Genomic DNA, 72,089 nt, shown 5'->3' with positions numbered 1-72,089 from the left:
TTTTGCCTAGCTCTCCTTGAAGACATGAACAACAGCCAATTCACTAGATGCAGTCATCCTTTCCTCTCCACCACCTCCCTCCACGTCTGCATGAATCTGAAAGGATACATGCAAAGCTATTAATTTTTTAGCAAATCCATCCGACCCCCTTCTCTGCCTAATTCAGACGATGAGAATTAGGCACTGGCTGTCATTCTACTAGTGTAATACTATTATTTTTTTAAAAAACAAAGAAAGCAGAAAGAAAGAAAGAAAAAAGCATGAAAGAAAAAGCAAGAAGAGCATTACACACGGAATGGACAAAACAACTCACTTGTAAAAGCACTTAGCACCATATAAAGTACGATCACTGTACCTAGGGGTCCTCAAGTTAGGCGTGCCCAATGGCTTCGGTCGGCTAGCTCCGCTCCTAACCCCCTAGCCCTTTTTCCTCCCCCACTTCACGCTTAGGGCCCATCAAGGACAGGACATACCTAGGGAGGTAATGCTCGCCTATGATTAGACATGTCACCCTAAGCTACTTGCACTGCACCTCCCTTTGCACGAATGGGGTCCTCAAGTGTGGGACATCACCAGGCTAGCCTGTGATTAGACCCAACTCCCCATTCCACCAGCACAAGCACAATGCACTACACAATAAGGTAGACACCCCCCTTAGGTAGAGCACCGCACCTTTTCCTTTCAGGCACAAAGGCGACAAACCACCAACTTCGGAGGCCCCCGTCATCCACTTGCTATCCATTTGGCTTCTCCAACAAACATCATTACCAAGCTTCCACAAGCACCCGAGTTTATATGTGGCCCTACCCTCACACAACTACTTTACCAACTGCCTATTAAACCCCAACAGCAGCCAAAAGTGCCATGGGACTGGCACCCATCTCGAACGGGGGTAATGTTAACCCCAAGTCAAGAAGGTGGAAAAATGAATGAAAAAATGGAAAAATGATGGAAAAAGAGCAAAGACACGTAGGCAGTCTCTAAAGCTAAGCTGGAGCCAAAACCGTAATTTTAAATGAAATACGCCTCAAAAAACTCCAAAAACTCGTGTAAAAGAGTGTCAAGCTCCCTCCTGTGCCAAGTGTAAAATATTAGACGGGTGTAGACTAGAGGCATAAGGCTAAAAGAGGAAATAGAGAAATGACCTTATCACAACGGTCGGTCATGTAAAAAAGGGATGGGTGCCCATGGGATTTTAGGGCTTGTATATAAAGTTCAAAAAGTGAATGGAAGCTCATTCTTTGGTGCGTGGCTAACAAGAGTTCTCTTCTTCTTCAGGGATCAAGAGGGTGAAGCTCTTCACCATCTCCTCTTCTCTTATTCTCTTCTCTTCTCTTCTCTTTTCTCACGCGCGTGGCTATGGTGGATGGAGCTTGGAGATGGAGGAGGCTAGAGGATGCTTGAGCTAGCATCTAGAATAGTGGAGCTACCGGTGTGTGCGAGAGAGGAGGAAACTCATATCGGCATCAAGGTAAGCTCATTACACTCGTAGGATCGACAGCACGTCGGCTAGGTGAGAGATAGCCATTAGAGCTCGCTTGAAACGCTTGAAACAATAAGCAGTCCGTGGGTCTTGGCGGTTGAGCGTGAGCTCCCTCTATAGTGGCATACCCAAAGCATGGAGAAATCCATTACCAAGCAAGAAAGATTTTCTTTATTAGTAAGAAGATGGTAGTATGCTAATAAAGTATGCAACAAATTGAATAATTATAAAAGAAGATCTGAACCGGTATCAATACAAGCATTTCTATCAGTATGATGAGAGTGTGAATAATGCATGTGATTCTAATCACATTACTTTGTAGAGAAACTCAATCAAGCAACCTTCTCTTTTTACAATTATTTGTTTCCTCATCTCTCTCTCTCTCTCTCTCTCTCTCTCTCTCTCTCTCTCTCTCTCTCTCTCTCTCTCTCTCTCTCTCTCTCTCTCTCTCTCTCTCTCTCTCTACCCCTCTTCTATCAAGATAGCGTTTTCTTTGCTATACATAAGATATCTTTGTCTTTTATAACCTTGCAATGTAGATTTTTCAAAGGATTAACACCTAAGGCATGAGCATTATAGCACAACAAATATCCACTTTTTGAGCCTTTGAAGCTTAAATGATAGCCAACAATCCTAATCCTAATATAGTTTTTAATAATTATAACCTTGTTTTTATTTGAGGGTACATGAAAAAGTCCAAAATTTAAGATAAAGTTCTTAATATAGATGGGCTCACTTAAGTCTAACTTGTCATCTCACATCTTCAAAATTTATATTAATCCATGGCAAGTAATGGAAAATTGCGAAATCCATGCCCAAAAGAATTGGTTAATTTAAGCAATGCTAGTGAATTACTTTCCAACTATAGAAATGAGAGATTAGTTTCTTGAGTGAGTGACCTATTAGCCTTTGGGATGTCTTTATTGTCCCCTTCTTCCATTATATTTTCCTCTTTAATATTTTTGGCGGGTTTCCTTAACAAAACCTTTTCCTTCTCAATAACTCCTCAATATCCATATCTGCCTATTTATCATATTCAATGCTCTTGTGGTAGCTAGCTTCCAATATGTGAAGTTTTGTGGGTTGGTTGGCTCTTCTTGGTAGACGAAGAAGCACACAAACCCAAAATAGAATTCATACAAGTTGACATTCTATGTGGTGAATGGTGGTTTGAAGATTTTCCTAACATTATTAAAGCATCAAGTTTGTCCAACTTTGTAAAGGAAAAAAAAGAACTCAATAAGGGATTTTTCTTCACAAATTCTTCTCCAACATGAATGACTTACTATAATCTTCTCTAATGTTAATATTTTCGAGGGGCCCTATATGATGAAGCGATGTGGTTACTATCTTCTTCTCTAGGAACAAAAATCATCCATGAATAAAGTATATTAGCAAAATTTGGACTTGAAACTCTTTCGAATCCTACAGTGCATAGGGAGACGATATAATCTTATAAGATTGCCTCTCTATACATTGTAGGGTTTGGATGGAAAACCACATAAAGATATATTTAATGTTACATAACCAAACTCATATTTTTAAAGACAAATATAAGATTTTTAAAACTAAGAATTCACAAAAAAATAAATGAGCAAATGAATAAATTTTAAAGAATTACAAAGTTTGTATTGATCTTTATTGGATACAAAAGGGTGTGTATACATACAATAATCTTTTTTATATATTTTCTACTAGGATAAAAGCTAATGGGCTAATAGTCAAGTAGGTATCCCTTGTATACATTCACATTGTACAATCATATATAAGTGAAGATAACAAACAATAATGGTACTATTTATTTTATATCCATGAACTCCCTCGTATTCTTCACTGTCTCAACTCTCTTGCACTCCATAGTTTCTAAGTTGTATTTTACTATTGCTTTTCTTTTAATTGGCATTAGAGCAGTGTTCGGTGTTTGTGGAAGCTTGTACTTGGAGCAATGAGTGCAGTAAGTGAAACTTTGTTGCGAAGATTGAACATTCAAGTTTTTTTCTTGACATTGATGCTTAGTCCGTGCACATTGATAGAGGTAATATTTTCATTGTCTAAGCCATTAAGGCTTGATTTGGAGTAGTAATAGCCCATTTTGGCATTGATTTAGGCAGCTACTAATGGTTAGAATTAAAGCAAAATGACATGGCTTTGGATGCTTGAAAAAAGATATTGGTACACACATTTGATGTATACAAGCACGTCTTATTTTTTTCTTGGAAGTCGAAGGTTTGCTTTTGGCAAGCATAGGGCTTAAGGTGGGGCTTAAAGTGGAGACTTTGCTTGTATCTGTAATAGAGAAAAGGAAAGTAAGAGACTTAATACTTCGTGGAGATCGTGATGTTTATGGAGAGATACTAATATGAACACATGAATAGTCTTTATGCTAAAAATGACTTGTACTGATGTATTTTACTTAGTTGTGTTAGTCATATTTTCTTTTCACATATTTAAATGTTTTGGAAGCTATAGGGTATTTATTTTATCACAAAAATCTTTCTGTAAGGTTCAAATATTAATCAACATTGATTAATTCACAATCGAAGACTCTTGTATTACTCTACTTTTAAATTACAAACATATATTGATGGACTGTTATCTTTAAGGATTTATCATACTGATTTATACTCAGTTTACAGAGATTGTGGGTTTAAATTAATATATGAAGGCAATTTGTGTGTAGTTGGTCTCTAATGGCTATTCTATGCTCAAAAGATAGTAGAAATACTTAGGACATCTTGCAAAAAATTCATACACTTTTCTACCCAAAAAAATTATTTCCATTCTTTATTTAAAAGATTAATCCAAAAGCATAAGTTAAAATGAACTATGATAAACTAGCTCTCCTTGACATTCTTTCAGTCTTCACGTAAAACTTTGAATATCTTTAATCACCTTTAACTTAAAGTCGTGGATGGGTCCATCATGAGAATAATCTCAATTTGTTAGTCCATTGAGATCAAGTGAAGAAAGCTCTTCCAACCTTCCAAATACACGTGTTTGTTGGAACAACATAAATTGCAAAGGTTTTAAAAAAAGTTTTCAATAAAGTAAGACTACATATGAACATGGTAAATAAGTTTACTGAATTCAATATGTGTGACACTAAATATACTTATGATTAACTCCAATGGTTGCCATTTCACACATATTGATAAAAATATATCTATATAAGGTACCTAAAGTTAATCTACAAGTTTACCGTAACAATAAAACCTAAAACAGAAAGATGCAGTAAATATTCATCTTCCTTGAGGGAAGTGTTGTTGCATACAAGACATGAAGTGAATATCCTTTGTAGTATACATGTGTTGAATATTTGCATACCATTTTTTATTATAACTTAAACCCAAGAATTCATCCCTTCCAATGAAAGCTCACATTTTCTCATTTTGTTTATTGAACTTGTTAACGTATTTACAAGAGGAAAACATTATTATCAAATCATGGAGCTTGTAGTTTATCCAATACCACATATCATCCTCTCTTGTATTACAACATGTACATACTTGTATATAGTTGGATGGCAGAGGCAATTCAGCTTACATATATTTTTTAATACCTAGAAGAGTGCATAATAACATATATTTAGCTTATACAAGTGTTATTTGCATTCTATCCTTTTGAAGCTAGCCTTTTTAAAATATAGCAATACCAATCATCCTCTAAAACCTCTAATACAAGTCAATGACAATCACTTGCTCTTTTCTACTTCTCTTATTATTTCTAAAATGCTTGTTTGACCTTCTGATAAGTAGCATATATGCTTTCGATATACCTATCAACCTTATAAATATTATCATTTGCATACAAGATCGAGGAAACTTTCTTTCCATCCTCGACAACTTCAAAAGGAGACTTGCCAGTGGAACTATACACTATGCTATTGTATGTACACTCAACCAAGGGAAAAAATTATTCCCATTCTGTCTTATGATCCAAAACATAGCACCTCAAAGAATCCAAAACTTTAGAATTTGCCTCTTCAAAATGACCATCTATCCTTTGGATAAAAAGAGAGAAATTTTTATTGTGGTTTCCATATTCTCAAACAACCCCTTCCAAAACAAATAGGCCATCAGTGGATCTTGATTACTCATAATTGATTCATGCATACCATGGTACTTAAAGACGTGGCATAACTCAAGTCAAATACTTAAGAGTAACACCCGTCTACTAGGTGACTCAAAGTAAGCATAGTGCCTAGGCATGGTTGAGATGCTTGGAGAGACACTACTCATGCATTTGAATATATTATTACTATCCTTACATTATTACATTTTTAATTTTTTATACACAAGAAAAATATCTTGCATTTAAGTATGTAATACTCATATTAGATCAATATGTAGTGGCAACTCTTGAGTAAGACTTCAAGTCTGTCAAATAAAAAGAAATGATGTAATTTGTATTTGGGCCCTACAACGTGCTAGAAGGCAATCCAAGGGCAAATGTCAAGAGATCTAATCTATGCCCCAAACCGAGCCCTATGAGAGGCACTACCAAACCACTACCAATGTTCAATAGAGAGAGAGAGAGAGAGAGAGAATATCTACGCTCCTCAATCCCACAAGCTCACATGCAAGATAACGAACTCTTTCACTTGTCCCTCCAATCCCAAGCAAGCTCACTCGCACATGCGTGCACGCACACATGCACACACACACACACACACTCTCTCTCTCTCTCTCTCTCTCTCTCTCTCTCTCTCTCTCTCCACACACATAGCAAAAGATGAAAGAAAGCAAGGAGAATGAAGTGCAATCAAGTATGTAGAAGGAAACCCTATTCTCACAATAGCTCCAAGAGGTGATGGCACCCTCCCTCCCATCGTGAGCTCACAGAAAATCAATAAAGATAAGAAGCTAGCGTAGAGATAAGCTACATTCAGTTTGCAATCATTTGAATGATTTCATTTCATTATTTCCACCTTAAATATAGTTGGGCTTTTCCACATGTGCGTGGCCTCTTACTCTTTGGTGTCGTGCCTAAGCATAGCATTCCACTACTTACAACCTTAGAGGTTTTAGATCGTCAAACACGCTTCTTTTTAATTCCCTTAATTCACACACGGATGACACTTTTATGTGCACGCAATTTTAAATCACAATTTACACGTGAATAAGCTCGACACTTGAAAATGACTTTACAATAAATGTTCGAGGGTCCTATGCATTAAATTTAATTCCTCTAATTGTCTTGAAGCATCTAACACCTCCATAGTATTATTAGATTTTCATATTTTGAGATACTATTAGTTGTTTTTCTTACTTAGATGTGGTCATTGTGTACAACCTAGCAATCTTGTTGCTGCTCTTGTCTTGCGTACTCTCTATTCCTTGCTCAAACTGTGTATGCTAGACCATAAAATTTGTACACCTTTGTCTTCTTTATCAAGCTCTTGTAAGTGAAGAGTGGTGGATCCCCTTTGGAGAGCAATCTCACCATAACAATGAGCTTACTCAAGTGCATGGTTGGAGGGTATAGAGGAGGTACATGTGGAGTTTGCTTAAGGGCAATGATGAAAGTTGTATCCTTTCTATTCCCTTTTGCATTCCCTACTATGGTTGCTACAAAATATCATGTGGCACTTTTTTCTTTTTACTCTTGTTTAAGGCGACCTTGAAAAGAATTAACATTGATACCTAACACATATACATGCAACATGAGATGCATGTAGCCATTGGGCAACTCAAGGCCTCCTCTCATCAACTCAAGATTGAGACAGGGGGAGTAGCTTGCATCCTTAAAGGTCGAGAGGATCTGCAGACAATGCCAAAAGGAGGTGGCAAGTGAGGAGCACTATATTTATAGATGCATGGCCTACAATATAATCCAAGCAAGCTAGCCTATACTATTCAGAGGAGACACCCCTCCCCCCCGCCCCCCCCCCCCCCCATAATGGACCCCTAGATCATGGACGCTTGGACCAATTTTTTTACGTGAGATTCAAAGGCTTCACACTTCATTACTCCAAGCATGCAATCTAAGAGAGAGGGCAAACAATCACAACTCGCCAATTGTTTCCAATCAATGACTACACTGTATATATATACACAAAGAGGATGTTAAGTCTAAAGGGCTGATGAGATCATAGCAACACACTGAAACAAGGGTATGGGATACCAAAGTCAAAGAGTACACCAAAGAGATGAGTAAGAAAGATCCACTAGCGACACGAGGAATATCTTATAGAGTTGCGGGATTGGTCCATATGCTACCCCCACACACTAATCAAGAATCTACGGCATATTATATCCATTGACCATGATCAGATGGAGCTAGTCATCAGTATATCATTATTGAGTCAGACAACTACCCATATATTGCTCCAGACATCCAAGCAATCATATTCTTGTGGGATCTCTAAAAGGCCATTGTATTGTACAATACTTACCTTTCTTTGTCTTGTGCTTTATGACAATGATTATCATATAGCATGTCACACTTTGATGTCTAGTAACAATTAACGGTGTACATGGTGTTGTCTCATAAATCACTTTCAACTTCAAAAGGGGGGGGAGGGTGTGCAAAAACAAGAGATATATCAACTATTCTTGCGGCAAAGCTAGAAGTAGGCATGTGAAACAACCCCCTAGGATCCAATCTGCACTCGAGATTCCAAACTCATAATAAAAGGGACTGGACATTGGACTCACCTCCCAACCAAAAAGAGCAATGGGCTCTCCTCCAAGCCTCCAAGCTAGCAACACTCGGGTCATAACCGCATCCCAAAGATTGGCATCCCATACCACCATCCCAGTGTATGAATGAATCAACTAATGGGCCAAGAGTCCAAGGGTGGACTTGGCTGCCCTAACCCCGAAGTATCCTTGGTGCATTCACCATAAGTCACTTCGTAACCACCTTGACCAATGCTACTAGTGCCTATCCGAATGTCCTCAGCAATATCCTCAAGGACGAAGTGAGGTAAATGAATCTTCAATGAGCATACCGACTCCTAAGTAGCATCCACCTCCGGGCAGTTTTTGCACTTAACCAAATACTTAGAATAAACATTGCAACAAAATCATAGAGTCCTAAGGTCAAGAACCAATTTAGGTTCAAGTGGAACATAATGAGCAATATCCGCAAGCTGCAGGACTTCCTCAATCCGGATAATCAATTCACCTTGTCCTAGTCCTTTTTTCAAATGACTCACATGGAACACAAGGTGAACTCCAATTTTCGAACGGTATATCCAACTCATAGGGTATGTTGATCTTCTTTGTAATCTAGAAAGGACCACAATTCCTTGAAGATAATTTATAACACTTGTCGGTACTCATTGAATTGGAGTCCTTTGGGAATTTGAGATAAACCCACATGCCTTCATGTAGCACCTCAGGAGTAGAATGTTGGTTAACATAAAATATGGTACGATCCTGGGCCATTTTAATGCTTTCCCTAGCAATCATCAATATTTTATGCATATTGTGTAATAAGTCCACTGCGGACTGTATTTTCATCCCCCTAAGCTCTTCAACAATCAGTGGGATGTAACATCCATGCTTGTTGATGCATTTTAACTTTATTAAGCAGGCACTGCAAGCACTCTCGCAAATAAGACTCAACCGCAATCTTAATACGTGGCAAAAAAAAGTCATATGTATGCCAAGGTGTCCACACTCAACACATCATAACACTTGTATAAATTTTCTTCTGGATATCTTAATCATCGGTCACACACACTTTGCCTTGTTTAAAAAATAATCCATTAAAATTGGAATACTTTTTTGCCATCTTGAGAGAGAAAAAAACATCGATCGAAATTTCAAAGAAGGATAAGGCATTGACTTCAAAAATTCAACTAAGAGTATGGCAATCATACTAGTTGCACCCTTCCTATAGAAAATTTCAAAATCAAACTCTTACAAAAGCTCCATCCATCTCGCCTTGCAACCATGGAGATCAAACTAATCACATATATATTTTAGAGAATGGTGATCCACCCAAATAATAAATCAGGCACTATACAAATAATGACGTCATACTTTAAGTGCATGGATGACTACCAATAATTCCTTATCTTGGGTGGTGTAATGCATATTCAGTGCGTCAGTGAGCTTACAACTCTCCAATGCGATAGATCAACCATCCTAATAAAGAATAGCACCTAAAGTATAGTCACACATATCAATATAAACCTCAAAAGGTTTATTCAAACCAATAATTTGCAACATCGGTGCACTTGTAACGAGCCATTTCAATATTTGAAAACATTGGTCAAGTTCACTCATCTAGACTAATTTACTTTTTTTGCTTCGGATAAGGATTCAACGATGTGAGCATAATCCTTTATGGATTTTTTAAAAATCCAAATAAAACCTAACACGAATTTTACATGCCTTATGGTCCCCGAAATAGGCTAGTCAAGCACTATGTATACCTTTTCGGGGTCAATCCAAATGCCATCAACCAAGATGGCATGACCAAGATACACTAGCTCTATGCAAAAAAATTCACAGTTGGATAGTTTGGCAATCAATTCCTCTCGTCTTAAAATACGTAAGATCATGCAAAAATGTTTCGCATGTTTCTTCAACAGCTTACTATAAATAAGAATGTTGTCGAGGAAATCGACTATCAATAAGACATTCATCATTTGTTCAAAAGTTGCAAGAGCATTGATCGATCCAAAAGCTAGGACCAAGAATTGATAATGTCCATACCACATTTAAAATGAAGCTTTTGGGACATCCTCTAAAGATATCCATATCTGAAGATAGCCAAACCTAATATTGATTTTAATGAAATACCATACACCATAAAGCCAATCAATATGGTTATCCATCTTAAGTAACGGATTTATTCTTGATGGTCACCTTATTGAGTCATTTTTAATTGATCCAAAGCGTACCATGACATCCTTATTTCCAGTGAGAAGGACGAGTACGCCCCAAGAAGACTTACTGGGCACAATAAATTCCTTACCTAAATAGTCTTAAAGTTGCCTATCTATCTTATCCTCCTCCTTCAGAGTAAACCTATAAGATTGTCAAGAGACGAGATTGGCTACTAGAATAACATCTCAATCCTATGGCCTAAGGTTCGGCAAAAGAGCGAAAGTCTGTCAAGTAGTTTAAACGGAAAGAAATCAGCATACACGTTTAATATCATATCAAAATACGCACTTATATTATTATCTTAAAAAATTGAATTACACTGAGAATCAAACAATTGAAATTTTTCAATAAAACAAATATTAGTAGTAACACTTGGATAAAAAAAACATTAAGTAAACTCCACTACTGAAATCATTTATATACATTATTTTCTATGATCCTGGAGGGTAAATAGTCCTCAATCACATGGAAACAACCATCGAGCTCAAAAGAAAGTACATGATTTTTATAATCAATGTACAAGGAGCATTTATCAAAGAACATGGTAGCCTATCTATTTAAGGGTTTGTTAGTCTGTCAACCCCTAGTTATGAGCTCTTGTCATAGTTTGATGAAGACAAGGGAGCTCTAACAGTTTAGTATGCATTTTCTGTGCTTTGCTTAGGTTTTCCAATCATTCTACAACCCTTGCCACATTGCGACTGTTCTAGACTACTACATCAACATTTGCACATTATTTTGGTGCAGTCAGACTGCACATTACAAATGCCATGTTTTGGCAAGTTGGTCCATTTTTAGAGCCCAAATGTAGGTTGGCGAGTTTAGGGGGATTTTTGCTATTTATATCCCTATTTCCACTTAACAAAGCATTCTTATCTTCATCTTCTACAAGTTGTTGATTTGCACACTCTTGTCTTCGGCATACTACGTTTCTGAAGCTGCCATCATCATTCTCAACCTAATCGGTGTCCTCAATGACACCTTGGGCTACATGCAAGGAATAATCAATCTACTCTTTTGTATTTATCATTCGTCTTCAATCAGTGTAGATTTATTTATTTCATCTCCTCTCTCTCTCTCTCTCTCTCTCTCTCTCTCTCTCTCTCTCTCTCAATGGCTCTCTCAATGGCTCTCTCTCTCTCTCTCTCTCTCTCTCTCTCTCTCTCTCTCTCTCTCTCTCTCTCTCTCTCTCTCTCTCTCTCTCTCTCTCTCTCTCTCTCTCTCTCTCTCTCTCTCTCTCAATGGTTCTCTTCCGTTGTTGCGCTCTCACGTGGGATCATCACGTAACTGAGGACACACAACTAATTGGAGCAAAGGCGACTCTCCCAAGCTGAAAACGTAGCTTTCAACACCTACATTTTATTGAAAATGCAAGCTTTTCCTTGTAATTAGATATTGATCTCCATCAAGCGGACTATATACATCGATTGCATCACAAAAGTATCACTAATTTCCACTATTTGGGGGGATGTCTCCAACAAATACAACTTTTTTAGGGTATTTTGCAATCGTAGAAAATGTCTTATCACCACTTTTCAAGCTTTATGATTCAGAGGAGGAGCGTTCTCATCATTCCTCTGAAAGGCAGCCAAACAATCTTGAAGAAAACAAAGAAGAAGGCGATTAGCGAGAAAAATAGAGGTCACCAAATCCATTTATGCAACAGACCTCTCTCCCCCCCCCCCCTCCCTCCATGTTTTCCAAAAGACATATCATACTAGTGTCAAAATGCCCCTTATGGCACCCTCAATGTAGGTGCATGTACTCCCTTCTTTTCCCAAAGATGACCGTTTGGATGGTCTCAACCATTCATTGTGGTCGTGTCAAGTGGAGTGCATTCTTGAGAACTTCAACCTTTGGGAGTTTGTTTCCCATCTAGTGCTCCATCCCATGGAAGATCCCAAAGTGGGATCAATGATGGACCGTGCAGCCCTATGGGATTAGCTCAATTCTCAATCTTGGTCCCTTTTTTTGAATGAGTTTACAAGACTTTGTCCTGGTGTATACTCACAAATCGAAGAGTACTGCAAAGGTGTGGACGAAGCTAGTGTCTTTGTACCATCAAAAGATGTTTGCCCACTGCATATTCCTTGAGAAAAAGATTCTGATGCTCGATGTTGATTATTCTCCTTCCATGAAGGACCATATCAATAAACTAGAGGACATGAGAGATGAGCTTGCATCTCTTAGCCAAACTATATGGTCATGATTCCTTTGACTTAGATACCATCTCCAAAGTTCGATGTATTCTACACCAGTCTTCTAACATCAAGGACCCGAGATACTCTTCTTTGGGAGAACCTTGCCCCACTAGTCTTGGAACATGATGAGCAGCTCAAAGATATAAATGCCAATGGATCAAGCTCCACGAAGGCTTTCAAAACAGGTTTGAGAGGAAGGAAGAAGAAGGAGAAGTCCAAGGTCCAGAAACAAGAAGACAAGAAGAATGATTAAAAGGATTCCAAGAAAAAGCCCAAGTGCCCCCATTACACAAAGAGCACTCATCCAAAGAAGAAGTGCTGGCAAAAGTGCCCCCATTTGAAGCCCAAGGAGGGGTCCAAGGATTCCAAGGCCACCCTAGTAACCACTCAATCTGTCTTTGTCCATGTGTTTTAGGTACTTGTTGCAGATTGAGCGCGAGCGGAGTGGAATGATGGAATGGTGGAAAGCATGGAACACAGAAACTATGAAATGAGAATAACAAAACTTGCTTGCCAATAACAAGATATGGTGAGAAGATACCTCTGTATTATATGAGTGAATTGAGTACAAGGAAACAAGGATTGGCTCTAGACTTCTCTCTGATTGTCTGAGTATATGAGTCTATCTCAGTATGTCTCAGTATATTCTTACAAGAGAATGGATGGTCTTTATATAGGCTCTTGGGCTGGGAATTTTCCCGCGCATGGGGTTTTCCCGCTTTTACAGGAATTCGAGTAGAGCTTTTCCCGCTCTAAAAGGGATAAAAAGGCATCTTGTAGTGCACAATGAGTTGGATAAAATCTTTTATATCATAAAGGTACAGGGAATATTGTACAGTAACTTTTGGAAGTGGTCATGATGACTTTCTGGATAGTAGATCAGCAATATTGTTTTGTACACCTGAAAGATATTCGAAAGTCACATCAAGGGCACCAAAAAAGAGTAACCATCTTAATAATCTTTTATTCCCGATTTCATTGGGTGCTTTTTTAGTGAGGTATCTAGGCACATGTTTTAGGTCAGTGCGGATGGTAAAGGGAACAAATTCAATAAAGACTCTGAATGTTTTGATTGCTTTGATCATTGCCAAAATCTCTCTTTGGTAGGATGGGTACTTTCTTTGAGTTGTGGAGAAGATTCATGAGGCGTGTCTGCATGGATGTAACTCTTTTGATTCTTCTTCACAGAGACAAGCACCCCAACCAGTGTTAGAAGCATCTGTATATAGAAACAATGGAAGACCTGTAGGTAATCTGAGAGGAGGAAGATTTTTTATTATCTTCTTAATATTTTGTACTACAATTGTGTGCATTGGTTTCCATTTGAATTTATCTTTTCTAAGTAGAGGATAGAGTTCCTAGGAGTAATGGGCTACATTTGGAGTAGAGGAATTGATCCAGTCTAAACAGCCTAGAAACTGTTGGAGCTGTTTTATTATGGTAAAAGTGTTTGGCATGTCTGTGATTTTAGTCAATACATGCTCCTGAAGTTTTATGCTGCCTTGGTTTATTTCTATACCAAGAAACTCTATTGATATTTGGAACATCATTGATTTAGTAGGTGAAAGTACTATTCATGCTTCTTCCACTGCTTTTACAAATTGAGTAAGATGCTCTATGTGTTTCTGCACAATTTCAGAGAATACAAGAATGTCATCAATATAAGTTAAGCAAAAATGATATTTGTCAATAATGGAATCGGTCTATTCTTGAAACTTTGTAGGGGCTATCTTTATTCCAAAGGATAGCATTGTCCATTGATAATGGCCTTGAGGTACACAAAATGTTGTTTTATACATGTCTTCTTTCTTTATAGGTAATTGCCAAAACCCTGATTTAAGATCAAACATGCTAAAGATATTGGTTTTTTTCAATCTTTTCAAAAGAAGAACTTTTAAGGGAATAGGATGGCCATGTCCTATTAGATATTTATTCAATGGTTTGTAGTTGATCGCTGATCTCTTTTTTTCCCTTTTTTGTTCTGAATGCTTGTTGACGTAAAAGGCTTGACACGCCCATGGTGAATTTGTTGTTTCTATTAAGCCTTTTGCCAGTAGAGACTGAATCTCTTCTTTGCACAAATGTAAGTCTTCATCCTTCATACCTGAATGGACTACTTTGGTAGGGACTACATTTGACTGGATAGGTAAGGATACTGCAAACCTTTTTATTTTCTCCTGATAGATCATAGGGTCATCATGCATGAAAGTCTTTATATGTTCTTGTATTTGTGTTGTAGCTTGTTCATGTTTTTTCAATTCTGTCTTTATCCACTGAGACCTTGAGCTTTCTTTAGCCTTAGTATTTGCTTCGGTAATAGAGTAAACAGTTCTTCCCATTTTTGTGAGTAGTATCATGTCAGCTTGTTTACCCTTGTAAGTTATTGTAAACTTTTTGGCCCAAAAGGTGTAGGGCACCAAATGTTGTAAGATATATGTACCAATCAATAAGTCATACCTCATATGTTTCATAAGTTGTATTTCTATTGGTACTTTGATTGTTCCAAGCTGTAAATAAGCCTGTGTCACATAAATGAGTGATTTTTTTTGTTATTGGATAATTCTACTATGATGGGTGTAGAAACCTTTATACAATTTTTGGAAAAGAGTTCATAAGAGGCTATTGACAATGAAGATCATATATCCAATAATGCATCCACATAAAGAGAAAATTGTGGCATATTTTAATCTGTACACACACTATAGGAATGGGTCCACCTGTATCCAAAGCATTTAGTTTATGGATTCTAGTGTGGAATGACCTTACTTGCTTAACTGGATGTATACTATCACCTGAAGTTGAGGATTGCAATTCTTGTAAGATTGTGGTAGTTCCTTGGGCTATCTCATTTTGGCTTAGCAAGATTCTTTTGTGGATTTTACAGAGAGTGTAATTCCTGTTGCATTTGTAACAAGGCATCAGTCATATCCTGTCCTGCTTATTGCATACTTGGAGAAACTGAATTCAGTAGTTGTGATGCTGTCCTGGGATGGTGTAGAGTTTCAAGCTTGTGTGGAATGAAAAGATTTGCATGTCCTTTTGTTTCTGGGCTCAGAGTACCCTGCTTTGGCAAGTCATATGGATTTGAGAAGAATTCTTGTCGTATCTTATTCTTTTGTTTCTTGTGTTTTGATGAGGAGGTGTCTATATCTTCAGATTCTTATGGGCTTGATAAGCTATCTTCAAGTTTCTTTCCTTTCATTTTGGAAGAGGAGGCAAAAGCGTTTCCCATAAATTTTCCTTTGGAAGGAAAATGAGGCTTGTGAGCATTAATAGCTTGAAAGTTGTATGGGTTTACCTCATCATCTGATTGTTCAGTTATATCAAAAGGGATATCTTCTAATGCATCTGAAAAATTGTATGTTGAACGCTAAGAGTTTATTTCAGAAGATTCTTCAGAAGATGTGTCAGAAGATTCTGTTTCTTCTTCTTCTTCTTCTTCATAACTGCTATCATAGGAATATTCTTCATCTGAATAGCTATCATAAGAATAACAGCTATCATAGTCATAATGGTGTATCATGTTGACCTTGGCAGTATCTGCATTATCCTTTTTCTTTGGGTATTTATTTGCTAAGTGTGAAGCACTTCCGCAAATAAAACATTTCAAATATTTATTTTTTGAACTTTTATCATATTTTTCTTTTCTGAAAGAAGGTTTTTTGTAATACTTAGCTTTTCTAGTTCCTTTTGATCTTTTGGAATGCCTGCTAAACCTGTGGCTATATGAAGCTTCCTATTCATAATCTGGTTGATATCCATAATGTCGTTGATGATGATGATGATGTCTGTTGTTCTTCCTTTTGTAGTAGCTATGTGTGGAAATATCACAGTGACATTTGTCACATCCAAAATTTGCTTCAAATTTAGAGGCTTTTTTGCATATAGATTGTGAAAACTTTTGATTTAGCTGTGTCATCTTTTGTTGATGACAAATCTCTTTGATAGTTTGTTCGATAATAAAGTCTCTGTTTTCATTTTTCATCCTTTGTTTACAATAAAAAGGGATGGGTTCTAGAAAAGAATATACTAGATGCTCTTTCATGGAGTTGTCATGAGCTCCAAGACCTTCATACATAAGGTCTCTCATATATACAAGGTATTCTTTGTATAATCTGGAATCAAAGAGTTTGGATTTGAAGAATGCTTCTCTAGCTTCTAGTATATCATCTAGTTTGTTTCCAACTAGTTCTGAAGAATGCTTCTCTAGCTTCTAGTACATCATCTAGTTTGTTTCCAACTAGTTCTCCTAGTAATAGCTCAAAGAATATTTGAATAGGGTCTTGATGTTGTACTATAGCTAATTTAACTCGAGGATGAATACATATCTACCATTGTTTGAGTCCACCCACAAAACCATGTGTCATTGCATTGATAATATCTATTATATCTGTATGTAGCTTTTCTATCATTTTTTGTCCTACATATGCATACATCATGTAAATAAGAAGTTTAATTTTTTCGGATGTTTTGCCATCAATAGACCATATTGGAAAAGATCCAACTGTTTCTGGCACACCTATCTTCTTATAGAAGTAATTATAAGAAGGCTTTATTTTGGATGTTGATGCAAAGGTAGTATTCATAGGGTTTGTAATAGCAAAAGAATTACTTACAAAAGAAAAGTGAGCATTCAATTGAACTCGTAGCACGGAAGTTGGTGAAGTTGGAGATAGTTGTCGATGTGGATTTATAGGAACAAATGTTTCCTCAATCATACAATCTCCGTCTTCATCAGAAGATGATGCAATGAATGCAACTCTTTCTTGGAAATGTGCTTGATCACGGTAATACCATGCTGGCAGTTCTAAAGATGGTTGATTCAGGAGATTTTGTTCTATGTATTCTCCCATAACCCTTGAATCAAGTCTTTTGTGTATATTGTGGCTGAGTTCATCATTATCTTTTCTTCAAAATAATCAATGCATAAAGGCATTTGGTATAGTACCTGATTTGCTTCTCTTTGTCTATGAATCTTTTCAAGATCATTTTCATCAATGTCTTCAAAAGCTGTTCTATAATCATTGTCAGACCAATCTGGGAACATTAGTTCCAGATAATCTGTTGAGTCTTCACGGTCTTTCCAGACTATAGAGGATTATGGGATTTTGTTCTATGTATTCTCCCATAATCCTTGAATCAAGTCTTTTGTGTATATTGTGGGTGAGTTCATCATTATCTTTTCTTCAGAATAATCAATGCATAAAGGCATTTGGTCTAGTACCTGATTTGCTTCTCTTTGTCTATGAATCTTTTCAAGATCATTTTCATCAATGTCTTCAAAAGCTGTTCTATAATCATTGTCAGACCAATCTGGGAATATTAGTTCCAGATAATCTGTTAAGTTTATCACGGTCTTTCCAGACTGTAGAGGTTGCTGATAGGAGGAAGGATTAAGTTCATGAAAATCTTCATCCAGATCTTTTAGCACAGGACAATAAATTTGTTGCACTTCTTTTAAAAGAATGCTTTCCAAATCATATTCTTGATCATTTTCAATATCTGAAAGTGTTTCATAACAGTACATATCCATATCTGTTGAAACAGATGTGTTTGCATTGGAAGTTCCTTCTCCTGTGAAAATAATTTCATTTTCTTTTTCCTTTTCAGAAATAATATGATGAACATTGAGTGTACCTGTGGAGAGTGAAGCAAAGTGAGATGTCCAGGCTTTTTATAATCTCTTGTTGGAGAAAGTAGACCAGTATGTGACTGTCCGATACGAGGGCAGTAATGAAGTGGCAGTTTAAGAAATGGGTGCTGTAGTAGGTCTTACAATAGAAGCTTTGTGTAATTATTGACATAGCTGAAGAGGTCTGTCTGTCATTTGATGTAGAGATTCTATTTTTTCTATGAATCCTGTGAGGGCAAGATGGGTCCAATTTTCAGCTTGAAGTTCTGCTGTCCATGATAAGTTATCATGTGGACGAAGATATGGGGCTGCTTTATATTGGTTCTCTTCATATTCAAATTCTTGGATGTTGTTTATGACTCCAGAAGAGTCGAGCAACCATTGTCTCTCAAAGGAGAGGACTGACGAGGAGACCGTATAAAACAATCACTGTCTCTCAATGGAGCGGACTGCAGAACCACGGGCGGTGGTAGCCACTGTACCCAAAAATGGGTGGGAGAAAACTGCCACAGCATTGGGACGATCTCCAAGAGATCGTATGTGCTCGAAAGGACTTAGTGTGCATCGGATGCATCTTATTGCCTTGAGCATAGTACTCTGATAGTTGATGCAGAACGATCTCGGTTGCCCAGAAAGGAGAGGTGGCACAAGGAGTACCTCGTGGAAGACGCATATACTCCGGGGGGGTGAGAAGCAAAGGTCGAAGTCGGCAATCATCGGTGGTGTATCTGGTGATGCCACAGTAGAAGCACCCAGTATTCTGGTCATCTGTTGGTAAAAAAGCCATGGGTACCAGTGTGCCTTGTTGAAGAAAGAGATGGAAGAGGTCAACCACGAACCACGAACCGCAGTGTCTGCCTCAAGGGGTATGAGGGCAGTGTGAAGCACGAACCGCAATATCCACTGCAAGGGGTGGGAGGGCAGTGGAAGGGCTAGAAGTGAGTTGCCAGTGGGAGGAGGATACTACTAACAGTAAGAGGTTGCAACCGATAGAAAAACGCAGGTGAGAAGAGAGGAAGACTAAAAACACAAGTGAGGAGAGAGAGAGACTAAAAACGTAGGAAAAACCAACAGTAGCAATCAACATGCTAAAATCAGCTCTGAATAGTGTGTGATAGGTTGGAAATAGGCGCCAAATTGTTGTAGATAGCAATGGCCAACTTGGACCACGATGTCCTCTGCGTTTGGGGTGTGGGCAGCAAGCTGAAATACCTGAAATCTGCAAAACCAAAATTCTTTTTTGAATGGAGAGTGATCATCAACAGTCACCTTGCTGTAAAGAGCTGCAAACTGCGGGTTGAAGGCTGAAAACAAGCGTAAAACTGTAGATGACAGCAAGGGACAACTGAGACTGTGATACCCTCTGCGAAAGGGGTGTAGGCAGCAAGCTGAAAACACCTAGAACCTACAAAAACGAGATATTGATGCAATGGAAGAATAATAGAAGTGGATGCCAAACCCGCCACCGGTCTTTGCCATCACTGGAGTGGAGGATCTTTGCCATTGTTTGAGCAAATCCAGCTCTGATGCCATGTCAAAAGATGACGTACCAACAAGACAATGGGATTTGCAGGGAGGAATACAGAGTGAACTTGGCAAACATGGAAAAGAGAAGAAACTCTGATGAATGGAATAATGAAGACTTGAATCATGGAGTGAATGTGATACAAGGGAATAAGGGTGCCATAGCACAAGGAAGATGATGAAGACAGCCACGAACCACGAACCGCAATGTCCTCTTGAAGGGGTGTGAGGGCAGTGGAAAGGTTGGAGAGAAGAGGTGACGAACTAAATGAATCATCCATGAAGAATGAGTGAGAGAGTGGCCTATAAATAGACACAGTCAGTCTAGGATGGCACCCCTTTTTGGGGCTGCAAACCCTAAACGCAAAAACGCAAACTGCAAGTGAAGGGTGAAGGGTGAAGGGTTTCTCAACACCCATCTTATTGTATGTGGATGATGTAGTTCTAATCACAAACTCTCTTGAAAGCTTACAAAGACGCATGGATGCATTGCAAGCCTTTGCACAAATATACAATTGATTATGAACCTTGGAAAGAGCAAGGTGATGGTGTTCAATACCACACAAGCTTTCAATGACCTTAGTGGGGCATCAATTTACTATTGGAGGAAATTAAGTTGAGAATTAAGTTGTTAAATTGTATATACCTAAGGATCCAATGATATCGAACACAAAGATTACACTAAGATTATGGAGATCCACACCAATCGCACAAGCACTACCTAATAGCATTAAGAGACTAGTCCAGATGCTATCACACCATCCCATTAGGAATATCTGACATATTATACCCCAACAATCCTAACTAGATGGAGTTAAACACAATTATCCCACATGATTATATCTTTAACAAATATAGTAGCCCATCACTTAGTCTCATTGCTAGTCATCTATTACTCTATCCACGCACTCCTTTTCTTCCTACATTGATATTGTATTGTGCATCAATTTGCACTTTGATTTGTATTGTATATCACATATTACACTTTGCATGGTACATCTTTATATCCCATGACTACTATTGTCCACTCTATATGGTTCTATCTCATAAGTCGCTTTCGGCCTCAATAGAATCATGATGGATGTAGAGGGAGGCATGGACAAGCAGGGCATCAACTGATACAAGGGGAGATAGTACTCCTTATGGCCGACACTTCCTTGAGCCAAGGTCACAACACCATCTCGTTATCTACAACGATATGAGAAAGTGGACTAGATTTGGAGCACTGACTTGTTTCCAACCCACTAGCTCCAACACGGTGGATTATGTACTAGGTTCCATTGAGACTATGGAACACATTAAATCCATCTCAATGGAACTCATTAGATCCTTCATCATCCCCCTTTGCCTAATCAAAGCAAATCATACCTATTTATCCCTCATCCCCATGCCCAGAGGTGCCAACTCCCACCCGCACCGAGCCCACCACTTTCTATTTTACGCACAAGCTAGCTAACATATATGGCTATCATGTCTATGATAGTCTTACACAATTCGAGTACACTACCACCCCATGCACGCTCACCTCTATCCTACACTTAGCCACTCCCCAAAGCTTCCCACACTCCACACACACACCGGCAAAGTCTCAAAGCTTGGGACCATGCCCTAGAACAAATGGTATGATGACGAGTGAAGTGAGCTATACAAACATCTCCGAATCAAAAGAGGACTAGGGTCTATCACAAAGAGGGAGGCCTATAGGCACATGAAGACCTTCACTTGCCGTAAGCGGCAAGCATATGAGGAGGCACAATATTGGAATCTCTACCATTTATTCATGAGCAAAGATGTAGCCACAATATGGCTTGCATGACTGAATAAGAGAGATGAAGGTGGAAAATGGCAAGTTTCCTTTCCTCCGAACCACACAAACAGCCGATTCTGATCTTCTATAAACATATTATTCATTGCCTGCCCAAAGTTTAATTTGACTGCCCAAAACTTAAATTTTAAGGGGCAGCCCCAAACTTCCACCCAAACTTTAAACGTAAGAATCCTACCCAAACTTTGGTCCAAACCTTCATATTAAGGTCAAAAACCACACTTTTCACCCTTAATTAAAAGTTTCACATTTGACGACCTCCAAGGTTCTGCCATTTATATGCTCTATTGGAAAAAAACTTGGTGTGCCAATTGGATTGAAAGAAGTGAGAAACTTGCCAAGGTAAATGGAATGCTAAAGTACTATCTATTTGTGTTTGCGCTTGTATTAGTTTATGAAGTCACTCATAACCATATCTTTGCATGTTGTAGGTCTCCAACTCTCTTTTGCTTGATAACTTCATATGACTGTTGAGGCATAGTAGGAACACTGTAAGCTATTGTTTAGATTTCAAGAAGGCTAAAATGCAATGTCCATCAGGCCCGAGGCGCAAAGTAAGTTCACATGCTTGTGATAGATGCCTCTCAAGGAAGGTCAAGGGGAGGCTTGAAGGGATGCACTCATGGGAGGATGTGGGAATGGGTTTTTTTTTTTTTTTTGGGGGTGTGTGTGTTTTTTTGGGGGCGGGGGGGGGGGGGGGGGGGGGGGGTGGGTGTGCGCGGCCGGCCAAGAGAGAGCAAGGATGGTGCAGCAAGAGGAGAGGGTGGCAATTAGGGTGATAAGAGGAGAGTCATATAGTGAAGTGGGGTTTGAACTGGGGGGGACAACCCAGGTAAACCTACCTTACAGGTTGAAGGGCAAGAAGATGGCAACAAACCATGCATCTGTTTAGCTCTCTGTCATGTTTATTGCACCTACTAGGTTTGCCTAGCAACCTTCCCTATCCACTTTGCCCTTCAGAGGCTTGTCCAGTTGAGGATGGAGGGCAGTCAAGCCGTGTTCCACATCACCACCAACACTTTTTGAGACACTTGTGCTAACACATCTGCAAAAGATGTTAGTGGGACAGTGCCAAGAGACCACAGCCTAAAGTCCTCCAATCAGTGATACTTCACTGCCTGTAGTAGGAATACAAGGTTGGGGGAGGCGGGGGGCCACGGGGCCAAGAGAGAGCAAGGATGCTGCAGCGAGAGGAGAGGGTGGCAATTAGGGTGATGAGAGGAGAGTCAAATAGTGAAGTAGGGTTTGAACTGGGGGGGAACACCCAGGTAAACCTACCTTACGGGTTGAAGGGCGAGAAGATGGCAACAAACCATGCATCTGTTTAGCTCTCTGTCATGGTTAGCACCTACTAGCTTTGCCTAGCAACCTTCCCTACCCACTTTGCCCTTCAGAGGCTTGTCCAGTCGAGGATGGAGGGCAGTCAAGCCGTGTTCCACACCACCACCAACACTTTTTGAGACACTGGTGCTAACACAACATCTGCAAAAGATGTTAGTGGGACAGTGCCAAGAGACCACAGCCTAAAGTCCTCCAATCAGTGATACTTCACTGCCTGTAGTAGGAATACAAGGTTAACAAGTAAGATATTTAGTATGTATCAAAACTGTCCCATGTGGAAGCCCCTATACCAAGGAACTACACACATGGGTGGGGGGGTTTTCTGTTGGCGCGGCCAAGAGAGAGCAAGGATGATGCAGCGAGAGGAGAGGGTGGCAATTAGGGTGATGAGAGGAGAGTCAAATAGTGAAGTGGGGTTTGAACTTGGGGGGACAACCCAGGTAAACCTACCTTACGGGTTGAAGGGCAAAAAGATGGCAACAAACCATGCATCTGTTTAGCTCTCTGTCATGGTTATTGCACCTACTAGGTTTGCCTAGCAACCTTCCCTACCCACTCTGCCCTTCAGAGGCTTGTCCAGTCGAGGATGGAGGGCAGTCAAGCCGTGTTCCACACCACCACCAACACTTTTTGAGACACTTGTGCTAACACAACATCTGCAAAAGATGTTAGTGGGACAGTGCCAAGAGACCACAGCCTAAAGTCCTCCAATCAGTGATACTTCACTGCCTGTAGTAGGAATACAAGGTTAACAAGAAAGATATTTAGTTTGTATCAAAACTGTCCCATGTGGAAGCCCCTATACTAAGGAACTACACACATGACCCTATTCCGAGGTTAATCAACATACCAGCTGCATTCGAAGACATGAGCCTCACCATGCAAGACAGCTTCTGGGAATCCATGATGAGAAGGGGAACCTGAAGTCAGCCACGTATCCAAAAGCAGGAAGGAGAGTTTCCAATAATCCTATCAAATGTTGCTGTCTCTGAATTCTCTTGTTCTATAGCACAAAGCCAATCCTTGTCACAAAGAACTACATAAAATTTATAGGCTTGAGGGCAGCTTCACAATACTCGTGTAATCAAAGCCAAGACACCAGCAGAGCAGCAAGGAAATCTGGCAAAGGATACACACAGCACTAGCATGAGACTGAAGACACTAACAGCCTGCAAACCGCAGAGTCAGCTAGAGGAAAGGTGGATAACATGCAGTCCGCAAGCAGGCCGTGTTGGTGGCTGGAGGAACTGGTGAGAAGCTGAACAGGGGTGGCAGAAAACAGGAGCTGAAAGCAGTCACAAGAAAGGCAACAATCACAGGCTGCAGGCAGGACACTGAAGTCAAGAGATTAAAGAAGACAGCAAAGGGATGGCTAGCAGGGACATGAACTGGTGAAGATGAAGATAACGGAGAGTATGGTAGGCAAGGTGTGAATTGAGATGCAGGTGCAAGAGAGGTGAGTAGGCAGCAGGGAATTTTAATTCCACAATCTGAGACGAGAATTGTTGAGGGAAAACCCAACAGCTTGAACTGAATAAATGACCGAATCACAATAATGTTCAGGCAACATGATAATTATCTAGGTTTGAACTTTGAACCAACAGCTTGAACCAAATACAACAGAACCATGTAACGTTCAGGCACTTGCTGTGTTTGGAAAATGAGCCTTCAGAACTCTGGATAAGAGCCTTATTCCAGGCATGTTCCAAGTACTCCTTTTACAAGGACCATTGTATCATCAATGGGTATTGTAGGGTCAATAAGATATGTTCCAATCACACCCTTTACATGGACCATTGTATCATCAATGGGTCTTGTAGGGTGAATAACAAAACCAGAAAAACAGAGATATCTCTTGCAAACCTTAATTATTGAAAGCATCAACACCTTTTGATCAAATATACTCCAGAATCTGCTCCTGCATTTCAGATACAACTGTCTAGGCCAGATAATCTTCCCAACCATGAACCTTTTACTGCTTAAATGGATTGGCACTGGCAATATTATGACGTTGAGCCGTGTTGAGGTACTTGACTTAGCTGCACAGTATAATGCTCGAATCAATATCAAACTAGAAGAAAAAAGAAGAAAAATATTGCACACCCTTATTAAGGCAAGAATAATGCAACATAGTAGAAAGTGACTTGAAAACAGTCCATACTAATAACGTTGGAGCATTTATCATCTTTGACAACACTATTGTTTCAACAGCAATCAAGGGGCTTTAAATTGTACAATCAATGGATCAAGCAGTGACAAAAATGAGAACTGAATGAACTGTAGCTGTCACCCCATACCCACTAAGCTGCCACCACCCCCCTTCTGCCTATACTCCGTGCACACAACACCCCCCCCCCCCCCCGCGGGGGCCCCCTCAACCCAAAAAAAAAAACACCTTATGCCGCCCAATACCCTGCATGTTGTCTCATCCACCCTTCACTTGCCACTTGCAAAACCCTATGCACTGCCGCACCCAACCTCCCCCCAATGCACTACCTCCCCCTTTCACATATTGTGCACTGCTCCCCCCCTACACACCCTCCTGCACACACTCTCCCACCTGCACTTGGCATGTCACCAGAATGAGAAATGCCATGAAACATGAGCTAACAGCATGAATGGAGTGTGAAATATAGTAAATCTTCTCCCCTCGGCATGGAAATCCATTGGGTAGCTTTGTTACTCCATTTACAGCAAGGTATGCTGTTAAGGTTGAAAAGATGCATTACACATTAAATCTTCAATAGCTCATTAAAACAGCCCCAAAACTGAAAGATTACTAAAAGGTCTATGTCCCCAAAACCAAAACACTAATTTGGGAGGATCCAAATCTATAAATAGGAGGCTGCCCATTAGACTCAGTTCATCCCTTGTTTTGCAAGTTACCCCATTTCATCCCAACCTCCATTCTTGGTGCATCATTCAGCCTACTGCTGTGGTCATCTCCAGCTATCTCATTTCAGCTTCCGAACTCCTAAAGGCTGCGTTTTGCCACAACTTGTTGACGCCATCATCGTCTACAGCAGGCCATTATCGTGTTTTCAGTATTTTTCTCTGTCCTCCTCCTTAAATGCCCCATCAACTCCTGCTTGTGCGCCTCCTCCTCCTCCTCCATCTCTTCCTTCTCAACCTCCATCTCATCTCTTACTAATCCTCTTCTTCCATCTCTTCCACACACTCCTCCACCTCTCTCAAGTGAAAATGCCTCCCCACAAGGTTTTCAATCATAAACATCAATTTCTACTTATACATTATAGCCTATACATTTTGACTCGTGAGTCATGAATGCTAATTTCTAAATGAGTAGGTGAAATGGATGTTTCAATTTTAGTCTTTTAACTTTGGATTTTGGGATCTACTTGGATTGAACATTTTCATTTTATGGACCTATTTTCTTCCTCTAATTATACTATAAGTGAATCTATTTTTCTTCCTCTAATATTACTAATATATAGTAATTTTAACTAATGGCCTATACCACATGACCCATTTTCTAACCAAGCCGACAACCAAGGGCTCCGTGTTCCATAGCTTCCAAGCATTAGCCACATCTCAAGAGCCTGCAAACAATGAGTGTCTTTGGCATTTCCGCCTAGGACATCTTGGCTATGACTCTCTTTATGAGTTGTCTTGCCGTGAGATGGTTAAGGACCTTCCTTGCCTAAAGCTAGCTCAAGATGTTTGTAAAGCATGTCAGCTCGGGAAGCATCACCGTATCCCATTCCCTCAACAATCTACACATAGAGCTGAGGCACTCTTAGATTGATTCACGTTGATCTTTGTGGGCCCACATCCACTGCTGCCTTGAATGGCGCACTATACTTCTTTTTGATAGTGGATAATCATTCAAGATACATGTGGGTGTACTTCTTCAAGCATAAATCTGATGCTTTCATATATTTCTTTGCTTGGGTATTGTTGGTTCGTAACTAGACGGGTCGTCATTATGGTTGCATGAGGAGTGATAGTGGTGGTGAGTTCATCTCCCACGGTTTTCCGAGTTTCCACAATAGCATGGCATCTCTCACCAATCACCTCTACCAACTCCCCCTCTCAAAATGGAGTCGTAGAGCATAGGAACTGGGCAATCATGGAAATGGCATGCTCTATGCTATTCACAATAGAGCTTCCTAATAAGCACCTTTGGGTTGAGGCTGCTAACACTGCAGTATACATCCTCAACCGATGCCCGATTGCAGCTCTTCCTCTAAGGACCCCGTGCGAGACATTCTTTGGCTCTCGACTTATTATATCCCACTTCAGAGTCTTCGGGTGTGGTGCATACACACACATGCCTGATGATAAGATACGAAAGCTCACTCCCCGAGCTGATCTCCTTATCTTTGTTGGATATTCCTCCGAAGTGAAAGCCTATCGTTTGTTCGATCCTCGAATGAACAAGGTGATCATTAGGTGAGACCTCATCTTTGAGGAGAGGGATATTGTGCAATCCTCTGTACCGGATTCCAGTCCGATTCCTCCTTCCACAACATTGGAGATCGTGCCTACTACCCGGCCTGGTCTACTACTCGCTCCTGCCCTACTTGTGGATTCTTCAACTCCTAGGCCTTCTCCACGAGACCCATTACCTCACTGGTACCAGCAAACCATGCGGGGTTGGGGATCTTACCACCAAATTCCACTCCGAAGGGACCTAGAAGATCTACTCGGCTTGCACCTCAAGGGTCGTTTGCGTCGCTATTTACAGCTGATTACATAACGCATTCTATGCCGATTTCATGGCAAGAGGCTCTTCAATACCCTCAATGGCGAGGGGCCATGGAGAAGGAGCTAGAAAGTATTGACCGAAATAAAACTTAGACATTGGTGAATCGTCCGAGCCACAAGAAAGTGATCGAATGAAGTGGATTTTTAGAACCAAGCTAAAGACTGATAAGACTTTAGACAAGTACAAGGCTCGCCTTGTCATGCGAGGGTTTGAACAGAAGTATGGCATTGATTATGAAGAGACCTTCGCACCTACTGCGCGATTGACATTTCTTCAGTTATTACTCGTGCTAGCTGCTCACCAGGGTTGATCAATACATCAGATGGATGTCAAAATTCCTTCCCAATTGGTTATCGGAGGAGGAAGTCTATGTGGAGCAGCCACCAGGATTTCCTTCTACAAACCCGAGGGATAAGGTATTTCACTCGCAAAAAGCTCTTTATGAGCTGAAGCAAGCACTACGATCTTGGTTCCATAGGATGGACGAGTTCTTAGAGACTCACGGATACCATTCTATCCCTTATGACCCGAACTTCTATGTTCGATCAACTGTAAAGGGGGTCAACTACATCCTGTTGTACGTTAATGGCTTACTCATCACAAGCTCAAATTTTGTTGCCATAGCGGAAATCAAGGCAAAGCTTAGTGCTACATTTGAGATGATAGACCTCAGTTTGTTGTCTTACTTCTTGGGGATGGAGGTAATTCAATCTGGGGGTTGTCTTTCTGGGTTATAGCAAAAGTACACACTTCAGCTCGTGAAGTAGTTCACTACGGATCAAACACAGCTAGTGGCTATGCTTCTCAATCCTACTATCCACTTGTCGAAGGATACCCTAGGTCAACCCTTCGATGCATATACCTATAGGTCTCTTGTAGGGAAACTTCTTTGGCTAATTCATACTAGGCTGGACTTAGCTTTCTCGGCCAACATTCTCAATCAGTATTTCAAAACACCTAGGATGTCACATTGGATTGCATGTCTTCATGTGTTGCATTATTTACGGTGTACTCCTTCCTATGACCTCACTTATGGTTCTGGTTTGTGTTTGCAAGGGAACACTAATATGATTGGGCAGGAGATCCTGACACCTGGCATGCCCATTTCTTGATCCAACCGTAAGCAAGAGACGGTGGCGACTTCCACGGCCAAGGTTGAGTATAGGGCTCTCTTTGATGGCACCACCAAGGCCACCTACTTGAGGAGCTTACTAGCAGCGCTTCACTTCCCTTGTGACTCTCCCACTGTTGTCTATTGCGACAACCAAAGTGTCATTGCCCTTACAAGAAATCTGATCATCACACCCTGGACACAACATGTGGAAGTCCACTTCCACTTTTCTAGAGAGCAGGTTGAGCTAGGCACTATCCGTCTAGAGTTTTTGCCTTTTGCAAACATTTTGCAAACATTTTGACCAAAGCGGTCAACCAGCCGGTTCTTCGGTATCTTCTACCCAAGATCAGCTTGGGTACACCCTCCCCTACTTCTTCAGTTTGATGGGGAGAGGGTGCTTTCATCTTGCTTTCCCTTCCAGTTTAGGGCGGCTACTTCTCTTGATAGTGACAGTGATGATACTTACAGTTTTTAGATATTCATTCATTCATTTATTCTTTTGTATTGTACTTATGGACATTTGTAACTTCATCCGCACTATCAAGATGACATAATTGTAAAAGGGCACTTGGGCAAGTGAACAATTCCCCTGCGAAAACACTGTCCAAGTGGCGCCGTTGCATAGCATTTTGCGTGAGCATGACATCTTGCATCTCCCTTTGCATTATCCCATGCATTGGCATTCTGTTCATGTAAACATGCATCTGTGCGCATTCATCCCTTTTCAAACTTTGGAGTGGTCCACTCTAGATCCACTATATTCGTGGCATTGCACATGGTAGTTTCCAAGGCAATTCTTCCTAGCTTGCTTGCTTGCTTCACATCTTTGCTATATTTGTGTCACATGCTTCCCTCTTGCTTTCCCTTCCAGTTTGAGAGGGGGCAGCTACTTCTCTTGATAGTGACAGTGATGATACTTACAGTTTTTAGGCATTCATTCATTCATTTATTCTTTTGTATTGTACTTATGGACATTTGTAACTTCATCCGCACTATCAAGATGACATAATTGTAAAAGGACACTTGGACAAGTGAATAATTCTCCTGCGGGGACACTGTCCAAGTGACACCATTACATTGCATTTTGCATGAGCATGACATCTTGCGTCTCTCTTTCCATTACCCCATGCATTGACATTCTATTCATGTAAACGTGCATCTGTGCCCATTCATCCCTTTTAGGACTTTGGAGTAATTCACTCTAGATCCACCATATTCATGGCATTGCACATGGTAGTCTCCAAGGCAATTCTCCCTAGCTTGCTTACTTGCTTTGCTTGTCTTACTTGCTTTACATCTTTGCTATATTTATGTCATCTGCTTCCCTCTTGCTTTCCCTTCCAGTTTGAGAGGAGGCGGCTACTCCTCTTGATAGTGACAGTAATGATGCTTACAATTTTTAGACATTTATTCATTCATTTATTCTTTTGTATTGTACTTATGGACATTTGTAACTTCATCCGCACTATCAAGATGACATAATTGTAAAAGAGCACTTGGACAAGTGAACAATTCTCTTAGAGGACACTATCCAAGTGGCGCCGTTGCATTGCATTTTGTGTAAGCATGGCATCTTGCATCTCCCTTTGCATTACCCCATACATTGACATTCTGTTCATGTAAACATGCATCTGTGCGCATTCATCCCTTTTCAGACTTTGGAGTGGTCCACTCTAGATCCACCATATTCGTGGCATTGCACATGGCAGTCTCCAAGGCAATTCTCCCTAGCTTGCTTGCTTGCTTTGCTTGTCTTACTTGCTTCACATCTACTTGTTCAACCTACACCTTAGCCATTTTCCTTCTTCATCGACAGCTAGTAATGGTAAGGATAGTCTGCTTGTTTTGTGAAGGTCTTGGATTTGACCATCCCTTATCACTCTTCCGTTTGGGGCACAAATACTCAATAGGACAAACCCTAATTTGAAACCCACACTTCAAGTTAAATCTATCAAAACTACAACACCCTCCAAAAAAAAGTCCATAGTTAATTCCATCCGCCTTTGCACAACTTTGTAGGCCACTGGGCAGCCAACGTGCACCCATTGTCCGATGCCCTAGCCTCTCTAGGGTGATCACTTGGGCTTCCTAGGTAAGATAACCATCACCTCTCTAGGGGGGGGGGAAGGGGTTCTTCTCGTAGCACCGTTGTTGGACTTGAGAGGAGGTGTTGAGCTAAAAATGCATTACCTTCACCTAATCAGCCCCAAAACATGCATAATTAAAGAAGAAACCTTATTTATTTAAAAAGAACTACGTTCCTAGAGAGTGTTTGTATCCCATAAGCACAAACCCACTTGGGAGGGCCCACGCTTTCTATAAATAAGTATGATTCCCTCCATCCAACAGTAATCTCGTTTTTGCAAGTTTCAAGTGTTTTCCGCTTGCCACCCACACCCCGTTTGTGTAGGACATCGGAGTCCAAGCTGTCCATTGCAGTCTTCACTCATCTGGCGTGTTTCCAACCCTTCGTCACATCAGTTTGCTGCTGTTTCCAGCCAGGCAACTACTGTTGTCCATCATCCAACCTGCCACATCAGCATACTGATGTGTTTGCAGGCCCCAACTACTGCCATGCAGATTTTCTCTCTCCTCCAACTGTCGCCATCATCTCCTCAACCTATCGCTGTTGTTTTCTCTCTCCCTACAGCATGTTTGTTGTTTTCTCTCTCCTCACCTGCGTTTTTTGTCTTTCTCTCTCCTACATTGCCATTTGCATCAGATCCAACCTTCCTTGGCTATGTTGGCTGGTGCTCGACATCCAAAGGCTGCCTTGCTGCAATTCGAGATCCATTTAGAGTACGACACACTCTCCAGCTCATTAACCCCGTCGTGATCCTTGAGATACAGAAGTTTGAGGTACAGTATTCATTCACTGTATAGTGTATTTGCTGCAGGAGCATTGTATATTCAATAATCATATCACTTCATTCATTCTCTGTGTTCATTGTCTTTGAGTTACCCTAACCCTAATTGTGTTCTTCTATCAATTTGTGCTTTGTCATACGGTGTTATTTGTGTTTCTATGTTAGGGTATTTTCTTCACATGTGCCCAACCTTAAATGGCATGTACATACTCATACATGAGCTAACAATCATGTTAATACCCTCTCTCTGATCATAGGTGATCTGATACAATGATATAAGAAGAATAACTCATCATAGTCCATACAACATAAAACCACCAAAGTAGAACCATGGATACCCAAGTAGTGGGTGATCAAGCCACCACCAGGGTGCCTTGGAGAAAACCTGATGTCGATGTCAATCGTATCAACACTTGAAAAATAGAGAAGAACCATAGTATGTCTCTCTGTCCATCATCAATGTCCCACAATAGCATACAAGATAATCCTGCCAAAAATGCCTTTGAACATATGTGACCATGAATTCCCCACCTTTGGCCAAACCGCCAAAGTGTCCCCTCTTGTGAGCTTAGACTAGGAGCCAAGCCCGCTCTCTGTCAAATACCACCGCATCATGAACCTGGATATCAATGCCAGCTCCAAGATTTAAACCTGTCAACAAACTTTGGCCAATACATCAGGGATGTTCCCCTCTGGAACCTCTGCACCTATATACCTGCATAGATGAGGCTCATCGACTATCTCACCACCCTCTCACACTCCCTCTTTGGCACCAGAGAGTCATGAGAGATTACCACATCACCTGGAGCTAAAAAAGTGGACATGTCAAAGGAAGAGGACTTGTCAAAGGATCTGAATCGAAGCCAGAGGATCTGAATCAGAGCTTGAGGAAGAGGACTTGTCAAAGGAGTACGCATCCTGCTTCTTCTTCTACTCCTTCCATGAGTCTACTAACTCCTTGTGGTCCTTCCGCAATCGGCCCTTCTTACCACAGTGATAACATTGGGCCTTCGACTTCTTCTTCTTGTCGCCCCTCTCTGAAGCAGTAAAGGCCTCATTGGAACCTCTGTAATGAGATAGAAGCATAGTTGTCAAGTACAAAAGGTACGATACGGTACAGTACGATAAAATACAATCTTAAATGGTACATTTGTTGGGAATAAAGGCTCACCGTGCCTTTTATAGTGTTCGGGTGTACACACACCCTTACATTTGTACTTTATATATATTATCAAAACCTAAAGTGATACATCTCATCATTGTACTAAACATTGTGTGTGTCGTGCTCTCGCTCTTTCTGCTCACTCTCCCTACTCTGAACACTGCACTTTGTCTCGATCCTTGCACATCTACCATCATACTAGTATCAAAGCAAGCAAGAGGTAGCTTGACGGTTGAAGCAATCAACAGGCTAGCGAGCGGGCTGCAGGCACCACAGGCTTGCGGAAAACTAGCAAAGCAGTCATCAGGCTAGCAAGCAGGCAATCAGCATAGAACGAGCAAGCGCAACGAGCAGGTGAAATTGCAAGTCAACATCGTCCGCAGTCACGCAGCACATGACTAGCACAGGTGACGGGCTGCAAATAAACCGGTAGCATGTCAACACAAGTGATGGGTTGCAAATGAACTCGCGGCACACGCTTTAGGCGACAGGCTAGCGCAAGCAACAGGCTACAACCAAGCAGATGGCATGTGACAAACATTTTTACCAATTTTATTATTATTTCTTGCAATTTTTTCTTCTTCCACTGACAGCCATTCACATGCCCAAGCACAGTGTGTAATTTTAACCCGAAAAATTTGGCCTTTTTTCAACCACAATGTACCTTAGCTCAAGAAGAGCTTGATAAGCACCCGACAACTAGATGATGAAGGCTATCACGTTACCTTTGTGGATAGCAAATGGAACATTTATAAGGGCTCTCACATTGTTGCCAAGGGCTTTGAAAGTGATACTTTGTATCCTTTGCATGTATCTAGCATGCATGACCATAAAGTCGCCATAACCGAGCAGCCAAATGTTTCTTTGTGGCATAGCCGGTTGGGACGCATGAGTCCAACTAGAATGAAAGTGCTTTCTCGCTTGGATTATTTTTCTTCTTTGAGATATGTTGATTTTGAACAGTGTGACATAAAAAATATCTTTCTCTAAAGTCTTCACCCTTAGAGTTAGTACATTCAGATGTATGCCAAATGCCAAGATTACCTCTAGGGGGAAAGAAGTATTTCATTACCTTTGTTGATGATGCCACACACAAAGTATGGGTTTATCCAATCTGTCATAAAGACGAGGCCTTCGATAAATTTTAAAAAATATTGACACTTGCTGAAAATCAGACCAACAAGACATTAAAGTGTCTTTGCTTTGACAATGGTGAGGAACATGTATCCAAAACCTTTCAAGACTTTTGTGACACCAAAGGGATTAAAAGGAAGCTCACTGCCCCTCACAATCCACCCCAAAATGGTATTGCAAAGCGTATGAATAGGACCATTCAAGGCAAGGTCCGTACAATGCTCTCACATGCTCCTTTACCTCATGGATTTTTGTACAAAGGCTATTATGACAGCCATACACTTGACTAATCGATCACCAAACAGGTCCGCAAGGGGGGGGGGGGGATGTGTGTTGTTATTTGAGAGTGTTTGGCTGCGAAGCATTTGTGCGCATTTGTAATGAACAATGCAACAAACTTAAGCAAAAGTCCTATAAATGTATTTTTCTAGGATATGGTGATAAAGGTGAAATGAAATATCGTTTATGGGATCCCAAGAAAAGAAAAATAGTACGCAGCAATGATATTATCTTCCGGGAAAATCACGTGCACAAACAGCCTAAAAAGACAAAGGATATCAGAAGGGTTGTATTCCGGCAGGATATACCAATTACACAGCAAAGGATGCCCGCTAGACAGCAATAAATACCTACTATAAATATCCCTAAAAACGTAGGAAATAATGCTGAAAATGATCAGCAAGATATTGCCCATGATGTACCACAAATTCAACAAGGACGGATGCCTTTGGAACAACTAGAACCAATTGTACAGCATACTAAACCTGCAAACAAGCTGTTAATGCAGATTTGTAGGCTGAACAGCCAATAAATCTTAACCATTGGGTTTGTAGGTCGACCAGAATGCAGAGACAGCTAGGCAGGTTTGTTCATGGTGTCAATTATGTGGCTGATTATGTCATGTTGATAGATTGTGGTGAGCCGTCATGCTTTCAAGAAGCAATGGATAGAAAAGACAGCAAGAAATGGCATAAGGCTATGCTGTCAGAGATGGAATCTCTCATGAAAAATGGCACTTGGGATTTGGTGCATTTGCCTAAAGGACAGAAAGTGCTATCATGCAAATGGGTTTACAAAATGAAAGTCATTTTTGGTTCTTTGCCAAAGTACAAGGCACGACTGTTTGCTTAAGGGTACAAGCAAGAATATAGAATTGATTTTTATGAAATCTGTTCTCTTATAATCAAAATGACTACTTTGCAAACCATTTTGGGCTTGGTTCCATCTAAAGATATGGAACTCATACAGATGGATGTCAAGACAACCTTCTTACATGGTAATCTGCATGAGAAAATCTATATGCAACAGCTTAAGGATTTTGTTGCAAAGAGAAAAGAGCACATGGTATGTAAACTCAACAAGAGTTTGTATGGGCTGAAATAGGCACCTTAGGAATGGTATCATAAATTTGATACATTCATGCAATCTCAGGGATTCCATTGCTCTCAAGTTCATCACTACTTATACACCAAGGAGGCAGCAGATGGCAACCTTATTCTCCTGGTTTTGTATATGGATGACATGCTGATTGCAGAGACAGAGATATTCACGCCTTGGACTCCTTGAAGCAGAGTTTACACAATAGCTTTGATATGAAGGATCTTGGTGAGGCCAATCACATTCTTGGCATGCATATACTCGGGGATAGATCGAAGGGTCTTCTTTATCTGTCATAGCAAGAGTATGTCACTAAGGTTTTGCAGCGTTTCAATATGGAGAGGAGGGAAAGCCATTGGTGTACCAATTCCTCCATATGTAAAACTTAGTGCAGATGACAGCCCTACATCACATAATCAAAAGGCTAAGGTGGCCAAGATTCCTTATGCTTCAGTTGTTGGTAGCTTGATGTATGCTATGATTGCTACACGTCCTAACATTGCATTTGCAATGGGAGTGGTTAGCAGATATATGGCATATCCCGGCAAAAAGCATTGGGAAGCAATGAAGGGTATCATGAGATACCTTAAAGGCACAAAGGATTTGTATATCTGCTTGGGTAAGCAAAAGTCATCTGTTGTTGGCTTCACGGATGCAGACTATGTTGATCATCATAATTGCAGAAAGTCTACTTCAAGATATGTGTTCAAGTTCACAAGGGGAGCAATCTCTTGGATATCTAGGTTGCAAAAGTGTGTTGCATTGTCTACTATAAAGACAAAGTATGTGGCTTCCACTGAGGCATGCAAAGAGGCTTTATGGCTTTCATGTCTCGTGAGAGGGCTTGGTATTACAAAGGTTCCTATCCTCCATTGTGACACTCAGAGTGCTATCATGCTAGCACGGAATCCTGTCTTTCACACAAAGACAAAGCACGTACAGGTGAAGTATCATTTTATCAGGGATGTACTTGACAACAAGAGCATTGAGCTTGTCAAGGTCCATACAGATGATAATCCTACAGACCTTCTTACGAAGGGTCTTCCAGCAGAGCGGTTTGCTCATTACCGCCAGACAATGGAGGTTGGATAGTATATGCGTATTTCAGCTTTGTACATACATAGACTTAGTTGATTCTTTCATCTACCTTCAAGCATGTTGCCTTTAGGTGGGAGGTTGTTGGGAATAAAGGCTTACCGTGCCTTTTATGGTGTTCGGTGAGCACGCACCCTTACACTTAAACTTTATATATATTATCAAAACCTAAAGTGGTACATCTCGTCATTGTATCAAACACTGTGTGTGTCGTGCTCTCACTCTTTCTGCTCACTCTTCCTACTCTGAACTCTGCACTCAATATGATCTGCACTCTGTCTCAATCCTCCCACATCTACCATCAACCTTATGATTTTATAAGATACGGTACGATATTAGTACAAAAAAAATAACATGATTTTTTTAAAAAACCATAAATTATTAAATGATAGAACACAATGCACATGTTTAAAGTAGGAATAGCCATTTCATTACAAAATAAGATGAATACATGAGTGTGGCCATCGTGGTCCCATGGGTTGCGCAGAATATACAATATAACTAGAATCTAGTACATACATGGTCCATAAATGATGCACCATAGTGGCATGTGGATACGATGATAGTAGCTACAAAAAAGAGAGAAACCTATAAATCTATGATGAGGCATTACTACTATCATCATCATCATCACCATCATTAGAACCATCTAAGTACTCATTAAGAGAGTTTGAAGATGACTCCTCGGCATCAGATGATGAGACACTCTCACACTCATCCTCACTGATGAGGTTACTATCATCAAATAATGGCTCCCTAGGTGCCAGCTATGTAGACAAGGGGAAGGAGTCATCATGAGGCACAGCATGTGAGCTACTAGAGCCCTACCTTACATATGTCTGCAAGCCACTCGAACCACCCCTCCTCAATATTGGAAGGCACCAAATGACCACACCCTTGCTACCACCTACTCGAACTTCTCGCCCACAAGCACGCTTTGTGAGTGTCACAAGTATCTCCTACTATAAACTCTCTATAGAGCTCTGCAAAAATCATATCCTCCTCCTTGTCCACCTCCTAATGTACACTCGAAAAAGAGTCACCCGTCAACTTGAATGTATCAACATTCACCTACACAATATACATAAGATTGTAAATGATTAAGTCTAAATTGTAAAGTATAAACGTTAAAGTTTAAAACAACAAATTTTAAATTTTATGCTCAAGTGTTTACTTGCTTTGGACTACCCATGTTTATCATAGTCCTCATCATGCGTAAGTCAGTACAGCAATAGACTAGCCGCTCTAACCGTTGTGTGCTAAGTTGATTGCAAATCTTTGTGTGAATGAGAGAATAGGCACTCTAGTTTCTCTCACATGCACCCGAAGAGCAATCCTGAGCAAGAACTCTCATTGCTAAGGACTGAAGGGTCTCCAATGCATATCCAAAGTTTTGCCACCAAATTAAAGGCTTCACAAGTGACTCTCTCCTTCAATAAGTGGGAGAAGCAAAAGCCACATGCCCTCTCTCATCAGCATAGTATCCTAGCTCCTCCCACACTGCATTGTGGTCATCCACAGGGACCACACCAATCAAATAAGCAAGCTGGTCTGCCGAATGAAGCTCTCTATCATCCATGACCACTAGCAACTTGTAGGCCAGATGTATCCATGGGACAAATCCATGGATGGGCTTATGCATCCATGCCCATCTCCTCTCTGCTATCTCTAGAACATGTGCACACTATATCTCTATGATCACCGTGCAAGCACGTGCCTCCACCAATGCCGCTCTAAAGAAGTGAATGAGAAGGCCCATGGTGAAACCCTCACAATCACTTATATGTAACACCCTATAAAAGGGAGTCACAACAATGACAACAGCACGGACTTTTTGCCAAAACTACTCATTAAGGCACAAGCATTGCATGGCTTTGGCCTTCTCTGTCATCCCACTTATTCCATACAATGGGCACCACTGTCCTACACAAGGCGGCGAACCACTGCCTGGCACAAGGCAGACCACTGTATGGCACAAGGTGGACTGCACCTCATAAAGGTGCTAGAGCAATAACCTGTAAGCAAACCGAGTCAAAGAAGGCTTCTTCCACTGGAGTGTGCTATGCTCACAATACATCACAGGTACCTTTACCTTTACCTTGACCGTGAAGAAGGTGACAATTGATATAGCTTTACATACCATCCTCCTCACCCACTTGAGCTTTCCAATGTCCTCCATGACAAGTCTAAACAATGACTTGTATGTGGAGTCCGCATAATCGTGGAAAATTCAACCTCAAGCAAATTACCCATGCGCCAACAATTCGATGTATTGTTTGTAACAACTTGCACCACATTCAAGGAGCCCACCTACAACCACAAATTACAAGTAACAATACTTGGGTTAGAGAAAGAAGAGAGAGTTTAGCCTTTCAAGTTTCAACTTTCAAGTTTCAACTTTCAAGATTCAAAAATGAAGAGAGAGAAGGATTGGGGAAAAACAGAGAATCAAGATAGATATTAGAGAGAATAGAGAGAGAGATAGTTATGCATAAATTATATTGAAAGAAAGTGAAATAAATTTAAAAGACAATGTATATCTCAATGATAGCTTGCTGAATGTGGCAGTAGATGAATGCGCCCATCGTTTTCCTCCCCCTCTTGCCGTTATCTACGGCCCACAAAAAGTAAGTGCCGAGTGGACATGAGACGAGTATATTAATGATGCCCCATTTCTTACGATCACTCCAACTGTCGGTGAGAATGGAGCAACCGTATTTTATCCATGCAGCCTGAAGAGAATCAAGGGCTCTATCAATCTTCTCCTTCTCTTCAGCAATCTTTTTCGTCGTCATGTCATTGTATGTGACACTGGTCCATCCTTTACATGGACCCACATTGGCAATGGCTTTTACCACCGTGCGTTAATTTCAATGTCTATGAGTCGTCATCTTTCTCTAAAAAAGGCAACCAATCCACGCACATGACCGAGAGCTTGAGAGAAAGAGGATTATCTCCGATGCCACATGAGCCTCCACTCTTCCGAAGCCAGATGCAAATGTGAAGCCCCCACCACCAATGGTAGAGGCCTATCCCGCATTGGTTGAAGATACGCCACATTCAATGCTTCCTCCTTAGTAGGCATAGGAGTTGGTGCCGATACACCACTTCCTCCTTCTCTTGTGGATCCCCCTCTCATCTTGGTGAGAATCTCATTCACAATGTTTTGAGGGATTTCCTTACATGGAGCAACTTGCCCCCCTGTCTTGGAAAAATGTTGGAGAAGTCGGGTTGTACTACTTGTATAGCGCTTCCCACAATACTTGCATGTCCAATGGTGGAAGTTGGACTTCTTTGTATCCCTCTCCACATGGATCGCATGCAAATTAAAGGCCTCATGCTTCTCACGAGTCATGGTGCACATGACAAATGGAGAGGCCAAGGGGAGAGTGAGAAAGAGAGGGAGAGTGAGATGCTTGAGTCTTGACTCTTGAAACTTGAAAGAGAGAGAGAGAGAGGATTGGGATAAAGTTGAAAGAGCAAGAGTGAGAGAGAGGGAATGGAAGAGGCTTGAGTCTTAAGCCTTAATAGGATGCAAGAAAGAGAAGAGAGTGAGAGACTAGAGCTTCACAAATCACAAATCAATTCAAGATCCAAGAGAGAGAGATGAGAATGGCAAATGCTTGCTAAATTGGTGTGGAAGCATGGAGAGGAACAACTTTTCTAGATAAGAGAAGGATCAAACAGTCAAAGAGGAATCAAGAGTCAAACATGGCTGCTAGCTGGATGGAATCCAAGGGGGACTCAGGGAGGAGTGCATAGCTGGAAAAGGGGGTGGGCGGTGGGCCAAAGTATCCAAGACTTCCCACCCCCCCCCAAAAGTGCCACGCAAGAGACACGCAAGCGGAACACAAGGAGACATGGCAAACAAGGTGGCCAATAGAGACATGTTTTCTTGTACGAAATTGTACGGTGCCATACGGTACAAAACTATATAGTACCATACGATACGAATTGTACAATATGAACAATACCGTACGACGTATGAGTGCAACTATGGATAGAAGCCTCCCCTGTAAACACAAAGATGCCTCATACTCAAGCAGCATCGAGAACATATGTATGAAGCTCACAAGTGTAGATGATATCTCTGCCCTCAAAACATTTGCTACGCCATTAAACTCCAAGGGGAGCTTATAGAGTACAGTTCCCACAAGATGTGTCTTTAGAAGGGGAAACTACATGTGTTGAAGTTGGTCCTCTACATGTGTAACACTGAGCAAATATGACTAAATAGTGTCCTTAGGCTTGAACTTTATCTGCTGAAGCTGGCCATAAAGAATCACTACACGCATGGTGGAAGGTGCCTCATACAACATCTAAAGCTTCGACCATATTTCAGAAGATGTCCTATAGGAGATAACTATCAATAGAACTTTAGAAATACATCGAAGAATAGCAAAATAGATACATATATCATTTGTATCCCATGTAAGCACAGTTTCCTCATGGTTGAACTCATCAAAATCTTTAGGAAATGGAAAAGGACACGAAGGATGTGAAATAGCTCCACAAACAATGTACCATAATTACTTCTACAGAAACGAAGCTTTCATGATAGTACTCAATGTTAGATGGTTAGGTCCATGTAACTTATCATCTATAGAAGTACACGGAGGAGCCATGTGGAGAGAATAAGAAGAGAAGATAGAGAATAAAAGGTATATAAAGAGAGAAGACAGAGAATAGAATAAAAAGAGAAGATAGAGAATAGAAGGTATATTGTCACAAGACTGTGACAACTATTACCTTTTTATTGATTTCTTTATTACATATTTTATTTAGTTTTTCTTTTTGGAAGGATCCCTCTTGAAATCTAAACGCCTGAGTTGCATGGCCAGTATGTGAAACGGACAGGAATGTCTAGTGAGTCAAGACTGGACAGTTAAGGTCCAGTATAAGTCTGGAAGAGACTGTTGGCACTGTAGATTGACAAGTCTGGAAGAGACTTGTGAAAGTGTAAATGGACAAGTGTGTTGAAGAACTAGCCTGAAAGAGACTAGTTCAAAGTGAAGATGGACAAATCTTCAAGAGATTAGTCCATGTGGGATCACCAGTGGAAATTCACTTTCAGTTGAGCTACATTACAGATTTGGATGCAATGGAAGCAACTCCTAAAATTTAGGGAGTTACTATTTTTGGACTCCAAAATCTGTTCGCGTCATTATCTTCGTTTTTGCACGAGGATCAATCCTCTAGTTTGTGCCGGGGTCAAATTTTGCACCGAGCATGGAGAATTTTAGACCGGAAGGCTGGAACGGAAAATATCTTTCAGTGCTGCCACTTGGCACAAATTGGTGCACTTACCTCTTTAAAGAGGGCTGGCGTGCAGTTTTTTGAGGGTCGGGGGCTCATTTGTGAAAGGGGAGATGGATTGCTGCAGATGGAGAGCTCTTGAGAGCTGGTCTACCTTGTCTATGATGCACAGAGAGCTGAGCTTGCTTCCTACTCTCTCTTTCTCTCCCTGACAATATGGTTATGTTGCAGAATCAAGGGCCTTTCTTCTGATTCAGGTACAGCTGTGTGGAATATGTTGTTTTTGCATGAGGCAAGAGCCTCTTTTCTCCAGGAACAGGAGCAGTTATTTGCTGCCCACAAGCAGGAACAGGTGAGGGTGGTAACCTCACCAAGCAAGTGTCTGAAACAGCATTAAATCAGTTCTGATTCTGGACTGTTCAGAGGTTATTTCAGAGCCCAATTGATGTCAGAATCAAGGGGCACTTGGCACAGATGATGCTGAACAGTACAGGGAACAATATGAGCTGAGAACAGGTGTCAGAACAGGTCTGAACCAGTAATTACAGTGGGCTGAACAGTACAGGGAACAGTATGAGTTGTAAACAGGTTTCAGAACAGGTCTGAACCAGTAATTACAGCAGGCTGAAATGGTCAATTCTGCACTCCAATCAGAAGATTCGGACTTGAGCAGAGTTTCCCCTCCCGGTAGGCTTGTTTTGGGTCAGTAATTGTACTGTTATGCTGCCAAATTTCACCCAGAATAGGTGAAAGACAGCCCATTGTACTCCCTCTCTTTTTAAAAATAAAGAAATACGGCAAGGGACGCCTAACTTAGGGGCCAACAAGGTGTCTGTGTGGCAACAGGAGCATTTTAGCTTCCTGTTTTTCTTCTTGATTCTATGTCTTTAAGTTCAAGTAAAGTGGACGACTGTAAATTGGGTGAAAGCATTTATATATTTTGGTTGTACACTACCGCCCTTCCCGGTGAACAGGCCGGTTTACATATATAAAGAGAGAAGACAGTCAAACCAACAACAAAGACTTCACAAAATGAGAGTCCCATGCAGTGTAACCAAAAATTTAATCAGAAACGAAGGGCAACTGCTGCAAAATGATGAAAACTCGGTCAAAAAACTGCCAGAAACAAGAAAAACGGCTTGTAAAAACGGCTGCCCAGCCATGATTAGGGTGAGAAAATGAAAAACACAAGCTGGTTGAGCATTTAATGCAGCAAACTGACAATGACAGGCTGAAACACTATCGTGGACTGAAAATGCAAGGTGCTGGGCTGAAAACGCAAGCAAAAATTGACCACACATAGGCTGGAAACGAGCAGCAAATGGAAGAGAGATTTTTAATCAGCAGAAAAACCAATAGCAAGAACCTAGATCCTACAATCTGATACCATGTCAGCTGTGGATGCAGCAATGGAAACATATACATATGCTGAAACAAACTGCTAAACACAAGACAAAGAGAAAAGAAGAACATTGCAAAAGAAGAGAACTCAAAAGAATGTCAAGAAATGGAATCCATATACCAAACACCAGACAGTTACATACAAGAGTGAGTCACTTGCTACGTGGACACTGGCATTGGCTCCTCTCATCAACGGGAAGTCCACCTACTAAATGATGATGATGATGAATGAGGAAGAGGAGGAGCCCCACTATAAATAAGCATAAAATATGCCAAAAACAGCAGCTAGTCGACCAACATTAAATGCTGGCCGACTCGCATAAAATGCCTAAAATGCTACAAACAAATCACAATAAAAATGCCTAAAATAAGGACAATGTGCCCAGCCCTGAATGGAATGCACAGACTCACACATGAGCTGGCAATCCTACTAACAACTGTATATTGACAATACTTTTGCCTTTGGGATCACTATTTAGTATACTAGTCACTATCAATTGGTATACAAATGTGTATGGTTTGCACCTAGGCTCTGAAACTATACATTTGCAAGGTGGTTAACATGTATGGAATACATGGAATGTACGTTTGGATGTGATGTACATTTGCAAGCCATGTATGACACATGGATGGTATGCAATGTACATTTGCAGGTGATGCAAGAGAAGTACAATTACATAAGTTACATGTGGTTTGCACTTAATATATGCTTTTAACTTTACACGAGTATCATGTGGTACATCGTTGAGGTGAGACGTTGATTATGCTTGGTTTATGCATTACTTTGCCCTGGTGATCGAAGCAGTGTTGGGTTTTGGCATGCGAATGCATCCCTTATGGTTCTGACAGTGGTTATGATTCATATGTGTGGATTATAACTAGTTTTAAGTGGCTGGAATTTCGAATATGTAGAGGGCATGAGCATGGTGAAGAAATAGGTACACATGTTGTTTGATTATGATGTTAACATGTATTTTTAGTAATGGCAATAGATACTTTTGATAAATTGCAATGCAATTAAGGGCCATTGCAAGGATTTCAAGGGGAAGGTTTGTCACAAGGACATGAAATTTTGATGATTTGATTAGCATTTGATTAAGTCTTATTCAAATGTGCAAATGTGAGGGTGCACATGTGATGTGCAAGTTAGTTATCTCACAATGACATGCCAAGGACCTTAAGAAACCAGTGGCTAGGTCTCAAAGGCAAAAGTTATAATAAATTATACTTGAGAGATACTACGTGGTAATTGGTGACAAATTTTGGCCTAGATCGTTTTATTAGCCATTAATGTTAGTGGGGACATTAAAAACTAGGCATTAATTAATTAATTGATGCCAGTTCAAGGGCTAATAAATTCTCAAGATTGCTTGGATGACAAATTGGCCTAGCCAATTTAATTGTTGATTGGTATAGTTTTTTTTAAAGCAAGAATTAATAATTAAATTAATTTTTACATTTTTTATATTAAAACTTAATTAAATTTTAAAAATGCAATTAGAAGACTACCACTTGGCAAAACTTACCCATCCAAGGGAGAGAAAGGCTATTAGAGGCTACTGGAGCCTCATTCCAACATTGTGGAGGTTGGGAGAGGAGGTCTGTTGCTGCAATTTTCCAGCCATTGGTAATCATCCCAACCATTGGAGCCTATCAAAGAGCTGCCCCTTGTCGATTAGGAGGCCATTGGAGGCAAGTGATAGCCCATGAAGGCTGTCTAAAAGCAGATGACAGCAATTTTGGGGCCCAAAACGGCAAGCAACTACATGTGGGGCTCCTCTTGATGATGGGCTGCAGTCGGCTGCAGTCAATCAACCATTCAAAGCCGAAGAGCATTAAATTTCAACCAATTTTGGGGATGAAACTCTGAAATTTCTCTCTCTAGCTTCCTCTCTATTCCCTCAGCCAATTCACAGCTTCCCTTAAGAGATATCAGCCAAATTCAGTCCCATGAGGTTGCAATTGAAGAATTTTTGCTGCTAATTAGGGTTTACCAGCCACCATAGAAAGAGTGCTTCGAATTCGGGGCCTAATACTTGAAATTCAGTAGCTGAAATTTGGGGATTTGAGAGTTTAAGAGGCCAACTAGGCAACATTAAATTTGGGGCAGAATTTGTCATCCAAGGTGCAAATTGAAGGCCAATCCCCAAGCAAACCAAGGGACAAATTGGTTTGAAGGCTTGCTTGTTGCTATGGATAGCAAGATGTATTGAAAATTGAAGGAGATCAAGTTGGATCTCGATGTACTTCAATCGTCAACAACCCTACGCATCAGGTAACCAGCATTGGATGTTCATACTATAGTATCCACGACTCCCTTGTTAGGATGGATCTTGCAAAAGTAGAAGTAATATGCAATTGCCCTCATTTAAGGACCTTGCATGATAAAAGCAACTTTCTAGGGTTGTGTTCATATTATAGAAGGTTCATATCCCACTTTGCTGAAACTGCTTCATCCCTTAATGCATTGGAGAATAAGGGAGTTCCGTTCACATGGATTGATAATAAAATTGCATCACTCAATAAGCTAGGAAAAAAGCTTATTTTGGATCCAGCCCTAATCCTACCACATCTCTCAAAAGCTCTCATTGTTTAGTATGTGCATGTGGAAATAGCACTGGTGCAATTCTAATGCAAGAAGGTCATGTTGTAGCATACGAGAGTAGAATTTTATGTCAGAAGTGGGTGTAGTGATGGAAGCATAGAAGACTATTGTAATAGACTACACAACACGAGAGGAGAAAACAAAAGAAAACAAAAGGATACTACAAAGGGAGAACTCTGAGATATGCTCGAGAAATAAAATCCATATACCAAACACAAGACAATCACATACAACAGTGAGTCACTAACTACATGGGCACTAGCACCGACTCCCTCTCTCCAACAAGGCTTGCTAACAGTGAGAAATGAATGATTGTCAAGGAGGGAGCCTAAATATAAAGCACAAAAGTATGCCATAAATATGATCAGGTTCGCTAGCATTAAATGTTGATCGGCCATCAATAAATGTAAAATCACCATAATAATGACACAAAAATTTGCCTTAAATAACTGTAATGCTTCACCCACTAAACTGCATGCCCAAACTTACTCATGAACTCACAAAACTTCTAACACCATCTCTCAGATCATGGGTGATCTGATACAATACAATGACACAATGATAATGACTCATCGTAATCCATATAACAAAGACCACCAAAATAGGACCATGGTATCCAAGCAGTGGGTGATCAAGCCACCACAAAGGTGCCTCAAAGAGAACCTGATGTCAATGTCAATAGTACCAGAACCTGAAAACAGAGAAGAATCATAACATCTCTCAGTGTCTATCAACCATGCCTGGCAACAGCATACATAACCAGCCTAATAAAAATGCCTTGTGAGCATATGTGACCATGGATTCTCTACCTTAGGCCAAATGGCCAAAGTGTCCCTTTATATGAGCTCGAATTACGAGTCAATACCACCCTCTGTCAAATAACAACCCACCATGAACCTGGATGTCAATCCAAGCTCTAGGATTTCAAAACCTGCCAAACTTCAATCAATGCTTCACGGAAGTCTCTCTTTGGATCCTATGCACCTATATACCTATATAGATAAGGAGGAAGAACTGCATGTTAGTAGCAAAATAGACCAAGGAGACATGGTACTTGATATTATTGCATACGTTTTCTTCCTATACAAGGTGTCGGAATTTATCGATACCTATGTTGTGCTACAATATAATCCTAACTTCTGTGAGTAGTTTGTTCCTGTTAGCGATCATGTGTATCTTGTGTGATCATCTCCTGCCTATGAGCCTCAACCTGAGTTAAATGAGGACATTAGGAGCTCTAACATTGAATTTCTTTGTCATTTTATGTGTTTTAGACAATTTAGATGGAGGGCACATTAGTGCATTTCTTTTTGGGCACTTTTAGCCCTTTTTAAGGTTATGACCCTATTTAAGATTTTGCCACTTTTTGCCTATACATAGGCGGCCTACCTTCTCACTCTCATTATCCATCATTGATCCTTCGTGACCAACCAGCCCTCCTCATTCTCTCATCCCCCTACTACTGTCTGGCACCCACAGACTCGTAGAGCTGTGTTGGGGTTGACCATTGCAGCCTTATACCTTCAACCATTGCAATCACATTGTTCCTTCTCTCACTTGCATTCTCTATGTCTCCTCTCCGTGTTCACTTTCCTCTTTCCATTGTGCACTCTCACATGGCATCAGAGCCACGCATGGGAGTCAAAGATCTTGAAGAGGAGCATGCTGTCCACAACGAAACTTGCCAGGCATTATCCTCACGTGCTGCAAACCTTGCATTTGGAATCATACAAGGCAGGGCGGCCTGTTTCCAACCCTTTACTACCATGTTTACAGGGGCAGATTTTGGTTTTTTGCCCTTGGGGAACTTCTAACACGCTAGGCAATGTTATTCCTATTGAGCTAAAATATGCATTACTTGCTGATTAGCCTCTTAAACAGCCCCAAAACACACTGAAAATGCTCTTTTAGAGTAAAACCCTAAAATGGGGAGCGGTTCGAGAGAGTTCAGTGGAAACCCTAAAACGGGGAGTAGTTCGAGAGAGTTTAGTGGAAACCCTAATTTTTGGGGCGCCCTTCCACATCTATAAATAGACAGGCTGCCCCCATTCAGCGATCATCCTTGTTTGTAGGTTACACCAGCCCACACACCCTCTGCTGCTGTTGGCGTCCAGTTTCCAGCCTGCAGTCCGCCTCCATCTGCTGTCCAACCATCATCGACTGCAGCCACATTATCTTCAGCCTATCCATTGCTGTAGGCAACAGCTCTCAGCAGCTGGCGACTGCTCCAGACTGTCCCAGATTGCTGTTCAGCCTGCTATCCATCATCTCCAGGGTCAGCCAGCATGCGTTTTCAGCATTGCAGGCCTTGACGCTCTCAGACATTGTTTCAGCCTGCTGTTTACAATAGACTGTGCATAGTTTCCAACCTCTGATCGGTGGTACACTGCTGCATTTACTAGTTTCGGGCCTCCAGACTGCTGCGTTTTGGTAACCAGCCTACTGCCATTCACTATTCAGCACTCCTATACTCCGACTGGTGGTCATAGACTTGGGATCAGTCTTCGGTGGAAGTCACACTCCGGCATTGCTCTGCCCTTGAGCACATTGTACACTCTTACATTCATTTACAGCATTCATTCACTTCAGAGTTGTGTTCTCTCTCTCCCTTCTTCTGTTTGTGTTTGAGTTTTTGTGTTTGAGTTTTGAGTTTTGCGTTTAGGGTTTGAGTTTTTTAGTTTTGCGTTTAGGGTTTGAGTTTTGCCCTCTATGTCTGTGTCTGTCTCTTTGTGTTTCTGTCGTGGTCGTACACTCTGTGTGTCCTCAGTGCAAACCCTAGCAATTTCCTTCACATGGTATCAAAGCCGGTGCTCTAGTAAAGAGTATCCTGCGGATATTGCGGAGAGCTAGTCTTTGTGCGAGGCACACAATACGACTCGTAACCGAATCACAATGTCCTAGACACCTTCTTCTCTAGTTCCTATGATGTCTTATCAGGCTTCTCTATCATTGGAGGCCTTGAGATGGCATTATGGACTCGGTGAGGAGGACGACACTCCACCTTCACCAGATTTCACTAACATGACAGAGGAGGACTTTGAGGAGTACTATCGCAACAAGTATGATGATGTTTACACCCCTCCTACCAGTTTTGCTACCACATCTGGATCAGTTGGTGAGGCTGGTCACCTCTCCAATTATAGAGGACAAACAGCATTCGGAACGTCTGGCAATCCATCTTCATCATCTCAGTCAGGTCCAATGTCAAGTTTGTACAATTCTTTTGTGTTGCATAAATCAAAACCCTCACATGTTTCTTCTTTTGAGGTACAGGATCCGGATGGCTTTGCGTATGTGAACTTCAATAGAGGGGGCTCCCGAAGCAGACAAAATTCAGGTACATCTACAGCTTCTGTTTCATTTGAGCATATCACACACACTTCTCACTTCCCTCCCATCCCACCCTCTTCTATATCACACCTCTCATCATCTATCCAAAACCTTGGATTACACTCCACATTTGCATCACACACCCTAGGGGCTGGATCTTCTATCTCCGCTCCTAGCATCTTTTCCTTCTCCACCCCATTCTCTACCTCTTTGCACCATGGTACTTCGTTAGGGGGAATGCCACCCTTTAACACAATGCCTCTCACCTTTCAGCACATGAGCACACCCATAACTCCTGGGACGACTGTGATGGGCATCCCCCTCACCATCCCCAGCTTCACATCTCCCATGACCACTCATACACACGGGTTTCCATCCTCAGCTTATGGTGCGTCTTCACACTCTCCTTGGGTTACACCTACGCAGGGATTCCCATCTTCTGCTCACCGTGTTCCCATCCCACCTCCTTGGGTTCCTCATGTGGCTACCATGCCCATGCCTAGTCAACCCATCCCTACCTATGGATCCATCTTGCACACTACACGCATGCCTTGTGGGCACTCTGGGGCCCATTCCCAAGTGTACTCCACTCCCCCATCCTACCCACACTACACTTTTTCACACTATCCATCTCCGAGCACTACCACTCCTGTTGCAACAGCCAAGAACGCCTTCACGGATAAGACACGTTTAACAAGTCAAATTTCACCACTTGGTCTAATTTCATGTAACAAGTGCTTGAGTCTCAGGGTCTTTGGAACCTCGTCATTGGTCAAACCCTCAACTAGCTCACCCTCATTACATCTGTCAATGGAGAACCCACAATGCCACAGCCAATGTTGAGTTGATGCAGGGATTGCTTCCTGAGTTTCACTCTCAGTTGCAGCACTTCCCGCTCGCGTCAAAGCGTTGGAGTCACCTTCTCGACCGCTATGCGGCTCGTGATCGTACTCGACGCATCAATCTCGACCTTGAGCTTCAAGAGTTCTCTATTAAGGAAGGGGATGATCTGAAAGTCAAGCTGGTTGAATATAGGCAGTTACTAGCCGAGTTCACCACTACTAGCTCTCCAAAGTCAAATGACAATCAGGTTACATTCTTCTTGAATAAATTGATCGACAAGTACTTCAATTTCATTCAACACATCATCTCCCAACCTAGATTGCCAACCTTCTACGAGTTTGAGTGCCAGTTCTTGCGTTACGCGAGGCTGCATAATCAAGTCCACAAAAAATCCTCATCACAGCCTTATTCAAAGCAGAGGGGGTTTGTTGCCTCTTCTTCGGGAGGGACAATCACTAGTGGCAAGAACTCACTAGATGCGAAGGCAAGCCAATCAAAGGGTGACTCCTTTTCCTCAGATGGAACCAAAGAATCTAGACCTATCTGGCAGCAACTCCCTAAGAAAAACCGGTTTTGCACACATTGCCAGAGAGCAGGCCATGTGGACGAGGAGTGTCGCTCCAAGGCCCAAGGTCTTCCACCTAAAAAGCCTCCGCAGACCGCTGCAACTGCACAATCCAGTGGGGCTACACCCTCCACTCATGCTTCATCTGCTCCTTCAGCACCCGTTGTTATTACTGTTGGACATATGGCTCGAGTACAGCTTCAGCGGCCCATTTCTTTCACTACCCCTGAGGGATTGGCTGATTGGTCTGCAGGTTCCGATCCCGTTGCACTTCATGCATCCATCTCACCTTCCTTTCTACCTCATCAGGCGTTCCCTTAGCAAAAGCCCTGCTACTGGACATACGCGATAGTAGCCACCTTCTTCGACTCGCATACCTCTAGGTCCTTTCAGATACCCTAGGTCAGTCTAGCATTCATTTTTCGCACTCTTAGAGTCGGGCCCATAGGATTCATTATCCTTAGTTTTTCCATTTTTTTGTCTTCCGCTGCATTTCCTCACACACATACACATTCATTGCATTTATTTTGAGTTAGATTTTCTTTCTGTTCTGTTTTGCTTTGGAGCATCTCACCACTAACCTCTGTGTTTGCAGATTCTCATCTCTTTTGCAGGGTTTTGTCTTTCAGTGTAGGGCTAACTTGCAGATTGCTTTGGTCCTCCCTAGGCTAGAGACGTGGGGATGCGCACCGTTCCTTTCATGGTTTCATCATCCTAGGAGTGCTTGCTCTTCTTCCAGCATGGCGATTTTCCCTCCCGAGGCAGATCGTGCAACATCTCTCTCGATGCTAACATGGTAGTGACTTCTACCTTGCTCTTCTAGCAAGGTGCTTCATCCACTTCATCTTCTTTCATTCCTTATGGTTCTCGGCACCATATGAAGACCGACATCAAGCTCCTCTTCCTTCTTCGATATCTACATCCAGGTTGAGAGGGGGTTCCTACCCTTCTTGGTATTCTACAGGCTTTAGCACTTTGTCTTCGACATCGCCTTCTTCCCCCTGTTGTACCTTACCCTTTGCATTGCATGATTATATCATTCTTATACTAGGGCACTTGGGCAAGTGAACAATTTCCCCACGAGGGACACTGTCCAAGTGGCACCTGTTGCATGACCATTCTTCAGCATGTAGCATACTTTGCATCTCATTGTGCAGAGCACCACTTGCGCGGATCCTAAGTTGCTTCCACCGGCGACTGTTGTTACCACACCACCCTCCTTCATCACATGGATACCTCATCACCTATTTTTACTCGTCATCGACGCCCTGAGTAGATGGGTTTGCTTATACTGTTTTGTGATGTGTTGGGTGTTGTCAGAGATCATAGCCTGGTTCAGGCAGGCAGCAGCAGGCAGCAGCTGCACAGTCCAGCTGCACAGTCGGACTGTGCAGTCGGACTGCCACGTTGCAGTCCGACTGCCTGCAGCTGATTTTTATCAGGCTGCGCCTTATTTTGGCGCCCCATCCTAGGCAGATTTTCGCCTATTTATTGCTGACGTTTTCAGCAGTCTGGCATTCATTCTCTGTCGCAAATTACAGACCGGTGCCGTGCAGATCTCTGTCTCTGTTCGCAGATTTCAGACAGCAGACAGTGCAGACTGCAGCAGACTTCGAGGTGGACAGCAGGTCGCATCGTCGAGGTGGAGACACGCAGTCCAGCGCACTGCGCCCGTGTATATCTTTGTATTCAGCATTCTTTATACAGCAGATCTTCAGTGTACACTGTCTCTTTCTCTCCCTTCTCTCTCTGCGTTCTCTCTCTCTCAGTCCTACGCTTCCGCACCGCTGCACTCTGACATGGTATCAGAGCAGTGTTTGAGGGCTGACTGAGCGCAGAATCAACCTGAAGAGGAGTTTCCATCGCGACACAAATTTGCGTTTTTTGCGTTTAAGGGCAGACAGGAGGGCTGCGCCTTGGAACAAGGCTGAAATGAGTGTGGGCGCACAGGAAAGGAGTACAGGTGGTGGATTTGCTGCTGTTTACTGCTGTTTGTCGCGGAGAAAGTTTGAGTTTTCAACCTAAAAGTGCAGGTTTTGCTTTTTCATCGCCTCCGGCGGGTGAAGGAGCTTCGGGACGCTGAAGAGCCTTAGCAGGCTGAGTCTACTCAGCCAGAGGGGGCTGCTTTTGCGTTTGAGAAGGCATTGCAGGTAAAGATGTCTACAGAGATGGACTTGGAGTTCCAGGCGATTATGGACCGGAAGGTGCCTGTCCTACCGGCTCTTCCTACAGATCAGAAGCTCGACGGCGACAACTACCGCATTTGGCGCGTTATGATGTTGGCCATTCTGGAGTCCTATGATTTGGCGGAGTTGGTACAGGAAGATATTGACCGGCCCTCGGTAAGAGATGAGTCCAAACTCTCTTCCGATGCTCGTACGGAGTTGGCCAGGGCCCAGTCTCATTGGGACAAACTGAATGCCAGGATTCGATCCTTTCTCTTTCTATCATGCACTACAGCCGTGATCGCTCACATCGAGCACTTGACGGTGGCTCGTGAGATATGGCTGGAGCTTGATCAAATGTACAATCGGATGACCCTGATGAAGAGGGTTTCTTTGGAGGTTCAGATGCGGACCTTGTCCGTCAATAAGTCTTCTTCGCTAAGGGAACACATTAACAAGCTAAGGCAGCTACAGATGCAGGTTCAGAACGCGGGGAAGCCGATCTCCTCCGAAGACATGGCGATTACACTCTTGTCCCAGTTGCCGCCACGATTCGGTACATTTTACTCTGCCCTTATTGCTTCAGGGCGCGAGTCTACTCTTCGATGGGAGGAGTTGGTTCCTATGGTCTTGGACCAAGAGGAACAGTTAAAGGGACAGAATGCTTCCAAGACGGAGGCGTTGACAGGTCAAGCCTCTCAGAAGAAGGGGAAGGACCAAAAGAAGAAGAAGGGGGATAACAAGTCCAAGAAGGACAAGGAGAAGGACAAGGACAAAGACTCCACATGCCATATTTGTGGAAAGACTGGCCATTGGAAGAAGGATTGCCCTGACAAAGACTCGAAGGACACCAAGAAGAAGGACACCAAGGATTCTGGAGCGGTGGCTGCACCCTCATCAGCTGCATTTCTACATTTAGTTGTCATTGAGGACGCTTCTCCGAATGCTTCTGATGCTGCGATGGCGGCTTCCCAATCTCGAGAGTGGATTATTGATAGTGGTGCCTCACGGCACATGACTCCTTCATCAGATGGTGTTGCCCAGCTGCGACCTTCGCGTGGGCAGGTTCTCATTGGAGACAGCTCTTCAGTTTCTATTGCAGGTCGGGGTAAGATGCAGCTTATTCCGGATGGACGAGGTGGCACCCATACTTCAGAGGTTTTGCATGTACCAGGATTGGGGTACCATCTCCTTTCAGTCCATAAGATTTGTTCCCTTGGTCTTCTGGTGGAGTTTGACAGTTCTACAGTGCGAGTCCTTGATCGTGAGTCGAGGAAGGTTCTATCATGTGGATATGAGGAGAACGGCATTTACAAACTGAAGTCTTCCACTGCCCTCTCTACTCTTCTTCTTACCTCACAGTCACAGTCTGAATTATGGCATGCTAGGTTTAGTCACCTGAACTATGACTATCTTCGGAAGGCGTCACGGGGACAGCTTGTTCGAGGGTTGCCGGATATAGTGGTGAGCCAGCAGCCATGTGTCTCCTGCATAAAGGGGAAGCAGCATCGGGATGCCATTCCCCACACCGCTTCGCGGCGGTCTACTTCACCGATGGAGTTAGTATCTACGGATCTATGTGGCCCTATGAGGAATGAGTCCCTGCGTGGGAGCTCGTACTTCATGCTGATCGTGGATGACTATAGCAGGATGACATGGGCCTACTTTTTGGCACTAAAATCAGAAGCTTTCTCGCACTTCAAGGATTGGCTTCTCTTTGAGGAGAACCGATCAGGCCGGAAGTTGAAGACCTTGCGATCCGACAAGGGAGGTGAATTTGTCTCTAATGAATTTGCTCGGTTTTGTGCAGATAGAGGAGTTCACCAGGAGTTTGCCAATACGAATACTCCACAAGAAAATGGTATTCTCGAACGGAAGAACCGCAGTGTGATCGAGATGGCGCGCACCATGATGGAGCACCGACAGACCCCCCAGGTTCTGTGGGCTGAGGCTGTGGCTACTGCAGTCCACATCCTTAATCGATCTCCTACTTCGGCCGTGGAAGGGATGACTCCATTTGAGGCGTATTTTGGGTCGAAGCCAGATGTTTCTTACTTTCGGGTCTTTGGGTGTGATGCCTATGTTCACATTCCCAAAGGTCACCGTGACAAATTCGAAGCGGCTTCCCGCAAACAGGTATTTGTTGGCTACAGCTCCCAGTCCCAAGGCTACCGACTCTATGATCCCATCAAGCGGGATGTATATACTAGCCGTGATGTGCGGTTTGTGGAGGTTCCGGCTTCTTCAACGGGGGAGGAGCATCCCGTTCTTGGAGATCCAGGGGAGAGTTTGGATCCTTCTACAGTTCCACTGGAGCCTGTGCCGTTTGATTATGATTCTGTTTCTGACACAGAGTCTACTGTTCCACCGGATCCTTCTGAGGAGTTACCACCGGTGGACATTCCAGAGTCTTCTACTGATGGAGAACGACGAGGGGAGGTTCGGCCTCCTCCTCGCTGGGCCCGTGACACACTCCGTGATTCAGGGATCGAGGGGGTTCCTGAGGAGTGGGGACCGCAGGATGGTCCGCGGCGGTCACGGAGGCACCAGGCGCATTCTTCGGAGCTTGTTTGCTCCAATTATTGTTTGATGTCCCGAGTTATACAGGATCGAGAGCCCACCTCCGTGAAGAAGGCTTTACAGTCCGCCCCATGGAAGAAAGCTATGGAAGCTGAGTTGGAGGCTATTGAGAGGAATGGCACTTGGTCACTTGTGCCACGCCCCCCGAAGAAGAAGGTGATTGGAGTCAAGTGGGTCTTCAAGACCAAATATCTCAGTGATGGTACTTTGGATAAGCACAAGGCTCGCCTTGTTGCGAAGGGTTTTGCCCAGCGCCCAGGGATTGACTGTCATGACACCTTTGCTCCTACAGCTCGTATGGCAACCATTAGAGCTGTTCTTGCTTTGGCTGGCCATAGGAGATGGCCTGTTTATCAGCTGGATGTGAAGTCGGCCTTCCTGAATGGTGATTTGAAGGAGGAGATCTACGTTGAGCAGCCTCCTGGCTTTGGTTCTTCCGATGGGAAAGTCTACAGGTTGAAGAAGGCCCTGTATGGTCTCAAGCAGGCCCCGCGAGCTTGGAACGAGAAGCTTGATTCGTTCCTCCAGACTCAGTTGGGATATCGGCGGTCCAAGGCCGATCCGCAGCTGTATGTTCACACTTCCGAGGATGGTTGTGTGCTGTTTGTATTATATGTTGATGATTTGATTGTCACAGGTGATGATGCACAGCAGGTCCAGGAGACAAAGTCAGCTTTACATCGGACGTTCGAGATGACGGATTTGGGGCTACTCCATTTCTTTTTAGGACATGAGATTTTTCAGTCTCAGTGGGGGATCTTTCTCTCCCAACAGAGATATGTACAGGAGCTCTTGGTGTCTTTTGAGATGGCAGATTGTCGGGCCCTCTCTACTCCTATGGATCCGAACTGGAAGGCCACTTCCCACTCAGCTTCTCCTTTGGCGGATACTTCCCGCTATCGACAGTTGATAGGGTCTTTGATTTGGCTTCTCAACACCAGGGTTGATCTATGTTTTGCTGTTGGGCTCTTGGCAGGGTTCATGAGTGAACCTAAGACGGTGCATTGGCAGGCTGCTCAGAGGATACTTCGGTTTCTGAGGGGGACGTCTGATTTGGGGATTCATTACCCCGCAGGGACAGATGGGTCAGATCTTGTACTTGCAGGTTGGAGCGACTCGGATTGGGCCGGTGACGTGGACCACAGGCGGTCTACAACAGGTTACTGCTTTACTTTGGGTGCAGGTGTTATGTCTTGGAGTAGCAAGAAGCAGCCCACGGTAGCCCTTTCGTCTACTGAGGCGGAGTATCGGGCCGCGTCTTCCACCACATGCGAGGTTGTGTGGCTTCGGAGACTGTTGGAGGAGCTTGGGTGCCCCCAGACTCGTCCTACATTGCTGCGATGTGACAATGAGAGTTGCATTGCCTTGGCGAGGAATCCTGTTTTTCATGCCCGGACGAAGCACATTGAGATCCAGTACCACTTCATCCGAGAAAAGCTTTTGGATGAGACCATCACTGTGGAGTATTGCAAGACGGAGGATAATCTTGCGGATTTGTTTACGAAGGTGCTTCCTCAGGCTCTACTTCGGCAACATTCCAGATCCCTCAGGCTTCTGCCCTGTCCAGGCTCTGAGAGGGGGTGTCAGAGATCATAGCCTGGTTCAGGCAGGCAGCAGCAGGCAGCAGCTGCACAGTCCAGCTGCACAGTCGGACTGTGCAGTCGGACTGCCACGTGGCAGTCCGACTGCCTGCAGCTGATTTTTATCAGGCTGCGCCTTATTTTGGCGCCCCATCCTAGGCAGATTTTCGCCTATTTATTGCTGACGTTTTCAGCAGTCTAGCATTCATTCTCTGTCGCAGATTACAGACCGGTGCCGTGCAGATCTCTGTCTCTGTTCGCAGATTTCAGACAGCAGACAGTGCAGACTGCAGCAGACTTCGAGGTGGACAGCAGGTCGCATCGTCGAGGTGGAGACACGCAGTCCAGCGCACTGCGCCCGTGTATATCTTTGTATTCAGCATTCTTTATACAGCAGATCTTCAGTGTACACTGTCTCTTTCTCTCCCTTCTCTCTCTGCGTTCTCTCTCTCTCAGTCCTACGCTTCCGCACCGCTGCACTCTGACAGGTGTACCCTCCCTACTCCGGTCTTTTGGGTCACTTTTACTCAATCGGCCGCATCCCATCAAATTTCCTTCACTTATTCAAAAAAAACCAAAAAAAAAAAAAGTGTTCCATGTAGTTCCATCCGCCTTTGTAAGGCTTGGTAGGCCACTAGGCAGCCGACGTGCACCCTTTGTCCGATGCCCTGTCCTCTCTGGAGTGACTACTTGGATTCCCTTGGTACCATAATCATCGCCTCTGTAGTCTTGGTAGGCCACTGGGCAGCCGACGTGCATCCTTTGTCCGATGCCTTGGCTGCTTTGGGGTGGGATGTCTTGGGGTACATAAATATCACAATGGCTAGCCTAACCTTTCAGCTCAATTTTGGGCCTGAGAGGGGGTGTTGAACTAAAATATACATTACTTGCTGATTAGCCTCTTAAACAGCCCCAAAACACACTAAAAATGCTTTTTTAGAGTAAAACCCTAAAATGGGGAGCGGTTCGAGAGAGTTCAGTGGAAACCCTAAAACAAGGAGCAGTTCGAGAGAGTTTAGTGGAAACCCTAATTTTTGGGGCGCCCATCCACATCTATAAATAGGCAGACTGCCCCCATTCAGCGATCATCCTTGTTTGCAGGTTACACCAATCCACACACCCTCTGTTGCTGTTGGCACCCAGTTTTCAGCCTGCAGCCCGCCTTCTCAACCGTTGGCGACTGCCCCAAACTGTCCCAGACTGCCGTTCAGCCTGCTGTCCATCATCTCCAGGGTCAGCCAGCCTGCGTTTTGAGCATTGCAGGCCCTGACACTCTCAGGCACTGTTTCAGCCTGCTGTTTACAGCAAACTGTGCACAGTTTCAAGCCTCCGTTCGGTGGTACACTGCTGCGTTTACCAGTTTCCAGCCTCCAGACTGCTGCCATTCACTATTCAGCACTCCTACACTCCGACTGGTGGTCACAGACTTGAGATCTGTCTTCGGTGGACGTTACACTCCGACATTGCTCTGCCCTTGAGCACACTGTACACTCTTACATTCATTTACAGCATTCATTCACTTCAGAGTTGTGTTCTCTCTCTCCCTTCTTCTGTTTGTGTTTGAATTTTTGTGTTTGAGTTTTGAGTTTTGCGTTTAGGGTTTGAGTTTTGCCCTCTGTGTCTGTGTTTGTCTCTTTGTGTTTCTGTCGTGGTCGTACACTCTGTGTGTCCTCAATGCAAACCCTAGCAGTTTCCTTCACAATTCCTACACTCGAGCGGCTTCTAACAGGCTAGGCGGCCATTCTATTGGTTGGACGACACCAAGCCAACCTACGTTTTCTGCAGGTAGCCCTCAACACACGTGCTGCAGAACCACATCTTGTATTACCTGCATTTTCTGCAGGTCGCCCCCCCGGCACACGTGCTGCAGGTTCTAACCTGTGTTTCAAGCAAACAATGCCCCCCCTCCAATTTGCATTTTGCTGCAGGGCAGTCTCCAGCATGGGGCGGCTTCTCGCAAACCTGGGCGACATTATTTTCCGCACTCAAGCAGCCTTATCCAGGCTGGCCGGCACATTTGCAAGCTGGGTGGCACCTGTTCTCTGCTGGGTGGCCTGTTCATAGCTGGACAGACTCGTCTTTCAGCTGCATTTCACACAGACTGGTCTTTTCTGACCAGGGCAACTTCTTTTCAGTGCTAGGTGGCCTCTTTGTCAAGCCTGATGCAAGGTAAATCTGTGTTTACTGCAGGCATTGTACTTTTGGGCACTCCTAGTACAATACCAGCCCTGGATTGGCTGTGTTTACATGCTGAAGACCTATATTCATCTGCATTTATTACTCCCTCTTGCTTTGCATTCAAACTGAGCACCATCCTATATATTCTTACAGGCTTCTAGTCCTTGATTGGCATTGATGCCATCTCTTGGGTAGGTGCCAGTCCTACCCTCTACCCACATCCAACAAGCTAGATGGGACAACCTACCCTCTATGGTCATGCCATATGGAGTGTCTCTTCCACAACTATGACCTTTGGGATTTCGTTATTGTCCCTATTTCCCCAACTACCATGGATTCTCATGACGGTGTAACGGCAGATTCAGCAACTTTATGGGATCAATTGAATGCCAAAGCCTGCTCTCTTCTCCTTTTGAGTTATACAAATTCTGTGCTCATGAATGTTCAACGTATCCGTACAACTACAAAGGTTTAGAGGAGATTGGCATCTATCTTCCGGATCCAGACATTTGGGCATCAATTATCTCTTGAGTTGAGGGTATAACTGCTTGATGTCATAGATTCCCCTACAATGAGGAATTACATCCACAAGATGGAGAAGCTTCGGGATGAGCTTGCAGAGGATCTAGCTATGACACTTCTTTCACATCTTTTGTCACCGACATACGATGTGTTCTACACCGGTCTTCTCACTTCTCATAGCCGAGAGACTCACTTGGAAGGAGCTAGTCCCATTAGTGCTTGAGCAGGATGCATGTAACAGTGAGAGATTCTTGTGGAGCCCATGCACATGGCCACGCTTATGCGACTTTATCTTCGCGTACAGGACAAGTCAAGCAAAAGAAAGGGAAGAGGAAGACATTGGAATCATCTTCCAACTCTGATACAGATTTTGTGGGGAAGCATAGAGGATATCAGCTCATGTGTAAGTCTCTGCATGCAAAGGCTGGGCACATTATTTAGGATATTTTAGGCATTTTTTATGGTCTTTAGTATGGTCATATTGAGCATTTATTGTTGGCTAACCAGCATTAAATGCTGGCAAACCCGATCATATTGAGGACATATTTTTGTCATATATATTCAAGCTCCTCCTCCACACTCAGATACTCATCTGTCATCACTTGTGGAGACTCCATGGAGAGAGGAGCCAATGGCGGTGCCCATGTAGCCAATGACTCACTGTTGTACGCGACTGTCTCACGTCGGATATATAGATTCCATTTTCCGGGCATACATCTGATTTCTTATCTGTATTGTGTTCTTCAGTGTTCTTTCTTTCCCTTTCTCTTTTGTCTTGTGTTTCAAAAGTTTATTACAGCATATATTTACACTTCCATTGTTGCTCCACTTCTGACAATCTCCTACCTGTGAACATCAATTATCCTTTCTCAACTTTCGCTACTACACACAACAAATCTTCATCAAGTGTCATGAAGCAAGTGATGTACTTAAAACCTCTTGGGATAAAGGCCAATGGCCAATCGCACAATGGGGACCCCTTGTATAAGTATAAGTGTACATTATACATTCTCGAGACCAAATGGCAAATAGAAGCAACCAAACTTCCCTTGCCACTAGACAAGAAAGGAATAGGTGATAAGAAGTTTCCACAAATGTCCTACAAAAGAAACAGCACCCATTCAAAATGACATTTGGAGAGTGCAAAGGCAAGAGAAAGAGCACCAATCAACATTTGCTAGATGAAGATCTTGTATTTGAATGGTGTTTCGTCAAGCCAACCTGTCATCACTGCAACTTTCCACCAAGTTTTACCATTATGGAGACCCAAGTGTTGTTGCTCTTCTGGGCAAGCCAATCCTTATCTCATACAAGCAAGTGGTATATCTGATTTACTGAAACACAGCCTAAACATAGCCGACCATTAATCATCCAATCTTGCCAAGGAGTATCTTGATCCAAAGGGAAAAAAGGTTGTATAGCACACAAGGAGGTTAAAATAGAGTTCCATAAATGGCAATACCCTCAAGGAACATGAAAGAAGCACCAAACTAATCTAAAAGATATGATAGCAGCACTTGCAAGTAACAAAGCATCAGCAACAGTGATTAGTCCCAAGCATGTCATTCTATTTAACATCGAACTCTATTTGCGTTTACCTTCCCATGAGAAAGTTTCAAAACAGCCAACAATTCAACTCTTAAAAGTTAAGGAGTTTGCCAACTCACAATCTAGAGGTGGATACCAAGAAGATTTAACGAGCACCAATTTTCTAGAATGGACCAAATTATTCAAAAGCATGCAAGATTTAAGAGGAACAAGCTATTCAACTTTGACCAAATGCCACCATGAAGCATGAATGCTATTGTTCACATGCTTAATATCCTAATTTTCAAGGAAAAACCTAGCAATCAAAGACAAGGGCTGCTAGCCCTCACACAAAGCCTGAAACAGTGGCCAACAAAGAGCACTCGTATTTTAGGCGAGATGCACTCCCAAAGGATAGGCCAAATGTCTACAAACAATGCCTTCGAGTATAAGTTCACCTTGCCAAACCCAATGCCTATAGGATCACTTTTAATACAACCGATGAGGGTTTATTTAAAGGCATTAATGCAAAGCCTTGAAGCAAGGGCAAATGAGTTCCATGTATCCATTGCTTTTCATATATTATCACGGCCAGCCTTAAGAAGCATGAAGGTGTCAACATCCAAAGCTTGGCCAACCAACTACTCCTCGCCACTAGCCACCCAGCTAGACAACATTGATAAAGAACAAAGGACTCAACACATAACCCTATCAAATAGATCGGCGAACAGCTCTCTCTCCTCCACATTAAGGTTTAACAATCACCTGGCATATTGTACCAAAAAAATTGAAGGCTTGATATTTGAAATCGACAACTAAAATTTGAGCAATTGCCAAAGATTTCCAAAAGCCAAACCATCCCAATTGGGGTTAGATTTGACCATCTAGGGAGCAATTGAAAATGAAGCTCTAAGCAAACTAAGGGGCAAATTAGTTTGAAGACTTGTTGGTTATTTTGGACAATAAGAGGTATTGAAGATTGAAGGAAATCATCGACATTTACAAAACAAGTTTTAAAAATACCACAAGAGGCGCCAGTTTAGGGAACAACACAATATACATTTACAAGATTAAATGGTAATATTTTTATTTTCAGTTTATGTGAATTTTATGCTTGCTGAAATTAGTGTTAAATCAGATCATCACCACCCTTTCCCTCAAAAGGAAGGCTGGTTAGCAAAAATGTCTTCATACAATGAGATGGTCATTGCTACATCTCAATCTGAAAATTCACAAAATGTAGGGGAAATGCAATGCCTAATCTTGGACAAGGCACTCAACATGGGTAGCAAGCTGGAAATGTTGGTGTGGACCAAAATCCAGTCCTTCTAGGCCTCTTGAAGCTGATGACCAACAAGAGAAAGAGGAATTTGATGACCGATTTAAGGATCGACTAAGAACAGCGTCTAAAATGTTTGTGCAATTTACAAATGATCCTCACTTCATGCACTTTTTGAGCTCCCAAAGGAGGGCAACAAAGGCAAGAAGAAAAAATTGTCTTTAACAGCTTCAGGACAACAAGATACATCGAAGGAAAAGCTAATGCAACAACATGATGTTCCAAACATGGATAATGAGCATATGAAAATGATGCCAGTGGAGCAATTAATGCATATTCAAGGCTGCCAATTTCTTCGGTTATAAACAGCGAGGCATGTATACTAATGTGGATCATCGGGGATACCTTGGCTACCTCAAGTCCTACAGTTCCCATTCCAATGCTAAAACATCCAACACACTCTTGTATATACTCTACTTTAGATTTCAATAGTCAGCATTCATCTTCATCAAACTCTCTCTCTCTCTCTCTCTCTCTCTCTCTCTCTCTCTCTCTCTCTCTCTCTCTCTCTCTCTCTCTCTCTATATTTATTTATTTCTTTCTTTCTTTCTTTATTTATTTTCTTTCTTTCTTTCTTTCTTTCTTTCTTTCTTTCTTTCTTTCTTTCTTTCTTTCTTTCTTTCTTTCTTTCTTTCTTTCTTTCTTTGTATTTAATTTATATTTATATTTATGTGTGTGTGTGTGTGTGTGCGTCACTCTTCATCTCAGCCTGTGCATCCACTTCCGTATCATTGCACTCTGCCACTTCCGGCTTTATTGGATGTCAAGCAATGTTCAAGTACTCTCCAAACCCTACACTGATTTCACTTTTAATTGTCCTAAAATTGAGCTTAGAAGCAAAGTAATTTGTTTCACTTGTGAGACCCCAATTGCATGTCAAGCTTTTGCTGCACATAGCACCTAGCGAGTAACGTTTACTGTTTAATCTAATTTCAAGTCCTCTTGTACCCGTGGTAGAGCTTTAACCAAATGAGCTAAAAGTGTTTGTGAGCAAAAGCTACAGCATACCAATTTGACTTGTGCTAAGACTGTGACGAAAAGTGATAGCATACACATCTGACTGCTTGTGCCATAAAAAATACTGGCACTTACATGTGAGATAATGGAGACCCAATCCCAGCCACGTGGTTTCTCAGCTGAGGCACCGAATTTGTCAAAATAGCGGCGCTTTTGAGCTTTTGTCAATCTCTCTTTAGTGTCCTTTTTCCCTGAACTCGCATCTTTGCCATCATTCTGAATGTGTGTGGAGGTTGTATCCTCCACATTCTAGCATAGCACAATAATAAAATTTTGTAAGCAAAATATTTGTTGTTAATGGGCACATTATGAAATAAATTTAAAGCACGTGCGGCAACTTACAATAGACAAAAGTAAAGCAGGGTGTGTAAGGACTGACTTCATCAAGTAATGACGGCTTCAAACAATGAAGCTCTGGAAGCTTATCTTTTAGCCACTCCAAAACAGTGTAACACATGCTTTCGCCCACAAGGCTCACTGCCTAGAAACCAAATTCCATTGCTTATTTTTTCCACAGTGATGTGGTTCACAGCAAAGAGTCAAAGTACACATAACATAAATCGTTAAAGAACAGCGAATAAAGCAAGCAAAAGATATCAAGATAACGTGAACCACAGCAAAGAATCAAAATAACTCAGAAATAACAGTAAATTAAGCAATAACTTCGCATTATACAGTAAAGAACAGTACATTAAGCAAGCACAAGCATCAAGGTAGCTGAACCCCGGGTGTATCTACATCCCACTCTGATGAAACAGAACATCATCCAGTGACAATACTGCAAATCGGCCCAGTTGCATCTCTTTCGACGAGGAAAACACCAAAACATCCTTGATTTTAGGTCCATGTATGGAGGAATTGAACATCAAATACCTGCTCATCGAGGCCTTGAAGGATGGCCTTCTTGACAAAGTCAGGGTAAGGATTGTTGTTGATGTTGCTGATGTCGAATTTGGGGGTTTCGTTGGGGTAGAGGCGAGGCAATATCACTTCCACGAACAAAGGAGGAGTGAAGGAATCATCCGGAGGATCGATCCTGATCCTGAACCTGTCGTCGCTTATTTTCGTGAAGCTGTCGTAGAAGATGGACTCCAAGGCCATCATTTCCTCTCCCACCGCATCCTCCATCGTGCAACAATGCCTCTATCTGACTGGGAAAAACAGTCTTCTCGGAATGCCGAGGTTCAATATGTAAAATGAATTGCAAAATTTTCACAAAAAACACATTTCCAAATTCTTTACAAAATTTTAGAACTTTTGAAATTAAATTTTTCAAATCTTAAATGTTATAAAACTTTTAGTTATAAGCATGGCAATTAGAGCTATGCCACTCGCAAGTCCATTGACTTGGGCATGTACAAACCAAAGCTAAAGTATAACAGCCACATCATCAAAACCTAACTTGGACCCCACCTCTACCAACTCGACCAGAGAGACTATATGAGGAGAGAGACAATCCTTTCGAAGAGAGAGGGGGTGAATTTTGAAAGAAAGGAGACTTGAGGAGAGAGAATGCAATATTTACTAGTAGATTATTGCTAATTTTAACTTCAGCTAGTTCATGGAGTACCACCATTTTTTGTGATACTCCATGAAGCCACAAAAGTGTTAGCACATAAGTCGAGTGGCTAAATAAATCATCCACACATTACTAAACTTAACTACATAGATTTGTTCAAGTAAATTTTACTTGGGTGTGTCATCGCTCTTCCATATAGTTGGATCACTCCCTCCAAATTTTTGAGTTAAAGTTTTTCATATCTACTACCCAATTTTTGGCAAACACTCTTGTAAAAAGATGTTTGAAAGACAATGACAACTTATCATCAACAATACAAAGAGGAATAATGGTTAGGTGGCAAGAGGAAAGTAATGATTTTTCTTTTCATTTTTTCACTTATAAATTAGGTTGGACTTAGGAAAATTTGAAAACACCACACACAAAGACGTTATGTCATTGTAAAACGTGCAAGGTTGCACCTCGCTCCCTATACACCTCTTATGAGCAAAGTGAAGTGGACATATTATACTACCACTGTTCCATCAACAAATGTAGCAAGCTCCTCTCCATGCCACTACTTCATCACCAATACATCATGACACAACTCTTCCATCATCTATACCATCCTTATCTTCTAGTCCGTCAATTGTAATGAGTGCCAACAAACTAAATTACCAACTAGAAAAGATAAGACGAACATCTATTCAATGATCACCCACTAAGCTGCTCATAGCACTCATAAGCACACTACATTATTGTGGCCACCTAACAAGCTAGGGCAACTCACAAGAATGATGCCAAGATAGTAGCCAAGTTCTTATGGGAGCAAGTAATTTCTTGATTTGGCTAGCCCATCATGATTATTAGTGACTAAGGGACTCATTTCATCAATGCAATCTATCACCTTGGATTTGAAATCTATGCCGAATGTATCTTATGTCGAGCAACATAAGTTAGAGGTGATGCTATCTAGTTTACTATCACAAGTTCAGTTGAAGCAATGTGAAGATTGTCATCAAGCAATGCCACTTTGCAATTGTTCAATGCTTAAACATCATGGTTCTAACTACAACTTGACTTGGCCTTCAATTGTAATCTAGTTGGTCATTAGTTCTGGTCCTAATAATAGCTCAATGCTGTGAAGGAGTAATTGAGGAAGAACACATTGAGCTCACAACCATGAAGCCTTTGCAAGCCATTTCTTCAATTGTTCATGACCTAAAGTTGGAAATGGTTGAGAATTATTGAGGGACTATCAATGGATGAGAAATGAAGTTGAGGAGAGAGCAATCTCTAATTTCTATTGTGAGAAAGCACTCAAATTTGTTGTTGCTATGATGAAAATGGTTGATTGACTACCACCCCACCATCAACAAGAGCCCCACATGTAAGGGACTACCCCTATGTGCCCCAAATCTAATGTTGCCTAGCTATTGCTAGCCTATAAGGGCTATCATCTACTTCTTATGGCCTCTTGACTAGCTCTATAACATTCTCTTATGGTTGGGTCAATCATAATGGTTGGAAAAGTGTAGCAATAACTCTCTCTCCCCTTCTCCTAACCTCTACATTGCTAGAATGAGATGCCAACCTCTAATAGCCTTCTCCTCTCTTCCAATGGTACCCTTGTAATTGATTTTTCTAGCCATTAAATTAATTTTAAAATTTAATAATTCTAAAATGTAATTTTAAACCTTATCATGTCCAAAAAATTAAATGTGCCCATCCACAATTAAATTGGCTAGGCCATTTTGAGTGGTCCTAAATAATAAAGCCCTTGAATTGGCTATTGATTAATTAATTAATTAATTAATGCCTAGCTCCTAGTGTCACCATTGACATTTACTGGCAATTTGAATATGCTATAGCGAAACTAACACCAAGTACTCACTAGTACTTGCCTATTATAACTTATTACAACTTTTGCCTTCGACATGTATTATAAACTTAGGGTCCTCGACCCGACATTGTGATTAACTAACATGCACATCACATCTGCACATTTTATTTAATATCTAAGCCAAATGCTAAGCAAAAGCATTACGAATACACATTCTTGTGATTACAAACCTCCACCTTGAAGTCCTTTTAATTGTCCCTTGTAATACAACAAAAGCAAAAGATACTACATTATCATTTCCATAAGGCATTATAGTAAAACAACATAAGTCATTGTTGCTTAATCATGCTATAGCAAACACATGTTGAAATTTTCTAGTCGGCATAGCTAAAACATAATGCACAAAAAGAATCCAAAATTGCTATCAAAACCTTATGGAATGCATCCATTACTAGTGTACCACAAATGTTCTAAGTAGACAAACATAGTAAAGCATAAACTAAGCATAAACCATGGTTGAGCTATTAGTGGCATCATATAGTCTATTGTTGTCCATAAAAACTAGCTAGATACCAACAATAACTAATGATTATCGATTGTAACCATCAAGCGGTAACCAACCTCTGATGATCATTGTTCGATACAAATGTTTAGTTTCAAAGCCACGGTGAAAACTATGTCCATATGTATACCAACAATAGTGACTAGTGCACTAAACAATGATCCCATGGTAGATATATTGTCAGCAATAGTATCTTGAATGCTTGCCACATACATCCAAGATCCATTATAAATTAGAGTTGTCACTCACTAAAGGAGTGGAAGTGCTACCCCCCCTTGAGGATTAAGCAATGCTCTAACCCCTACTTTGTTGAACCTAAATGGGCTCAACGATCTAAAGGCAAGCACTCTAACTAAAAAAATATAAAGATAAAGCTATAATAATTGAGGATGGTCTACCAAGTATATCTCTTCTATCCATTTAGCATCCATTGGTTAATAGTTTTGAAACTTCACTAAAAATATTTTGGAAACTTTACCTCTAATATTTCTTTCATTATACGCCAAAATCTACTCAGGTAACAAAATATCATCTAGCTCCTCACGCCTAGGTTTAATTTTAGCAAATATATCCTTTGGTACATCACCATGAAAAGGCCTCAATAAGCTCACATGAAAGGCATTACATATCCACCAATGTGGAGGCAATTTCGCCCTATAAGCAACATCACTGATCTTCTCTAACACCTAGAATGGCCCATACTAACACACAATCAACTTTGGAAACAATCTCTCTCTATTCTTGATCTTTTTTAGCCTTGTATTTTCAAAATGCCTATAGAGCTATGCATTGTATTACAAGGCAAACTCAAGTACTTCTCTCATTATGTCATGCTTTGATACATAACACCTCAAGAAATCTAAGACTATGGAGTTTGGTTTTTCGAATTGACCATGTGTTTGTGGTGCATGGAAGGATTAAGAGAATTTTAGCATGGTACCCATATTCTCAAATAGTTGCTTCTAAAACAAATGGGTCATTCCAGGGTCTTAATAGTTCATAATCAACTCAGGCATGCCATGATATTTAAATATGTATTAGATAAAGAATCATGCCATATGATCAACCTTTATCTTCTTCTTGACAAGAATCAAGAGGGAATGCTTATTGAACCTATGTGTGATAGTCCAAACCCCATCATTCCTTGCAGGAGTCCTCGTCGAAAGATCAAAGATAAAATTCATAGTAATACTCTCCTAGGGCCTATCGAGTATAGACAAGGGCAGCAACAAGCCTAATACCATTTGCCTATTGTACTTGCCACATAAGTGCTAGGGAGGGGGTTTCTTCAAAAAATGCATGTGTATACATTGGGGGGGGTAGGCCCCCATTAATTTCCCTTTCCAACCTTAAAAGTAAGGTTGGGGGGGGGGGGGGGGGGGGGAAGGAGATTTGGGATAGGGTGGGAAAGAAGGTAGGGAAAAGGGAGGGAGGGGAAGGGGATGTGGGACAATTGCATATAGATTGCCATACTTAATATAGCCCTTTCTTTTAATATCTAGGAGCTTATGTATTGACAAATTCAAAGGTGTCACCATTTGTTATACATTGTATCACCATCAACCTACCCTTGGCCTCAGTGATTCATACCAAAGAAGGCAGAAGATCATGTCTCATTAACATTTGTTTACTGCAACACCAGCAAAGGAAAAAAGTGGAAAAATAGAAAAATCTGAGAAGCATGAAAAGGCGTAGGGTAGGCATGGAGAAGGTGCCCATAAGAATAATAAGTTCGAAAAAATCCAAAAGCAGGGGAACAACCGCCAAAAATCCAAGGCACAGCCGCCGAAGTTTGGAGGATTTTAAAGCCAGAAAGTGCACTTTTAAATGCAAAGGCACTCTCAAATCCTTGTAAAAGAGCGCCATGCTCCCTCCTGTGCAAATTGTGAACTTAGAAGTGCGGCAGGACTAGCTAGGAAGTGAAAGAATGGAGAAAAAGGGCCTAGGCCATGGCCGGCCATGTAAAAATTGAGGATGACCGCCCGTGGGAAGTAGGGCATGTATATAAAGTTGAAAAGTGAATGAGAAGCGCATTCTTATGTGTGGCAAAAAGCTTTTTCTTCTTCTTCTCTTCTTCTTGCCTTCTTGCTTGTGCTTAAGAGAGGGAGTGTGAGTGTGAGGGAGTAAGTGTGTGAGAGTGAGGGATCAAGGAGAAGAAGCTCCCCATCTCCTCTCTCCATCTTCTTCCCTTCTCTACTCTTTTCTTGTCTCGCGCAGCTATGGAGGATGGAGCTTATTGGAGAGAGATTGAGGTTGCTTGAGCTTGCCTCAAGGATCGTGGAGCTACCGGCGTGCATGGGAGAGGAGGGTACTCGATCGGGCATCAAGGTAAGCTCACTACACCCCATAGGTAGGGAGGGTGTGTCGACTATGTGAGAGGTAGCTATGGCCGCTCGGCTTGAAACGCTTGACCAATAAGCGGTCCGTAGGTCTCAAGGGTTGAGCTTGAACCTCCCTTCATTTTGGTTCCATTGCCGGGACCGACAAAATCGAGCCTTGAGCGCCGCATGCTTCAAATCGAGTATAGAAGTAGGGTTTTCAGCCCGAACCAGTGCTTGAGATAGATATGAGATTTAGGTGGTTTGATCTTCGAAACAAGTAAGTATTTTGGTTTGTTATTGAGTAGGCAAGTAGATAAATCAGCCTCAGCCACACTGTTTTTGATTTTTTTTGCGTTAGGATAGGATTAGAACCAAAGAAATAGGGAAAACAGAAGGGTTTTCTGCTGCTGAAAATTGGGAGAAAGGGGCATAAAATCTAAATCTGGAGTAGATGGGTGCAAGAGGGGCAACCATAAGGTTTAAGGAGACTTGAGCAGGGCAATAAGAGACTCAAAAGGTCAGGGGAAGCCTCATTTTGCAGTCAGACATTGAGAGAGAGAGCTTGAGAGAGAGACTGTGAGTGTAGGTACAGAAGGGATTCGATTCGGTCATTTTGCTGTCGCCCAGCCAGTCCAGGTATTCCTTGACCTTCTCTGAGTTGTACTTGTTTGATCTAGAAAGTTGGAGCTTGTACCAGGATCCCTACGCATGGCATTCGCCATTCACGCCCTCGCAACTGCACCGTGACAAACGTAGTCGGACCAAGCTGCAAGTGTGCGATTCCTAGAATCAGACAATCGGACTGTCCAACTCTCGTAGTCAGACCATTTACTAGTCGGGCCAATCCACCAGTCGAATCGTCTGACTCAGATGCACCCCCTTAGAGTCGGACCACCCGGTCCAATTAGACCAACAACACGATCTGACCGTCAGACTCTGCCAGTAGGACCCATTTTGAGACTCGAACCACCTGGTCTGATCGGACAGTCCGACTTTACCAGTCGGACCACCTAGACTTGGGTCCGACTCCAAAAATCGAACCACCAGGACAGAACATTTTAAACTGGTAAGTGAGCCACCTCCTCAAGCCAAGGCCACTCCGAACACATCCCCAAACATCCCTGAGTACCTGACCCGACTCTCAGAAGCCAGAAAATGGAGAAGCCACACTTGGGCAGCCTAGAGTCAACCTCTAGTAGCAAGCCATAGAACAGACGAGGCTTAGAGCTGAAATTGACCCTCAGATTCCAATCTGGCCTTGAAGAAGTGTAGAGTGTGCAGCATAGACCGTAGACAACACGAGAGGACAGCCAAGAAATGTGCTTAGAGCCATATTAGGCTACGAACAAAAGGGGGAAAAGAGGGAGCTGCATTGTTCATTTTGCATTCGCACCCCATGCTGATTTCATAATTTAAAGTGCACTAAAAGGGAGAAAGCCTAATTTGGCACTATTATGCACTGGTGGAAAGCACTAAGCACAAGTGTGAATAAAATTAATAGTTGCTTTTACTAACAAGGAACTCACATAGAATCATAATAATACAAAGAACCCACCAGTAGGAGCAGACCCTGAGACGTAGCTGGGTGCCACAGAGCCCCGTTAATAGGACCCTGAAGACCCCGACGAGTTCGAAGATGACAGGATTGAGGGCAAGTCGCTAGTTGAGCTAATTGGACTAACCGACAACCTGGTGGAGCGAGAGGCTACAGAAATGTCAAGAGCGTACGCGGACCGAGAGGATGACTAGCTGGACTTGGGCGAATTCCCAGTCGAATTGCAGTGTATGGTCGATCAATACGACCGGCTAACAAGAACCGTGATCCATGGCAAACCGATCGAGGAAGTAGTTACGAGCCTTGAGGAAGAGAGGAAGGCAACTAGGAAAGTGTTGCAGAGCATCACGGAATATAACCATGAGGAAAGGACGAGGAAATTGCGGCAAGACTTAGAGGTGCACGAGACACGACACATTCTAGCCTTAGCTAGTAAGGCCACGACAGGGCCGAACGCAGAGAGGGAGAGGGAGCTAGAGGCAGACCTAATGCTAAGTGAGCTTGTCACCAAGCGGCTCATAAACAACACAGCTGCAGAATAGAGTGCAACTGTGCTAGCCACCTCCTTACTCACATGCTTAGGAGTCACGTAGGGGGCGAGGAGCCACAACAAGATCCCTGCAGTGGCCAAGCAGTTGGACAAGTACTAGCCCCAGCAATGACCCCTATAGCTTCGTGGAGTAGTTCGAGCAAGTTTGCAAAGCCAATGGTCTCATGAACCTTGCCCAACGCTCGCAAGCTTTCAAGCTTTGCTTGGGTGATAAGGGAAGAACATGGTACACCAGCCTAGACGCAACAAAGAGAACAGATTTCAATCACCTGAAGGATCTCTTCATTAAGAGATTTTTAAAGACAGGGTATTCGGACAACCTCATAGTCCGACTGATGAATGTTAGTCAGAAGGACAAAGAGGACATTAGAGACTACGTCACTCATGTACGTAGCCTATTTAAGAGAATCCCTACTAATGAATGACCAAACAAGAGAGCGGTCTCTACCGTTTTTATAAACAGAATCCGCATCAAGGAACTTTACAAGGTACTAGCAAGCAACTCGAGCTTGCAGAGAGATGTGC

At 42.2% G+C, this 72,089-nt stretch overlaps 1 protein-coding gene across 2 annotated transcripts; it reads right to left on the bottom strand.

Moving 5' to 3' along the window:
• Positions 1 to 24,354: 24,354 nt before the first annotated feature.
• Positions 24,355 to 64,425, bottom strand: LOC148032429 (uncharacterized). 2 transcript variants are annotated; one of them, XM_087683086.1, is made up of 4 exons: positions 64,109 to 64,421; positions 63,615 to 63,716; positions 63,311 to 63,484; positions 24,355 to 24,888 (listed from the first exon to the last, which is right to left on the bottom strand). In XM_087683086.1, the coding sequence occupies exons 1-4, from the start codon at positions 64,361 to 64,363 to the stop codon at positions 24,853 to 24,855; spliced, it is 567 nt and encodes a 188-aa protein (XP_087539212.1). In that variant the 5' UTR covers positions 64,364 to 64,421; the 3' UTR covers positions 24,355 to 24,852. The 2 variants fall into 2 exon arrangements, with proteins under 2 accessions (XP_087539212.1, XP_087539213.1); XM_087683087.1 differs by lacking the exon at positions 63,615 to 63,716 and having other exon boundaries at positions 64,109 to 64,425.
• Between the last annotated feature and the right edge of the window lie 7,664 nt (positions 64,426 to 72,089).

Source organism: Lygodium microphyllum, chromosome 8 (genome assembly GCF_053477565.2).
Source record: "Lygodium microphyllum isolate KBCC chromosome 8, Lygodium_microphyllum_v1.1.10, whole genome shotgun sequence".
NCBI classification, from domain to species: Eukaryota; Viridiplantae; Streptophyta; class Polypodiopsida; order Schizaeales; family Lygodiaceae; genus Lygodium; species Lygodium microphyllum.
The sequence above is the reverse complement of the archived record's forward strand: the minus strand, read 5'-3'. Positions and strand labels throughout refer to the sequence as shown.

Excerpts from the sequence above, each read along its gene's own strand:
- LOC148032429 (XM_087683086.1), bottom strand. The coding sequence starts at position 64,363 with ATGGAGGATGCGGTGGGAGAGGAAATGATGGCCTTGGAGTCCATCTTC. Across the intron at positions 63,717-64,108 it reads TTCAAGGCCTCGATGAGCAG|GCAGTGAGCCTTGTGGGCGA; the intron begins GTATTTGATGTT and ends TTTGGTTTCTAG. Across the intron at positions 24,889-63,310 it reads GGGTCTCCATTATCTCACAT|CTAAGTCAAGTACCTCAACA; the intron begins GTAAGTGCCAGT and ends TATACTGTGCAG.